The following is a 72089-nucleotide window of genomic DNA, read 5'->3' as shown; positions in this document are numbered from 1 at the left end:
CACGAAGAGCGTAAATTTTATTTTAAAAAACATTTAGTGGTGCGCACTATAATTTTGTCACATATAACTTTCACTATAAAAATTATAATTTCTTGGACAAAATTTTTTAATTTAAAAATCATAATTATTTATTTATTTATTTATTATGTACATGTTATTTGGGAGTGTACATTGTAACATTTTTAAATTTATTTTTTATAGAGTTTAGAACAAATGAAATGGGAAAAAAAAAATTTTAAAAATAAAAAAAAAAATTCCGAGTTGAGCTAATGAGACCAGTTGATGATGAGGTTAGTCCAAGTAATTTTCTATGAAGGAGGTCAAACACGTCTCAAGCACTCGTGACCAAAACAAATAGAGAAATTCTAATTCCACACGCCCTCATCTCTATATACACACTTAATGAAAGAAAATTTTAATGGCCATTTTACCATGAAGTAAAATGACCATAATGGACATTAATACACACTACAAATTAGTTTAACTTTTCTATGGTGATGTGTTTAGGCCATTAGCGGCAGGTATCTTCTTGATTGCTATTATAGCATTTCTGGTTCAAACCTGGCTGTGCGTTTTAAATCCGGATTTCATTGTCTTTTATAGTTATTCATGTCTTGTTTCCCTTATACCTCTTTGAGTTTGGCAATTTGGTTGTGTTGGTTGCGTTTGGAACAAGTTGGTAGCTTGTTTTTCAAACTTTTGTTGCCCAGATTTTTTGTTCCTTCGCTCGAACGGTCTTTGTGAACTTCCAGTACTTTTGCAAGTCAGCAAAACTACTGGGAGTTTGTACTCTTTGCCCGAGCGAAGCTTCTTATGCTCGAGCGATGACCTCTATTTACAAAACTACTAAGAGTGTGTATCCTGCGCTCAAGCGAAGCTTCTTGTACTCGAGCGAAACAACTCATTGTGTCTGGTTGCTAGAGTGACAACTCTTGCGCTCGAGTGAACTGTGCATATATCAGTTCGTAAACAGGTCATTTTAAATCACTTTTTCATCTCTCTCTCTCTCTCTAAAACATTTCAAAACCCTAATATCTCTCACTTTTTTTCTAAAACTCATCTTCAACCCTCAAATACACCATCATCCATTGATCTCTACACATCTCTTTGTTAAAAAGGTAGAGCTCACCTAGAGCTTTATTTTGATCCGAACAAAGTTGGATTTCCGTATGGTTGAAGTCTCCTCACTATTTTTCTCATCTTCTAGCTCGAGGTAGGGATTCTTCACACTCTTTTATGATTTTTAACTTAGTTATTTGCCTTTATAAAATAATCTCATGATTTTGGAGGATTTTGGACAAACCTAGCGTTTTGATTGAAAAATCAAATGTGGGGTTTTTAAATGGATGTATTGAAAATGGTTGTAGGGGTAGAAATAAGGTTGAGTTGTGATAAAATTATTGATTTAGATACTCGGAATATGTTTTGGAAGAAAATGGGTTTTTTCCCCTAATTGTCTCAAATGTTTATTTTGTATAAATAAATAAAATTGGCGTTAGAAATGTGAAATTGGATTGGTGTCGATGAGGATGATATAGTTAGATATGTATTATCACTCACCCCTTGAGATTTGGAAAGCCTACCTTTATGGAATATAAATTATCTGTTTACAAATATTTGTTTTGTGTTATTGATGGATGATAACTATGATTGTTGTAGAAATTGCATGTGAATTAGGAGAATTGAAACTATTTTTTCATTCATTTGCATTGAGCATTGTTTCACACTTATACATTGAAAATGTTTATCGTTTTGAGAAAAATGGTGAATCTGAGAAATATGAATTGTAATGTTAAACTAAGTTGGCCTGAGTGTCCAGGGTGAAAGTCCCGAAAGCTGCACGTGTACATGGGTCCCGATCTCGCGGATGAAATTTTTGTGAAATGGCAATAGTTGTGCTTTTATAGCCTATATTTACATGGGTTCCGGTTTACTATTTCCTCCGAATGAAATTTTCAGGAAATGTTGTATTGTTTTGAAATTCTCAGAGTGTAATTCACTGACCTATTTTCTATTGCAAAGGAAAGGATTTATGAACAATGATATTAATGTGGCATGTCATGGTTTTGGAAAGAGACATAAAACGTTTTGGTACAAGCACTTCATATGTATTCACCTTATAGTTTTGTGAAGATTCATATATTGTGTTGGATTATTTCTACTGGGCTTTGGCTCACCCTATGTGGGAAAAAAATTTCAGGTGCTAATGATATGCATCCACCAATGCAGTAGCTTGGGAGGATTGGAGCAAGAGCTTTTTAGTTGTATTCATTTTTGTTTAGCCAAGGGCTTTAAATGTATTGGACCTAAAGTCCACTTTTGTTGTAACCAAGAATTATCTTGGAAAGTTGTAAGTTTGTAGGGCATTTTTTACCTGTCTAACTTTCATTTTTTTTTGGGTTCGTAACATATGCTATAGATTTAGGGCCAAACATTATGAATGTATACCGTATATGTTTCTTTTTGAAAATTCAATGAGATTTAATGGAAGATAATTACTTTATTGTTGTTGTCGTTTATAGATATTGTGGATTGATTATTGTAATTATTTCAGGACGTTACAACTTGGTATCAGAGCATACCGGGTTTGAATACTTTCGGTACGTGGGAAGTGGTTATTACCACAATGGATTTGTCTCACTTGATAGAGATATTTATATGCGTAGTATGCTTATATGATAACATGTTTATGTGGTTATATGGGTATGGGATTTAGTTCCTAAGATATTGATTGGTTCTAAGACTTTTTAGAAGTCTTATTAGAAGAGCACTTGATCATTGCTATTTCTAATTGAAACTTTGGCAATGCCGCGGGACGATCTTTATCTAGAAAGGAAATTCGTAAGTGTGTATGTGACTATATGCTTATGTAGAGTGAATTACTGTTGTCCATCTCATTAGGACGCGCATGAGTTAGCTTCGGCATATTTGTAAATGTGCTAATCTCTTTTGTTACCTTCATTAGGATGTTAGGACGTGGATGTGGTGGTGGTAGGTGTGGTAGACCTAGAAGGCATGATGTGCCTTTACCAGATGAGATTCCGGCGCAAGATGGTATTGATCAGGCCAATATGGCCGAAGCAATTGGTCAGCAGGCCATAGGCACTTTGGCCCATGAAATGGCTGGAGCTTTGCTGGAATCTATGGACATTCTCAGAGTTGACAATCAAGTCCAGGCCTAAGTAGCTGAGGCAAGGCCGTCTTTCTTAAAGAGGGAGTTCTTTTAGTCTAATCCAGACGAGTTTTTGGGTGATCCGAATGAGCCATTGAAGGCGAATGAGTAGCTGGAACAAATGGTGAGGACATTTGAGATGCTTGGCATCGAAGACGATGGGCTAGGAGTGACCTTGGCATCCTTTCAGCTGAAGGGGGATGGGGTTCAATGGTGGAAGTATGCGCCGGGGCAAATAGGGGTAACTTAGGAGGCCTTTGTCAACGCCTTCCAAGATAAGTTCCTTCTTTCCATTGCCAGAGAGAAGTTGAGAGACTGGTTTTTGAAGCTCAAGCAGCTTACCTTGCTAGTAGCCGAGTTTAAGACAACTTTCACAAGCCTCTCTAGATTTGCACCAGAACTCGAGGCGACAGAGGAATGTCGTTGTATCGAGTTCGAGAAGAGGTTGAGGACCGAAATCCTTTTCAAGGTGTCAAGGTCGATGATTAGGGACTACGGACGCCTTGTGGAGGTGGCGACTCATCTTGAGATCGTAGTTCAGGCAGAGAAGGAGCAGATGAGGGGCTCCAGAAGAAATCGGGAGGTTCAGGAGGAGAGTCGGGACAGTAAGAGGCAAAAGGGTTCCACCCCACAATAGTCCCAAGTAGCACAGTCTAGGTCCACCTTCCCTGTGCTAAGTTTGGGTTCAGGGAGAGGTAATCCAGGAGGCTTCTCTTGTTACAAATGTGGCTAGCTGGGTCACAAGTCTCCAGCTTGCCTGTAGAGAGGAGGAGAGCAGTAGCCTGCACCGTTTGCGACTCGTTTTTACAGCCAGAGTTAGGGGAGAGGTCAGCCACCCATTTGTTATCAATATGGGCAGTCAGGGCATATGAAGAGGTTTTGTCCTCAGTTAGGTAGCACACCTAGTGCGTCTGGTTCGAGGCAGACACAGGGCCATCAGCCTACACAATTAGCGCAAGCCTCAAGGGCCAATTAGAGAGCCTCTTTGGCTCAGTCAGTGCATCAGACTTATGATCCGAGGGGTGAGCAGGCGGAGTAAAGACCTATAGGGCGTGTGTATGCTGTTACCACGTCAGACCTAATGCCAGTGCCTTCGGTTGTGAGAGGTACTTTCTTGTAATGCAATTCTATATGTTAATTGATACAGGTGCATCCCATTCATTCATCTCGTCTGCATTTGCATCAGAATTGGGGTTACTCCACTCAGTGGAGAGTCACCTATTAGCGGTGAGATTGTCTTGGAACAGGGGGTGTCAGGGTTGTGATATAGAGGTTGCCAGACGCCGACTTCCTTTTGCATTTTTATTGCTTGACATGTCGAGTTTTGATGCCATATTGGAATGGTCTGGTTGTCATTGTATCCAGCTGTCATGGATTGTTACTGTCAGAGAGTTATTGTATGTACCTTGTGCGGTGATTATTTTTATTTTATAGGGGATAGAGTCGATAGATCTTTATTACCAGCGTATGATCCGCAAGGGCTGAGTAAGCTTAGTTGACTTCTTGCAAACTTCTTGGGTAGTGACTGTGACGAAGTCCGAGTTGATTTACCAAGGGTAGTTTGTGAATACTCGGACATCTTTCCTAAGGATCTCACTAGTTTACCACCTCACCGTGAGATTGAGTTCTCTATTGATTTAGTGCCTGGCACGACACCAATCTCTATGGCACCATATAGATTTGCACCGGCTGAATTGAATGAGTTGAAGATTCAACTCTAAGAATTACTAGATAAGGGTTTTATTCGCCCTAGTACTTTGCCTTAGGGAGAACTGACTTTCATTGCTAAGAAGAAGGATGGTGCCTTGCGGCTTTGTATTGATTACCGGAAGTTGAACTAGGTAACTGTTAAGAACAAGTACCCAATGCCTCGCATAGATGATTTGTTTGACCAATTGAAGGGATCTTGTTGTTTTTCTAAGATAGACTTGAGATCGAGTTATCACCAGTTGAGGGTAAGGGAGGAAGATATCCAGAAGACGACATTTTGTATGCGGTATGGCCATTATGAGTTCCTAGTGATACCTTGTGGGTTGACCAATCCACCAGCCGTGTTTACGGATCTAATGAATTGAATATTCTGTGAGTTTTTAAATCGCTTCATAGTCGTCATCGTAAACGACATTCTGATTTGCACACCCTCCAAGAAGGAACACGAGGAGCACCTACGGGCTATGCTTGAGTTTCTTAGAGTCCACAAACTATATGCTAAGTTCGAAAAGTGTGAGTTCTGGTTGAGAGAAGTAAAGTTCTTATGCCATGTGGTATTCACGCGAGGCGGGAGGGAAGGAGGGGTGACTGTAGATTCAACTAAGATAGAAGCAGTACAAGATTGGGAGCAACCTAAGAATACTTTTGAGATTCGTAATTTCTTGGGATTGGCTGAGTATTACCGTCGGTTTATGAAAGATTTCTCTAGATTATCCTCGCCGTTGACTAGACTGATGAGGAAGGGAATCAAATTTCTGTGGAATGAGACTTGTGAGAAGTCATTTCAAGAACTTAAGGTTAGGCTTACCACTGCTCCAGTGTTAATTATTTTGAAGAGGGATTTGGGCTATTCGGTGTATTGTGATGCTTCCCGGGAAGGTTTGGGTTGTGTTTTGATGCAAGAGGAACATGTAGTAGCCTATGGCTCACGTTAGTTGAAAACACATAAGAGGAACTATCCTACCCACGACTTAGAATTAGTAGTTGTGATCTTAGCCCTGAAGATTTGGAGGCATTACCTTTAAGGTGAGAAGTTTGAGTTGTTTTCTGATCACAAGAGTCTGAAGTACTTGTTTTCATAGAAAGATCTAAATTTGAGGCAGAGGAAGTGGATAGAGTTTATGGAAGACTATGACTTTCAGTTGCACTATTATTCGGGAAAGGCTAATGTAGTGGCCGATACCTTGAGTAGGAAATCTATATGCAGTGTAGCTTGTATTGCCATTCAAGAATGGGAGATGTTGGGTGCTATTAGTGAGTTTGACTTGCATCTTGGCGAGTACGTTGAGTTTGCAGCTTTGTTTTCGACAACCTACACTTGTGAACTGAGTTATAGAAGCACATATGAGTGACCTTGAGGTAGAAACCCTCCGGGAGAAGATCTCTAGTGAAAAAGTGGAGAATGGCCTGAATGTGTATTATGACTCGAGTGATAGATACCTCGGAGTCTTGCCAAGAGGAAGTACTCCGAAAGTTTTACCATTCATGCCTTGTGGTGCACCCGAGAGGCACAAAGATGTATCACGACTTTAGTCGCCAGTTTTGGTGGAAATGGATGAAGAAGGATGTAGTCGTATTTGTGTCGAGGTGTCTTACTTGTCAGCAAGTGAAGGCCGAGCATCAGAGGCCTGGGGGTTTGTTGTAACTCTTGCTTATAACCGAGTGGAAGTGGGAGCATGTCACGATAGATTTTGTTGTGGGTATTTTGAGGACTCAACGAGGTAATGACGCCATATAGGTGGTAGTTGATCGATTAACCAAGTTAGCGTACTTTGTACCTATGTACATGAATGACTAGGTAGATTTTTCGGCTGACCTTTACATTAGGGACATTGTTAGACTCCATGGGGTACCTGTGACCATTGTTTTGGATAGAGATCCGTGTTTTACGGCTCAGTTGTGGCAGAGCCTACAGAATGTCTTAGGCACTAGGTTGACTTTTAGCACCACCTATCATCCTCAGACTGGCGGGCAGTCTAAGCGTACTATTCAGATCATTGAGGATATGCTTCGAGTGTGTGTTTTTAATTTTAAGGGGTCATGGGAGAGACAGTTGCCCTTAGTGGACTTTGCCTATAATAACAGCTTCCAGTCGAGTATTGGTATGGTACCGTTTAAGGCCTTGTATGGCCGATCCTGTGGGTCTCCTGTGTGTTGGGCCGAGGTGGGTGACGCATATCTTTTGGGTCTAGAGTTTGTCTAAGATACGACAGAGAAAGTTACACTTATTCGTAAGAGGTTGGTTACTGCTCAGAGTCGTCAGAAGAGCTATGCCGACGACAGGAGGAAACTGTTGCCCTTTGAGGTGAGAGATCACGTCTTTTTGAAGATATCACCTAGACCGGTTTGATGAGATTTGGTAAGAGTGGGAAGCTGTCTCCTATGTTTATTGGACCTTTTGAGATCCTAGAACAGATTGGGGAGGTAGCTTATCATTTGGCCTTACCACGACAGCTTTTCGGGGTTCATGATGTGTTCCATATTTGTATGCTTTGGAAGTATGAGCTGGATCTTTCACACGTGTTGGATTGGAGTGAGTTAGAAGTTGACGAGGATGCCTCGTATGAGGAGAGACCGGTTAGAGTTTTAGATACTCGAGACCAAGTCTTGTGAGGCAAGACGATTCTTTTAGTAAAAGTGTTGTGGCGACACCATGGGGTTGAGGAGGCCATTTGGGAGCATGAGGTGAAAGTCCGTGAGAAATATCCGGACTTGTTTATTGATGTTTGAACATGTATTGAAAACTTTGTTATATTAATGTAATAATAAACATTGTATATGTTTTGGAAATATGAACTGTGTATTTAGTGTTGAAATTCATTTATTATGTTGATGGGAGAAGATAACCGGTGGATGGGTCTTGGTGTTGGCTATAATTTACTATCATTGTTTCAATTGGTTTAAACCTTGGTTTTATTGTTTGGCTTAAATTTCAGGGACAAAATTCCTTAAGGATGGGAGGTTATAGCGTTTTTGGTTTAGACCTGACTCCTTGTATGTTTTAAATCCGGGTTTCGTTGCCTTTTATAGTTGTTCATGTCTTGTTTCTCCTTATACCTCTTTGAGTTTGGCTATTTGGTTGTATTGGTTGTGTTTGGAACAGGTTGGTAGCTTATTTTTCAAACTGTTGTTGTCCAAAGCGAAGTTTCTTGAGCTCAAGTAGAACAACTTATTGTGTCTGGTCGCTCGAGCGAACTGTGCATATATCAGTTCGTAAAGAGACCATTTTACAACACTTTTTTCATCTCTTTCTCCTTCTAAAACATTTCAAAACTCTAATATCCCTCTCTCTCTAAAACTCATCTTCAACCCTTGAATACACCATCATCCATTGATCTCTACGCCCTAGTCCCTTTGTTAAAAAGGAAGAGCTCACCTAGAGCTTCGTTTTGATCTGAAAGAAGTTGGATTTTGGCGTGGTTGGAGTCTCCGCACTCTTTTTCTTGTCTTCTAGCTCAAGGTATGGATTCTCTATACTCTTTTTTGATTTTTAACTTAGCTATTTGTCTTTATAAAACAATCTCATAATTTTGGAGGATTTTGGACAAACCTAGGATTTTTGTTTAAAAATCAAATGAGGAGTTTTTAAATAGATGTATTGAAAAAGGTTGTGGGAGTGAAAATAAGGTTGAGTCGTTATAAAATTTTTGATTTAGATAGTCGGAATATGTTTTGGAAGAAAATGGAGTTTTTTCCCAAATTGTCTCAAATGTTTATTTTATATAAATAAATGGAATTGGTGTTAGAAATGTGAAATTGGATTGGTATCGATGAGGATGGTAGAGTTGGATATGTATTTTTACTCGCCTCTTGAGATTTGGAAAGCTTACCTTTATGGAATATAAATTTTCTGTTTATAAATATTTGTTTTGGGCTATCAGTAGATGATAACTATGATTGTTGCAGAAATTGCATTTGATTTAGGAGAATTAAAACTATTTTCTCATTCATTTGCATTGAGCATTGTTTCACACTTATACTTTGAAAATATTTATCATTTTGAGAAAAATGGTGAATCTGGGAAACAAGAATTGTAATATTGAACTAAGTTAGCCTGAGTGTCCAGGGTGAAAGTTCCGAAAACTACACGAAAACTGCGCGTATACATGGGTGCTGATCTCGCGGATGAAATTTCCGTGAAATGACAATAGTAGTGCTTTTATAGCCTACGTTTACATGGGTCTCGGTTTACTGTTTCCTCTGGACGAAATTTCCAGGGAAGGTTGTATTGTTTTGAAATTCCCAAAGTATGATTCATTGCCCTATTTTCTATTGCAAAGGAAAGGATTTATGAACTTTGATATTAATGTGGCATGGCATGGTTTTGGAAAGAGACATAAAATATTTTTGCACGAGCATTGCATATATATTCATCTTATAGCTTTGTTAAGATTCATATATTGTGTTAGATTATTTCTACTGGGCTTTAACTCACCCTATGTAGGACAAACATTTCAGGTGCTGATGATATGTCTCCGCCAAGGTAGTAGGTTGGGAGGAATTTGGAGCAAGAGCTCTTTTTGTTGTATTAATTTTTTATAGCCATGGGCTTTAATGTATTGGAACTAAAGTCTACTTTTGTTGTAATCAAGAATTATCTTGGAAAGTTGTAAACTTATAGGGCATTTCTTAGTTGTTTAGCTTCCATTCTTTTTCATTTGTTTGTAACATATGCTATAGATTCAGGGCCAGATATTATGAATGTATACTGTATATGTTTCTTTTCGTAAATTCAATGAGATTTAATGGAAGATAATTATTTTATTGTTGTTGTTGTTTATAGATATTGTAAATGGATTATTATAATTGTTTCGGAGCGTTACAGCTACATGCTATTATGGGTTAGGAATGGCATTCCTGGTTGTTGCTGCCCTTTCATTCTCTTGTTTTTTGGGGATCACTGCCCTGTTCTTGAGGTAACTTGCATGATTACACTACTAAAAAAGAGGGTTTTTGAGTTGACAGTGTGCCGTCGCAACTCGAGGGACGAAAATGGTGGCGTCACAAAAGGTTTTTGAGTTGGCAAGTTGCTGATACAAAAAGTTTCAATTTTTTAAGATGGTGTGTTGCCGACGCAAAAAGTGGTTAAATGTTTTAAAAAATTTAACCCTTGATTTCCTCATTGACACTCCCAAGATTGGAACCTACTTCATCTGGGTAACTTAAATCCAATGTACCACACTTAGCCTACTGCTCCACAATACCTCCTTTTGATTTTAAATGAGATATATATTATTTATAGTATACACACTCAATATTAATATAAAAGTATATGTATAAACAAATATATTTATTAAATATAATCAAGTAAATTGAGTATAAAAATATTTTTGTTGCCACAACATCAATTGTCGACACAAAAAGGTCTAATTTTTTGCGTTGGCACGTATTTGTCGACGCAAAAGTCAACTGACTCAAGTAATGCTATAAAATATTAATTTTTTGTGTTGGCCAACGGTGTCGATGCTAAAGTTTGGTATTTGCGTCGGTAACTCCGTGTCATCGAAAAAAGACTAGCTTTTGCGATGACAAAATTTGCTAACTCAAAAAAAGGGACTCAAAAGGCCCTTTAATTAATAGTGCTAGTTTTGTAGTGGAATCACTGTTATGCATTAAGTGGTCATTGATTCGATTAAGCAAAATTTTTTAGAGGTTGCAATTTGCAACATTAACCATTACTTTATTCCTACTTGTGTTTGTGGGTGTGCCTTCAATTGCAGCCAAAAGACTCAAAACAGTGGGTTTCATTTAGGTTTTCAATGATACACGGTCTTGGTGCAAATTATGGAACTTCATATTTACTTGAATACAATGTGCTCTGAGTCTTTTTAACATGCATCTCAGAACTTTTTAATAATCTGGATTTTAAGTGGTTTTATTAGTTGTATGGTTATATCTTATTATTTTTCAATTGGACGTATAGTTGGCATGAGATTTTAATACTATTTCCTTGTTTCTTTCTGAATTTTGCTTCCTGTAATATGAAACATAATGACCACTATAGAATATATAATTTCTAGAAGGATAAAATGAACTGTTTTTGAAAATTATAGTTCAACTTTCCAATGGAGTTGCTAGAAGATGGGTCTTCACTGTGGGTGGGTGTGGGTGTGGGTGTGGGTGTGGGTGTGTTTCAAGGTGGATAGAAATCCTATTTAGGTGGTGTGTGTACAATATTTGAGTTAGAAATATAATTCGAATATGTAATCTATGGAATAAGAATAATAAAATATTTGAGTTAGAAATATACTTCGAATATGTAATCTATGGAATAAGAATAATAATATATAACGAAATTCATAAGTATGTGAACTAAGATATGATGTGCACAAAGATAAAATAGGATGTGGAAATAGAATATGCAACTATATATAAGTAGTGTCTTCGAGCACACATGCACACACACAAAATGTATATACATATATGTATATATATATATATATATATCACTATAAGAAATTAAGATTTTAGAAAGAAAAATTTAGGGATAAAATTACTTTTTAGAGACAATATTTTTGTCACCAACTGATATTATTTTATTTTTAACAACAAAATTGGACATTTAGGTAGCGTTTGGCAACGTTTATGTTTTTTGTTTATGTTTACAAAAAATTTATAAACTGGTTTTTGTTTATTTTTAGAAAAACATAAATTACAAACGCGTTTGGTTTGAACAAAATGTTTAAAAGTTTTTAAAAACATAAACTAAAAAATATGTTTGTTTAGGCCCAAAATATTTATGTTTATTTTTATTATTTATGACAATAGGATCACACACATTATAATTGAAAAAAATTAATTAAAAAAATAATTGAAAAAAATTTAATTGGGAAAAAAATTAATTAAAAAATAATTGAAAAAAAATTTAATTGGGAAAAAAAATTAATTGAAAAAAGATTAATTGAAAAAAAATTAATTGAAAAAATAATTAATTGAAAAAAAAATAATTGAAAAAATAATTATTTGAAAAAAAAATTAATTAAAAAATTATTTGAAAAAACAATTAATTGAAAAAAAAAATTGAAAACTGAAAACGTAAACTCATTTTTTGAGTTTACGTTTTTTCCTCAAATTTATAAACTGAGATAACCATTTATAAACCAAAAAAAATTATCAAATAAGTTTTTATGACATTTTTTAAATTTTTTGTAAATATAAATTGAAAACTGAAAACGGAATGGTTACCAAACAGACCCTTAGTCATGAATTATTAACCTTTTGGGACCAAAAATTTTGTCTCAAAAATAAAATATTTTTTGGACCAAGTTATTTTGTACCTAAAAGTGCATTTATTAGCTAAATTTTCAAAATTTTATCCTAAAAGTCTCTTGTTTGACTTCTCGGGATGATCTTTTAGTAACTTTCCTATCAACAACTGAAATTAGTCCATAAATATTTTTTGTGACAAAATTATACTTTTAAAGACAAAAAGAATTTAGTTTCTGAAACTCTTATCACTACTAAAATTTCAGTTTTTTGCGACGATAAAATGCCATTGCTAATACTCTTAATGTCGTCGCAAAAAACTTTTTGCGATGGCAAATGACTTTTTGCGACGGCAAGAGGGGGGTCGCAACTGGGGGCGTTGCAAAAGAGTTTTTGTGACGGCATATTTTGCGACGGCACTTTACAGTCGCTAATAACGTTTGAAATTTCTTGCCTTTTTGCGATGGCACTATTTTACCGTCGCTAAAAATGTTATTTGAGACGGCAAAAAATGCCGTCGCTAATAGTCTTTTTTTTTTTTGCAACGGCAAGAACACTATTTTTGCGACGGTGTGGTGCCGCCACAAAAAAGTATTAAAAATATGAAAATTTCTATTTTTGCGACAGTGTACTGCCGTCGCAAAAAATATTAAAAAAATAATACAATTTCTATTTAAATAATAAAATTTCTATTTTTTGCGACAGTTTAATACCGTCGCAAAAAGTAAAACCTGTAACAAAATCAATAAAAATATTAAAATTTTCTATTTTTTGCGACGGTGTAGTGCCGTCGCAAAAAAGAAAAAAACATCATGCGATAAAATTATTAAAAATATTAAAATTCCTCCATAATAATTTCATAATAATATAAAAATTCCTGTATAAAAATAAAAATTTCTCCATAATAAAATATTCTTCCATTCATAATTACACATTAACAAAATCATCACACTACATAATGTTCCATAATACATATATAATGTTTAAATACATGATTTTGTTCATAATTCAAAATAACATAAACCAAAATTAAATGTTTTTCTCATCATTCTTCGTAGATAACAAAAACAAAAGTTAGCCACATTTTCTATAGGCATGCATTCCACAAGAAGCACTCTCTTACATGGAAAATATCTAAAAAATAAAAATAAAAATAATTAATGACAATATAATTATGTATTAATATTTGACTGGAATTATTGTGTAAAAAATTTATGACACTTGCTACACTACCAAACAGATACAGGCATTAAAAAAAAATTCAAGATCATAATAAACAAAATAAAATTTTCAATCAATAGACATTTACAAGACAAAAAGTAACAAAAAAAAAGGTAGATGGTAGATACAACTTACAAGCATATATTTCAACAAAAAAACAAAAAAGAAAAAAGGGTAAAAAAATCAGGCTAACATATTTCAATCAATTCCTTTGGTTCACAAACATTAACTTCAAGTTTCCTTTCCTTGGCAAAGCTGATATGTTCATTCGATTTGGTGGAATCATATCACCAACAACACATTCAACTAATACTTGCATTTTCCAGACTTTGGGTGCATCATTGACAACCAGATATTATCTCAACAAGTTTTGCATTTTCACATGGCATTGTTTTGTTTAAACTATACAGTCAACTCTAGTGAATCTAAGGCTGTTCCTATAAATGAATATTAACATAACCCATTTTGGATTTTTTTCTACAAAAGCAGGGATGAAGAAAAGGAAAAAGAGAAAACATTTCATTATACAGTTGCAATGCAAAAAGAGAAAAGGTTTATTTTCCCAACTTGAAAATCAATGTGTGATGCTATTATCAAACAAAGAAAACATGAAATCAAAATCACAAGCTAATTAACCGAGGAAATTCAAAACAAAGGCCTAATTTTTTTTAAGAACATCGAAGCAAACATTTTAATTTTTTTTTTTGAAAAAAAAAACTAAAATCAAGCTTCATTGAATAGATCCTCTCTAAAACATGAAATCAATCAACCAAAATATTATCTAGAGCATACTGTAATAAGGTCAAACAGATAAATCAAAGGAAGAAACTATCGGGCGCTGCTGAATTTAGACAATGAGGCTTGAGGAAGAGGAGGTCGACGTTGCTGCTGCTCTGATGCTGCTCCTCCTCCGATGACGACGCTGCTGCGACGCTGCAACTCCGTCGCTTGCCGTCGATCGAGAGAGAGAGAGAGAGGGGGGGTTTAAGAAGAGATTAGGGATTTTTGGGTTTGAGATTGGGCATTTTTTGTTTTGGGTGGAGGGGAAGGGAGCGGGAATGGAAAAAAAAAAAAAAAAAGGGAATGGAGCGAGAATGGAAAAAAAAAGGGGCGGGAATAAAAAATAAGAAAATATATATATATTTTTTTGAGTCACAAATGAAATTTAAATAAAAAAATAATGTCGTTTAATTCTTTTTTTTTTTTTGTGACGGGGGTTGCCGTCGTCAAAATTTTTTTTTTTTTGTTAAAATATATATATTTTTGTAGTTAATGAATTTTTTTAAAAAAATTTCTTTTCTTTTTTTAGTTTCTAAGATTGAAAATTTATTTGTTTCATTTTTATTTTAATGAAAAAAAATATTATTATTTTTTATTTGGTAGAAGTAAGGGTAATATTTTAATGAAAAATATTTTCCACTAAAATAAAAGTTAATTTTCTGTAGTCAATGAAAAATACTTTTCTGCGGCCTATTTTTTTTGGTAACTAAAAATCATGAACTAATTTTTTGTGGTAGAGGAAATGGAGCGACAGTAGTGGTGAAGGTGGTGGATAAGAGATGATGGTGGTGGTGATGGTGATGACGAAAGAGATTAGTGGTGAAGTTGTGGTAGTGGTAGTGTAAATGGAGTGGCAGGGGTGAAGGAGAGGTAATGGTAGTAGTAGTGGCAGTAGTGGTAGTGGTGGTAGTGGAGTGGTGACGATGGTAGTAGTAATGGTAGTCGTAGAGGTAAAGTGGTGACAGTGGAAGTAGTAGTGGTGGTGGAATGGCGTTTACAGTAGTAGTGAAGGTGGTAGAGGAGATTAGTACATTTTCTTGTAGTGGATCGATAAATCGAGAAGGAGCTCAGTAAATAGAGAAGACGGGAGTGAGCTACGCAAACATAATGGGAGAGAGAGAGAGAGAGAGAAAGAGAAAGAGAAAGAGATAGAGAATGAGAGATAGAAAAGAGACATAGAGAGAAGAAAGATAGACGAGAGAGATAGAGAGAAGAGAGATGAGCGAGAGAGATATAAAGAGAAGAGAGATGAACGAGAGAGACAGAGAGAAAGAAAGAGAGAAGAGAGATGAGCGAGAGAGATAGAGAAAGATGAGAGAAGAGAGAGATAGAGAGAAGAGAGATGAGCGAGAGAGATAAAGAGAAGAGAGATGAGCGAAAAAGATAGAGAGAGAAAAGAAATGAGAAAAGAGACGAGAGAAGAGATAGATGAGTGAGAGACATACAGAGAGAGAAACAGATAGACAGACAGACAGAGAGAGAAGAGTGATGAGTGAGAGAGAGAAAAAGAAGAGAGAAATGAAGATGAAAAAATGGATGAAAAGATATAGACAAAGAGAGAGAGAGAGAGAGAGAGAGAGAGAGAGAGAGAGAGCGAAAAGAGATAATGAGAGAGAGACAGAGAGAGATGAGCGAGAGAGCGAGAAAGATAAAGAGAAAAGAGAGAGAAGAGATAGAGAGAGAAGCGAGCTGAGAGAGATAAAGAGAAGAAAGATGGACGAGACAGACAGACAGACAGACAGAGAAGAGTGATGAGTGAGAGAGAGAAAGAGAAGAGAGACAGAGACAGAGAGGGAAAGAAAGAGACAGACAGACAAAGAAGACTGATGAGTGAGAGAGAGAGAGAGAGGGATAAGAGAGACAGAGACACATAGAGAAAGAGACAGACAAACAGACAGAGAAGAGTTATGAGTGAGAGAGAGAAAGAGAAGAGAGACAGAGAGATAGAAAGATGAAAAAATGGGTGAAAAGAGAAATGTTCAAAAGAGTAAGACGACGTCGTTTTTATTTTTTTTTTGTAACAGAAAAATACCGTTGCATTTATTTAAACCATTTTATGACTATATATATATGAAGCCGTCTCAAAGCCACAATATATTATATATATATATATATATTTTTTTTTTTGCAACGGTACGTATTACAATTGTAAAAAACTTTTTCCTTTTTTTTTTTTTTTTGCCACTGCAGTTGGTATTGTCGCAAATACTCTATTTTTTGTGACGGCAAGTTGTGCCGTCTCAAAAAGTCACATTTTTTGAGATGGAAAGTTGTGCCGTCTCCAAAAGTCACATTTTTTGCGACGGCAAGTTGTGCAGTCTCAAAAAGTCACATTTTTTGGCGACGGCAAGTTGTGCCGTCTCAAAAGGTCACATTTTTTGAGATGGCAAGTTGTGCTGTCTCAAAAAGTCATATTTTTTGAGACGACAAGTTGTGCCGTCGCAAAACGTCATTTTTTGCGATGGCAAATGTGCCGTCGCAAAAAGTTCCGTCTCATAAGCCGACTTTTCTTGTAGTGTATATGTTACAGTGTATTAAGACCACAAGCTATTTTTATTAATTTCAATTTTTTTTCTTTTTTTTTTTTTTTTTTTTGCATTTTCAAAATACTTTATAAACATTTTCAAATATAAAACGATATGCTCCAACTGTACACTTGCTAAATTTTGCTATAGAAGTAACATAACAATTAGCTTTGGTAAGGATGGGGAGACTAATTCTAAATACATTTGGAGAGATTAGGAGACTAACCAAATTAATTTCACTGAGAACGGGAATATTGTTAGATTGTACATTAGATGAAATGGCTACGCAAAATGAAAATCCTTTTTATTTATCTTTATTCAGCAAAAAAACTAATTAGTATTAGAGTGTCTCTATAGCTTAATAGTGTTTGGAACAAGTGAAGTGAAATATAAAAAATAAAAAAATCAAGTTGAGGCTTATGATATTGAGCATGAATTTTCTAAAGTGATCCTAAACTGATGTAATGTATGATTGAGATTGAACGTATCACTCCAAAATCACTTTAAAAATTTACTTCAGAAAAAAAAATATAAAAAATTTTAAAAATTTTATCAAAAATTTTACCAAATGTTTCACATAAATATGAAACACATATATGTAAGTCTTATGTAAGTCTCACACTCATGTGTGAAATATTTAGTAAAAATTTTAGCAAAAACTTTTACGCTCTCTAACATTATTCCAAAAAAAAAATCATGCTCCATGGGATTGAGTTGGTGAGGTTAGACCGAGTAAGGATTAAAACATAATTTTGTGTATACAAGTTCAAACACGTGTCACAACACTCTTGAGCAAACAAATATTAGGTTCATAAAGGGCTTGTTCAAACGATCTAATCTTTCATATAACATGATCAAATGTTGGACTTTCGCTAATATTGGCCTTCTTTAGATCTTTTCAATTTCTTTTCGGCGTATAATTCAAAAAAATAAAAAATATATATTATTTAAAGGGAATCCAATGGGAAGATTTACATGATGTGTTGCTTTCTTTCTTGAGATACAAGTTTCCAATGAAGATGGGTTGACAAAGTAGTAATTTTGAATTTGAACTAGCCTTCGCCTTTGTCAGCGGCTTGGACGTGGTAAATATTTGAGTAAAGAACCCTTCAAAAGTACATGAATAACGATTCGTAAATAAATAATGTTAAGGCAAATTGCACTGACACTCCCTGGAGTTTATGTTTATTACAGTTCTTTCTTATTTTTTAGAAATTACATCTCCCCCTGAGGTTTAAAGTTTCATTACAGATTTTCCCCCTCAGCAATTTAATTTTTCTAAATACCAATTTTGCCCTCATTGGGTAAATTACATTAACACCCCTCACATTTTAGAAATTACAATCCCCTCCCTAAGGTTTAAAGTAGCATTACCAATTGTCCTCTCGGTTAGTATTAGTTGGAAAAAAAATTAATTGAAAAATTTTTTTGTTAGCAAAATTTTTAAATTTTTGTTTAAAAACCAACGTAAACTCATTTTTTGAATTTACTTTTTTTTTCTTCAAATTTACAAACTAAGACAACCATTTATGAACTAAAAAAAATTATCAAACAAGTTTTTATGACAGTTTTTAAAATTTTTGTAAATATAAATTGAAAATTGAAAACGAAATGGTTACCAAACAGGTCTCAGATGGTAAAAATATCGTAAAATTAACAAATAATTAAATAAGTTACCAATGTAAGAAATGACTTATCAAAGGATTCTTAAGCTATGTATGGTTTGATTTTTAGATTTTTTTAAAAAAATTAAAAATTAATTTGGTTAAGAAATAAAAAATAAAAAATAATTATCATTTAAGGGTAAAAAATAATTATCATTTTAACTTTTAGGCAGATTATATACATACGGATGGCTGTTTCAATTTAATTTATAAAAAATTATTTTAACCACTCGAAAGATAAAAATTATATAAAAATAATAATTATGTTTTAATGTTTTATTTCTTAACCAAATTAATTTTTAATTTTTTTAAAAAAAATTTCTAAAAATCAAATCATACATAGCCTAAGAATCTTTTGATAAGTCATTTTTTACGTTGGTAACTTATTTAATTGTTTGTTAATTTTACGATATTTTTACCATCAGAAACCTATTTGATAACCATTTCGTTTTCAGTTTTCAATTTATATTTACAAAAATTTAAAAAACTGCTATAAAAACTTATTTGATAATTTTTTTTGGTTTATAAAAAGTTGTCTCAGTTTGTAAATTTGAGGAAAAAACGTAAATTCAAAAAATGAGCTTACGTTGGTTTTTAAATAGAAATTTAAATATTTTACTAACAAAATTTTTTTTCAATTAATTTTTTTTTCAAATAATTTTTTTTCCAATAATTTTTTTTTCCAACTAATACTAACCGATGGGGCAATTGGTAATGCTACTTTAAACCTTAGGGAGGGGATTGTAATTTCTAAAATGTGAGGGGTGTCAATGTAATTTACCTAGTGAGGGCAAAATTGGTATTTAAAAAAATTAAATTGCTGAGAGGGGAAATTTGTAATGAAACTTTAAACCTTAGGGGGATGTAATTTCTAAAAGATGAGGAGGGAACTGTAATAAATATAAACCTCATGGGGTGTCAGTGTAATTTACCCATAATGTTATATCTAATGATTATAATTAAAAATATTAGATATAATAAAAAAACGTCATTTTTTGATAAATCATCTTTCTAATTATTTTATTCCATTTAACCCATATGCTTTTTGAGTATTCCATTCGGTCCTATTTAATGTAATATGACCAAATCATATTTTTTTTTTTATGAAAAAAATCCCTCCCTCATTCTAAAGAGAAAATCTTTCCCTTACTCCATAAATCTCTTCTTTATTCTAAGGAGAAAATCTCTTCCGCATTCCATGGAAAAAATATCAAATTATGAACTTTGAACCTTTTTATAATTTGAAAATTTTAAAAATAACGAAACAAAAAATTTGAATAAAAATCAAAATATAATGTGAATGTTCATAGTAAACAATAAATATACAACTAACTTTTGAAAAAACAAAACACATACTAAATTAAATTGTGAATGTTCACAATAAAAAACAAACTTACAATGAACCTTCGAAAAACTAAAATTCATGCTAAAATACAATCTGAATGTTCACAATTTATAATTAACATACAATTAGCCTTAAAAAAAAAACTCATACCAATGTAAACATTTACACTACAACGTGAAAATATAAAACAAAATTAAAAAAAAGGTGAAAATTGACTATTTCAATTGTTCAATGGTAACCAAAATACGATGTAAATGTTAACAATTTACAATTAACATACAACTAACTTGGAAAAACTAAATTCATACCAATGTGAACATTTACACTGCAACATGAAACAAAATTGAAAGAAAAAAAAGAAAAGAAAAGACTATTTCAATTGTTTAATGATAACAAAAAATGATTATTCAAACAACAAATATAATAACAAATAACCAATGATATGTGAACATGTACATCCTGCAAAATATATAATTATGTCCATATTTATATTCCAACACTTATTTATTAGATTTTTAAACAATGTGAAATGTGAACATTAACACTTATTGACAAAAAAATAAAAATAATTAGCAATAGAATTAGAAAATCAAAAAAAACTCAATCACTCTAAAAATAATATATATATCACCCACATCATCATCTTTATCATTATCACCATCATTAGCAATCTATGCAATTTTACCATTCCACCAATTCAAGTCAAACCAAACCCAACTTTGAAGAATATGTTTGTAACAAAATTAACTAGACATAAACAAAGCTTTTTTTTGATCAGCAAAAATAACTTTATTGATGAAAAAAGAAATTACAACAAAAAAAAAGAAAAAATGATGAGTGCAAAAAGCATCATAGCTAACCAAATCAATCCCAACTAGGTTGGCACCGATAAGATCGCTAAATCATATGCTAGCACACCATCAGAAGTTGGTGAGAGACCAACCACAAACACCCAACAAAACAAACCCAGATATAGCAAACCAGAACTAAAACAACCCAACCCAACCAACCTACCAAACATAAGGAAATATCAGCAGCCAAATTGAAGACTTTACCCCCACAGAGAAAACAACAACCAGTAGCATTGTTCACCCTCAAGCCAAACTGAGATGAAATAGTCATCATAGAAATTTAGCAACATTGATCACCCACAAACCCAAGCATCAATCCCTACCACAAAGCAAATATCCTGATCTCCTAATCAACTCCCAAGTCAGTATACATTCAATAGCACAGATATCATCAATCGGAGAGAAGTTACTGCCCTCACAGTTTAGCTACAAACTATAAACTTCACCCAAGAACCAACATAGATCAACACACCAGACCAAGACCACCCATAGGCCAGGGAAATCATGTACAACCCAAGTAAGATATTCACAACCTTGAATTAACATAGCCTAACAAGTTAAGACTAACATCTAATCTGCTGAATATTATTAACAATTTCATGCACAGAGTATAAACACCCTGAAAATTGAGCTTTTACCCAAACAGCAATTCTGAACTTAATCAAGTCACATACTTCCTCCAGGTGCACTTGCTTACCATTGAACACCACCTCGTTCCTAAGTTTCCATAATGACCACATAACAGCCAATGGAATAGTCCGCCAAATCGAATTTGCGAGCTTACCCCACTTGAAGCCACCCCACCACCCAAGAAGATCCTCCACATTCCGAGGCATAGCCCAATGCAACCCCCACCAATCCATCACACAAGACCATACTCTCCAAGTAAAAGGGCACCATAACAATAAATGAGACACTACCTCATCCTCTAATTGACAAAATTGACACAATACAGAAGCACCAGGTCCCAGCACCCCTATTCTTCGCAGAAAATAAGAAGTCTTAAGCCGCCCCTTCCATGCCAACCAACCTAAAAACTGAACCTTTGGAGGAGATAAATTATTCCAGATTATCTTAGTGACTGGACAGGATTCTAAGGTCTCCAACATAGAATACAGGGAGGAAACACTAAATTGACCAGATGAACTTGCCTCCCACTGTAACCTATCAACCCTTTCCGACAGACTATACCCAACTGTATTAAAAAAATCACCCAACCTAATTAACTCATCAGATTCCCAGCCTAGCAATGCTCTTCTAAACCTGAATGACCTATCAATCTGGGCAGACCACCTTTCCGCCACCACTTTAAGAGTAATGTCCTTTTCTAACGATAAACTAAACAACCTTGGAAAAGCAGACTTAACAGACAGATTGCCCGCCCACGTATCAGTCCAAAAATGAATTCTGTCCCCATTCCCCACAATCAACTTAGAGTTATTAAAAAAAATATTAAAAAGTTGAGAATTTGAATGGCTAACCTTGAGAATAGCACCCCACATTTTTGAACAGATCCCAAAATCAACTGAAAAAGGGTACCACCTGCCACCAATTGGAGGATACCTACTACAAATTACTTTTTTCCACAACGAGTTATCCTCAACACCAAACCGCCACCACCATTTAGCCAACAGACAATCATTCACCTCTTGAATTCTTCTAATACCTAAACCCCCACTAGCTTTGCTCTTTGTTGCTTCAGTCCAGCTAACTAGATGAACCTTCTTTTTCAAATCGGATCCCCCCCAAAGAAAGTTTGCTCGAATTTTATCAAAAGCCTTAGCCACCGAAGAGGGCAACTTAAAAAGAGATAAATAATACGTAGGCAGATTGGATAAAACAGACTTAATAAGCATTAGCCTACCACCAAATGATAAGAGCTTCCTCTTCCAAGATGCAAGTCTAGCTTTACATTTATCAAGGATCGGCTGCCACGTCTTCTTCAGCCTAGGATTAGCCCCCAATGGTAACCCAAGATACATTAATGGTAACTTCTGATATTTGCAATGTAATCTAGATGCAAACTCCTCTAACTTTGATTCCTGCACACCAATTCCGCATATAGAACTTTCATGAAAATTGATTTTCAAATCAGATACTAATTGGAAGCACCTGAGAATCCTTTTAACTACTATTAACACCTCCATATTAGCTTCACAAAAAATAACTGTATCATCAGTGAACTGAAGATGTGATACCGTAATATCATGACCCACCGAAACTCCTGAAATTAGACCCAAAGATCTGGCCCTAAGAATCAGCATATTAAACCCTTCTGCCACTAAGTTAAATAGAAAAGGAGACAAAGGATCACCTTGACGAAGGCCTTTACCAGGTTTAAATTCAGCTGTAGGGGATCCATTCACCAGAACTGAGCATCTGGATGATTCAAGACACTCCTTAATCCAACCTCTCCACCTATCTCCAAAACCAAACTGCTTCATCATAGATAGTAAACAACCCCAACTCACCGAATCATACGCCTTATGGAAGTCAAGCTTGAGAATCACACCCTTCTTTTTATTAACCTTCCACCAATCAACAATCTCATTGGCTATTAAGACCCCATCTAATATATTTCTTCCACCCAAAAAAGCTGATTGAACCTCACCAATAACCTTTGGCACCACCTTTTTCAATCTATTAGCCAACACTTTCGCTAGAATCTTATAAATGGAACCAATAAGACTTATGGGCCTATAATCAGTTATGCTAATAGGACAATCAACTTTCGGTATAAGAGTAATAAAAGAATTATTCACTCCAGAGGCTAACTTCCCATAATCATGAAACTCCTTAAAAAAATGCATAACCTCCCCTTTGAACACCTTCCAACACTTTTGAAAACATGCCAAGTTAAAGCCATCAGGCCCTGGTGTTTTATTCCCATCACAACTCTGAATAGCAGCCCAAACTTCCTCTTCCGAGAAAACAGCTTCTAAACCATCCACTAGATGACCCTGGCCAACAGATCTAAAGTGCCCTCTCAATTGTGGTCTGCCTCTCCATCCTTCAGAGAACACTTGATTGAAATACCTGAACACCTCTGCTCTCACCATCGATGGTTCCTCAAGTAACACACCATCAACTAACAATGAGTTCATAAAATTCCTACACTGCCTACTTGAAGCTATGGTATGAAAATACCTTGTATTTTTGTCCCCTTTCATAGCCCAATCCAACCTGGATTTTTGAAGCCATATCCATTCTTCCTTTTTGGACAAAGACCATACTAGCCTCCTAACCTCTCTTTTACAAGCTATTTCATTAACCCCCAAATCTCTAGATTCAGCCACCAAATCCCACTCATGCAACTCCTCCTGAGCCTTTTTTAAAGAGTAAGACACATTCCCAAACACCTCTGTGTTCCACTTCTTCAAATCCAATTTCAGATTTCTAAGCTTCATAACAATCACAAAGCCTGCCCACCCCGAAAAAACCGATTCCTCCCATGACTTCTTAATAATGGAAGAAAAACCTGGATGTAAAATCCAGGCATTAATAAATCTGAACGGCTTTGGCCCCCAATCCCTCCCATCCTCCAATAAAAGTAAAGGACAATGATCAGAAACACCCCTTGGTAAACCCCACAACTTCAACTTGAATTTTACCAACCATTCAGATGACAATAGAACTCGATCAATACGACTCCACCTGCCCCCATCCCCTGAATTACTCCATGTGAATTGTCTACCGAACATTGGCAGATCCAACAATTCCAACCCTTCAATAAAATTATTAAATTCTATCATGCCTCTACCCCTTCTTGTACAGCCTTTTCTTTCCCCTACAGACCTAATCTCATTAAAGTCCCCTCCCAAACACCATGGTGTAGGAAAACCTGACTTTAAATTGCTAATAACATTCCACAACTGACCCCTCCTTGAGACATCATTCGGTGCATAGACATTAATAAATACACATTCAAAGTCTGGTAGGATAGTACCTGATAACAAAATGAAGCACCTAGAACTGCAACACTCTGATAATACAAAAACGAAGCTCTCCAAACACACAATATTCCACTAGCCAAACGAACTGCATCCACACTCATAAAATCAAAATCATCATCAGGCCAAATCGAACGAACTTCTTCTCTTGACAACCTATCTTTCTTGACTTCTTGAAAAAACACCAAATCAACTCTTCTCTCCTTGAGCAACCCCCTAATTTTCCTTCTTTTCCCTGGTTTCCCAAAACCCCTAATATTCCAGGTCATTAGCTTCATCAGAAAAACATAGAGAAACACCTAACCACCTGATGGCGTTATTCAATGATGAATAACACGATCCAGCTGCGCTACCCTCCTCACATCCTCTTCTTTCAACTCCACAATTCTTTGAATTGCTTCTTGTTCCTTACCACCGAAATCAATCCCTGAATCTTTTCCCAACTGTAAAGTCGCCTTTGCCTCTTCTAAAACCAGGTTTCCTCTCCGATTAGGCTGACCACCAGAACTTGATTTAGACAAAACAGCCGCTGCCACTCGGAAAACAGGTCCCTTTTGCCACATTGAAGCCGAGCTACCAGCTCTAACAATTCCCTTCCCTCCCTTCTGAACTAAACTCCCCCCCTTTGATCCCTTAGCTTGACCCAGAGATTTCTTTCTCCCTAGATCTTTACAATTTTGCTTATGAGGCCCTTCCGATCCTTCAGCTAACCTGCCCAATAGAGACTTGGGCTGAGAAGACCTCGTAACAAAATTCCCATCAACCTGGGCCTGGACCACTTCCTTTCCTTTAAAACAATGGTCCACTTCCAAAGCTATTTCATTGGGCCTAACCACCCATTTTGCTTCAACAACCTCATCCAACACTAATTGAATATTAATACCGGGCCTATCAAACCCACTACTAAGCTCTTCATAAACCCAGCTGAGACCAATCCAACATCCTCCCCACTTCTTTCAACAATGCTCCTGTTAGGGACAGATGGGCTATCATTGATTATATGACCATCTCGAGCTACTGAAACCTTTGAATTCCCAATCCAACACTAATTGAATTCCCCAGACATAAACAAAGCTTTAACTTACAACAAGGGAGAAAGATAGAGTTTTGAACACAAAATAACAATGAACGGATACAGAGTAACAATGAATGAACACAGAACTTCGAACACAACACGAAGTTTCACTACAAGAATGGAGGAACATAATTTATTTCTCCATCATGTGTAAACTAGCATTTCTAAATCTTACCAAATAGAGAGTTTCAAAATCCTAACACAATGAAACAATATTACAAATGTGAATGAAACTGATCAAAAAGAAAAAATGTGAATAATGGTAACTATCAAAATAGAGGTAGAAATAAAAAGGAAATGTGTATATTCTTTTTCTATATAATATATATCAACAATAGACATAAGGGTATAATAGTCCAACAAACAATATAAATTAGGAAAAAATGACCTCATGGAATAAAAGTATAAATACATCAGATTAATTAGGTTATAATTTTCCTTGGTGGACTTGTTGGGTTAGAACACCTACAAATACAAATGAGATTTATCAATAAAAAACCCGTAAAAATATCATCTCATGGTATTATTTATTAATACATAGAATATTCATTGAATCTCATTTGTAATTTTTTAGTTAGTGATATCACGTAAATTGATGTTATTGTTTTTTATTTTTATTTATTTTTTATTTTTTGATGGAATATAGCCAATATACTTTATGTTTACTTCACATTTTGATAATATTGAGTATATTGTTTTACATGATGCTAATCACGGGATCTAACGGCGCAACTATCCTGAACTTGTTCTTAGACTTTAAACATAGTTGTTGTGTTATTTTATTTATTCATTTATTTTAGAATACTTTATTATTATTAATTTTTTTTTTTAAAAATGCTTAAAACATAGTTGCAAAACAACAACGTTGTATGCAGTGGTGGTGTTATAATTTTTTGTTAGGAAAAAATGGTTTCATGGTGATCTTAACGTGAAATTAAAGTAGGTCACGATTATTGGTTGAGGTGGGATTAAATGGGTTTAAATTTTTTATAACAAGATTTTTACACCACAAAAAGAATGACAAAAAATCATTAAGAATTGAATGAGAAATTGTAACGCTCCGAAATATCCCAACACCGATTAGGTACATTTGCCAACATTCATTAAGGAATAAAGATAGATTTCCAACTCTTTTCATCATTAACCAATAAAGTGTATACAAAAGTTCTACATGCGAATTATACATTTAACGGTATAAAAACACATGAATCTATAAAGCATGTAGAGTATCAAATTCTAAAATAAATAAAATACCCTTAAGGGTTTACATCTTTCAAAGCTTGAGCCCGATTATACAAAAATTGTTTCACGAACCCATACATTTAAAGCCCTTGGTTAGAAAATTAATTCACAACAAAATAGAGTACTCTTCACAAAAATATGTCCATGCCCTCAATTCGGCAGGATCACCACATTTTTTCCTGCATCAAAATCCCATAGGGGTGAGCATAAAGTCCAGTGGAGAATTCTTACAAAGTATACATAGTTATGCAAATTTCTAATGTGAAATACAAATGTCATGCAATGCCAATTTAAAGAGAATTTCATTTACATGCTCCTTTTGAAAAATCACCATGTTCAACAACAACTTGAAATCTCAACAATTTCGAAACTTCCAATTTTATTCAATAGGGGCGGTAAATACGGCTTAGGTAATCTCTAAGTTGGTGTCCGCAAGTAGGCTTAACTAGCACTACCAAAACCCTACTTTACCGGTTGCTAACCGGAAGGGAAGTTGTACCTCCTCCTCGCATGTTTTCAGTCTTTCACCCCGGACACTCATGCCAACTTATCAATTTCATCTACACCTCCTATCTGGACTTACCAACGTATTTATCCCATAAACATTTCCATGATTTTGTTTCACAATACTTCATTTTTAATGAAAGCTACAAGTCCCAATCCAATATTCATGATGTGCAAGGTTTTGGAGAAGTCAATGCAACAATTGTTTATACTATGTCATATTTGTCCACTTCCAACGTAATTTCAACAAATATTCTATGATGATCAAATTTCCTTTTTCTCCTAGCAATGCCATTCTACAAATAGCCAAAATTTGCTTCCATTTATCAATAAATACAACAACATGCTCACAATTCATGCATTTCCATCATTTCAATCTATAGCAAAATTTGGACAACAATCTCCAATCTTAATAATTTTCATGTGTAGAGAAACCCATCATCAATATATATGCATTTGTAATAAATCAAGAAAAGCTCTCCACTTTCTTTACTGATCATGGAACACCACTATGAATATATGCATATATATATATATATATATATATAAAATATTACCATAAAACCCTCATCTTCTTTTATTCAAGGAAACCCCCAATTTTCAAGGCTTTATTCTTTCCAAACAACACACACACAGACACACACACACACACACATTTTAAACACTTGAAAGGGACCCTCAAGAACACACCATTTTCTTACCCAAGCTAATTTCAACCCTCAAGATGCTATCTTAGAAGGATTTGAGATTTTTGAAATGCACTTTTGAAAAATCTCTACATTTTGAGCCACAAATTCAAAACCAACATTATAGTTTCAAGAAAACCTTTGAATCAACATCAATGATGCAAAACATGTATATATGACTCAAGGAAGTCCCTACCTTAAGTTTTAGAGAAGATTTGATGAAACCCTAGGATCCAAGGTTGAAGAAGTTTGATCCCTACCGTACAAAGTGGAGTTCTTGTTTTGCTCTCCAAGATTTGTAAAGGATGATGGATCAAAACTCAACAGGTTGCTAGAAATCAAAGGTTCTAAGAGATTTGGTGTAGGAGATGTAGAGAGAAGAGAGAGAAAATGATTTTTAGAGAGAGAGAGATGAGCCAAAAGTGGTACATACACAGCCCTAAAGAGAAAAAAATAGAGATTCGGGTTGTCCAGCGTCCTGCACGTATGACACATGCCCCCGCACGTGCGGAGCCTACCTTTCGCACGTGTGGCCTTCAACCCCGCACGTGTGGCCTTCCCATGCTACACCTCCTTCAGCACCTGCATATTAGGCAGTGTGCAACCCTCCCAAGTTCATCATTCCCGCACGTGCGGCCTCATCCCCCTCACGTGCAGCCCCCATCCCGCACGTGCGGCCCTGGCTCTCTAGACCAAAATTTCCCTAGTTCGCTCCTGGACACTCTGGACTTGGCCGTGCACCCTTCGAAACAATTGACACTCAACCCGGAGTTAGACAAGAACCAGAATTTGAAAGAAAGCTCTCTAACACCCCAACTAAAAGAGGACAAAAGAAAACAACGGGCAATGAAACCAGTCATCACTGAAATTGTCTCATAAAGTTGACCTCATGAATGAAGTATTGGAAATTATGTATAACTACCAATCTCATATTGATTGTAAAGGGAAGCTTTGATGGGTATTTAAATCTCAAGATTTTGATAAGGGCACGAGCCCTTTGGGGTATCTAAATTTTTCGAAAGAAGGCAATTATGAATACTTCAAGGATAGGCTTGGGCCAAAACTATGGTCCAAGTTGGTTTTACAAAAATTGACATGCGCGAGCATCACCCGCCCGGACCGGACCGGGTTCGTGGATCTTGGAGCTTGGGCACATGTGTATATTGTGTGTAACTTGCATATTGAATCCCCATCAGTTTTCTGCATTACTCCAACAAAATTGCAGGAGTAATGGGCTGCATTGGTTGCTCGCCTTCATGGCTGGAGGCTCCTTCTCTCTTCCCCATGGTGTATAAACAGAGACCAACTTCTTCGGTTGTCAACACAGAATTTTTTGGCTTCCATTATTGTAGACGTCCCCCGAACGCCCCGGGAGGGTTAGGTCCCGTTCTGTTCATTTGGGGTCACTACAGCTCGGACTCTAAAATTTGTCACGGTTCTCAATCTGAACCAAAGAGTCCAAATCCGGCAATTTGTTTTGAGAAACTGATTTTTGAAAAAGTGCCAAACATGGACTGCTTTGCCAGATACAGAGTCGCCACCTAAATATTTTATTTTGGGAAATTTAGGAAACCCTGACTCGGTGCCAAAAGGCCACGTGTCCGTCATCACCAAAGTTGCCTCGGCTCGGGAACTTGGGTACGATTGGGGAAGGTCACCTCGTGAGCACCCCCGCTCGCCCGATCAAAGATCGGCCTCTACTAACCATGATATCTATTTTTGAAAATTTTGTGTGTTCTTATTCCGGTTTATTAGCCTAGGTTACTATGTGATGCGCACAGCATACAAGTATAGACTGGGTCGCTTGGATTGGAACAAAACACTTCTTGTTTGTTTTTGAAAATGGTTTGCTACCCGCAGGTAGGTTCGAAACATTTGATGATTTATTCCAATTCAGATAACCCAACCTTCACCCACAGGCATTCAGGCAGTTATATCAGATAAGCACATAGCCTCATGGTAAGCATGTTATTTATGGCATTCACTCACACGCATGCAAGGATGCTAAAGCATAAAAACTCACCGAGTACTCCAAGCCAAAATAGACACTTATTAGAAATCATGCATGAATCCTAAGTATACAGAAATGCCTAATGCAACACATGCAAAATGCAATTATAGTAGGCTCGGCTATTCTAAGATGGCATATGAAGTGTTACAACTATCATGTATTCAATTTGGAATTGAAAGTACAATGCAGTTAGTATGATGCGCCGAGCCCGGTGCATGCAAAACAGATGAATGATGCAAACATGCTGTCATACTGTATGCTAATTTAAACATGCCCTAATCTAACCATCAAAAGCGGATAAATAAAAGGGAAGAAAGACGTGGGATTGGAAAACATACATCACACTCACCCACACTTATTACAGTTGTGGCCCTCGTGCAGAGGGTCCAAATAAATATACAGTCCAAATATTACAGTCCCAAATATTACAGTCCGAAATATTACAAAATCCTAATTAATTAATGAATTAACTAAGAAAGCAAGTAAAACTGGCGTGCAAGCCAGGGACTGTCTTGCTTCTGATGGATGATGCATGTCCGGATTGTCTTGCGCGGAAATCCACCGGAATGCCCCAATTAGCCTCTGTTTACACCTGTTCTTGAAATGCGTGCCAAGCCCTGAAAAATTGCTGATTCTTTGTTTTGCTGCAACAGAGAGCAGGAAAGGGGCATAGCAATGTATTTGCACATATATATGCATGTCTCGATCCTCATGCCACCAATCACGCATACCGAGGCATGATGGCCGAGGAGTCGAAATGCACAACTCAATATAGGATGAATGCACATGAAACTACAGCTAAAATCTAACTCCATCATGGATAATCCGGAGTATCGGTAACTGGGGAATTGAGACACATTCCGTCACTCGGAGTACGAAATGTACCTCGTTTCCCGTGCCTGGGATAACTCCTATTCCGGACACGATGCAATATGCATGATATGCATGAAATGCAACTAAGATACAATCCTAACATACACAATGCTATGGAATGACATGCCTCGAAATGCGTGCACACGGGCACGCGAACCGAGAAAATGACGGAATGCTGAAAATGAAGTGCCTCAAAATGCGTGCACACGGGCACGCACACCGAGGTGATGATATGTGTCTCGAAATACGTGCACGCGGGCACGCAAACCGAGGCGATGATACGTATCTCGAAATGCGTGCACACGGGCACGCAAACCGAGGCGATGATGGAATGTGATGAAATGATACGGAAACATGATATGGACTTATACCAACATGAGTGAGCCTCAGCCACACTCACATATGATGCCGGCGGATAAAAAATGAGGTGCCTCGAAATGCGTGCACACGGGCACGCAAACCGAGGCGATGGCAAATGCAATGCAAATGACATGAAAATGTGATATGGGCTTATACCAACATGAGTGAGCCTCAGCCACACTCACATAGGATGCCGTCGGATAAAAAAGAAGTGCCTCGAAATGCGTGCACACAGGCACGCAAACCGAGGCGGTGACAAAATGCGATGAAATGACATGGAAATGACAAATGGGCTTATACCAACATGAGTGAGCCTCAGCCACACTCACATAGGATGCCGGCGGATAAAAAAGAAGTGCCTCGAAATGCGTGCACGCGGGCACGCAAACCGAGGCGGTGACAAAATATGATGAAATGACATGGAAATGACAAATGGGCTTATACCAACATGAGTGAGCCTCAGCCACACTCACATAGGATGCCGGCGGATAAAAAAGAAGTGCCTCAAAATGCGTACACACGAGCACGCAAACCGAGGCGGTGACAAAATATGATGAAATGACATGGAAATGACAAATGGGCTTATACCAACATGAGTGAGCCTCAGCCACACTCACATAGGATGCCGGCGGATAAAAAAGAAGTGCCTCGAAATGCGTGCACACGGGCACGCAAACCGAGGCGGTGACAAAATATGATGAAACATGGCAAAAATGATATGCAAGCATGCTAATGGAATTTCAGCGTTAAAATATGGGGGAAAACAGTCCCGAAATGAAGCGAAATGACATGCAATGCAAGGAAATGTCCCGAAATGTGAATTTAGGCACCCGAAATGGCCTATAGCTATGCTAAACATGCACAATATGGACATGCAATGCAAAGACAGAAGCTATACAGTCCCAAAAGATGCACTTTCACAGTTATAAACAAGGCCAAACAGCAAGCATAGATATGGCAAAAATAGCATGCAAGAATAGGGGCCAAGATAGGGGTAATGAAGCAAGTGATATAAACAAAACCCAAATTGAAAAATTTCCTTCTACAACACTGAAGAGGGACCAAAAATATGAATATTTACAGTATATGGCAGCCTCAAAATCAGTATGCAAACAGGCTAAAAATGTGATGCAAAATGAGGCTAAAAAATGGCTATAACATGAAGTATGCAAAGTAATCACCAAACAGCCAAAGAACCTTGATAAAACATGTAGAATGGACCAAAATAAACACTTTTTCAGAACTGTAAAATGGCCAAAAACAAAAGCATGGTAGGCTAACTAAACATGCAAGAATGGGGAATAAAAGAGAGATAAAACATGAAGTGACCTATGGAGGCCCCAAACCATGAAAGGACCTAAATGAAACATGAAGTATGGACCAAAATAAGGACTTTTTCAGAACTGTAAAATGGCCAAAAACAAAAGCATGGTAGGTTAACTAAACATGCAAGAATGGGGAATAAAAGAGAGATAAAACATGAAGTGACCTATGGAGGCCCCAAACCATGAAAGGACCTAAATGAAACATGAAGTATAGACCAAAATAAGGACTTTTTCAGTTCGGACCAAGGTCCAAAAACAGAAGCAAAGGGGGCTTCCAATTCATGCAAAAATGGGGCCAAATAAGGGATATAACTACAAGTGACACATGGAGACACCAAACAATGTTGAGCCCTTCTCCAATGTTGAAGAGGGGCTCAAAATAGGCCTAATATCAGTTTACAACATACTCGAAAACAAATTGCTCATGGGCCAAAAATAGCATGCAAAATTGTTACATACAAGAGGATCAATGAAGCAAGTGTGTCATGGAGGGCTCAAACAGGGTTAAGCCCTTAATGAAAAGTGAAGTTGAGCTCAAAAGAGGCCCCTTTTCAGTTAGGGCCGGAGCTTGAAACAAAAAGCAAGTGGGGCTAAGAAATAGATCAAGAAAAAGGGTCAAAAGGGTAAAAGTGTTACTTACCCTTGAAGACTCAAACTTTTGTTGCTTCTTGGATGAATTTGCAGCTTCTTTGGCCCTTTAGAAACCTTCCTTGTTGCTGGAAGTGAGGTGGTGGTGGTAGAGCTTGGTGGTGTAGAAGGAATGAAGGTTAGGGACTTAGGGTTTTTCAAAGAATTGAGAAGGAAGGAGATGGAGTTGAGTATGGAGACTTGAAGAACAGTTTTTCTAACCCTTGTAAGTGAAGCCACCAGCTGGTTATAAGGGTTCAAAAGGGGGTGTAAAGGTGGGGGAAAAGGAGAGCAAAATTCCCCCACAAAATATCCCCCAGATAAATATCTTGTCTGGGGGATATTGCCCCACAGCTGTAAAGTGCACAGTGCAAGGAACACGGCCGGCCTATCACTTTTGTTGTAGGTGGCCGGCCGGCCACACCCCCTAGCCGGCCGGCTAGGGGTCAAAAGGTTCAATGAGATTTTCTGGCCGGCCAGCAACTGGGGAGGTACTCCTATGTGTGTACAACACAACCATGTGGTTAAAATTCCAAGAAAGTGAGTCCAAGGGGTTCAACATTGGCTCGGAAAGAGGGGTTCAAAAGGGTTAATTTGAATTACTGGCCGGCCATGAACTTTTAAGGTCCTCTCATGTGTGTACATCACAGATATGTGGTTCAAAGTTCAAGAATGTGGGCCTAAGGGGTTCAACATTAGCCCGGAAGAAAGGGGTCAAAAGGGTCAGGTAACCTTAATGGCCGGCCACCAACTTTTAGGGGCCTCCCATGTGTGTAGATCACAGATATGTGGTTCAAAGTTGGCAACACTAACCCTAGGGTGTTCAACATTAGCCCGAAAGTTGGAAAAACGGGCGCCGGAAGGCTCCGGAGGAGAGATAACTGGTTGCTGCAACAATTGCTGGCCTCCTACCCTTCAGTGACCTCTCCAGTGATAAAACAGAGGTACCTGCCAAAAATGAACGAAAACCATTGCAAAACGAATGCTCGGGGACCAAAACACGCAGTTCGGGGTCCCGAAAATGGGCTGTTAAGCACCGAAAGTGGCATTCGGCCACGAAGTGGGTTTCTCGGACCCCAGTGTCCCTCAAAAGGGAGAAAATAGGAAGTATGCCAAAAACCGGAGCAAACGGAGATGGTTAAGCGGTCCCGAACCGAGGCACACGGCCTGACGGCTCCGAAAACCGGGAACCAGACTCCGAAATGGGTAAAATGGCCTACGGCCACCAAATGTAGCCTACGGACATTGAGAGATGGTCTACGGGACCTCTCCCTTCCCTCAGGAAAAGAAACAAAGAAAACTGAGTCTGGTTCGCAAACCGAGGCAAGGTACGAAAGAGGATTCGGAAGTCCGGAGGCAGGGCTCACGGCCGCAACTCTGAAACTTCTGAACAAGCACATTATGCAACATCACCAAGCGCTCAATCGGTGACGTCTGAGTCTTAAGGTCGGTCAAAAATGGGGTGTCTACAGTTGCCCCTCTTTGACAGAACTCGGAAGTCACAAGTGACGGGAGTGAATGTCAAAGCCCAGAGACGACCCATTTTTGACAAGGCCGAAGACTTAGACAAACATACAGGATAAACAGAGATGTGCCCGCAGGCATGCCCGCAGGCAGGGGGCAAAATGCAAATGAAAATGCAAGAAGATTTTGAAGATTGGACTTATACGCTACGCGAAGCCGGTTTTGAAAGTTGGACTTATACGCTACGCGAAGCCGGTTATCATTCATGATCATGCGAATGCAGCAAGCTGTAATGAAGCAAGTATTCGCAAATAGATGCAACAGTTTTAAGCGAAAATGCAAAGCAACAACTACATTTCATGCAGTCAAGAATGCGGAGGATTATTCAATCCCCGCCACGTCTCACACGGAGAAGATACGATACCTGCGCGATTCGTCTGGTCGCACCAGCCTCAATTGAACCGTACATACAATATCGTGCCTGCAAAAGAGAGAAATGCAACAAGTACAATATGCTACCAACATATATCCAATGTGATTCTGGAAGTTCGACACATGCAGTGCCGGTGAGTGAATGCATCGCAATGCAAGAGTGGAACATGCGTGACAACGCATGCTCAAACATGGAGGTATGCCAATATCAAGAAATGTACATGACAAGGCAAGTATGCTCATGAGAATGCAAAATAATGTGCATGATAGTACCAAAACGAGCATTAATCAGAGTGTTCATTTGTCATGAAACAACGAGTACGGAAATGCGTGTTTCGGCGAAGGTAACTCGATCACGGCCTCCGATCCGCTTCCCTGAAAGGTTGTAACTCATTCAAAAAGGATACACTTTGATTTTGATGAGTGATGATGAGACATATGTCAGAACTTGAAGCCGAAGTCCCGACGGAGCAATTTCGCGGCCGGAAGTGTACTTTTCTTGAACTTTTTCAGGTCCCGGGAACTCCGATCTTCCTCAAAATTTGCAGAGAGCTAGGTGAGCATGTGGGGAACATGGCCGGCCATTTATCTTCCCAAGGGGAGGTGGCCAACCGGTTTCTGTTAAAGCTAATGGCTGGCCGGCCATTTCTACAAAAAGCAGATAGCTGGCCGGCTAGATAAAGGGGCCGGCCGGCCATGTGCTTTATCCGGGGGTATTTTGGTCTTTTTCCCTCCTTTTTGCATGCTTCTTCAACCAAGGCTTGAGGCCTATAAAAGGCAGCCGAGACCTCCCCTTTTTCTTGCCTTCTACAACACTTTTCTCTCCAGATCTGAGTTTCACGCGCATTTTCCAATGCCCCGTGCAAATTGTTTTCGCAAAAACACTCAGTTTTAAGCACTTTGAAGCGATTAAATTCCGGCTTCGGAGCTTCTTTTTGCATTTTCACCACTTGAGGTAAGTTTGTCTCAATATTTGGAATATTTTCTCGGGAGTTGACTTTTGTTGACTTTTTCCAATTTTGGCCCATTTTGCTCATTTTTGCTCCCTTTTACAGATTCTTCTGAAAATGGCGGGCAATTCTCCCCACGGCGGAGGTTTTCCAGGTGCCGGCGATGATTTCGATCCCATGACTCTACCTCCGAGGACCCGACCTTTTATTCCCGGGAGGTACCGTCCGCCAGCACACGTTCTTCCGCGCGCTGTCTTCCGTCACTTCACCAGCTTTGATGAGCGAGCACCCGGGGATCTGCTTCTCAGAGAGCCGGAGCAGCATCTCTCTCATGAGGCCCGAGAGGTATTTACTTCATTCTCTGTATTTTTCCTACATTCCGCACCTTTGCCATGCTTGAACACGCAGTTTAGCTTATGACATAGTACTTTGCTTGCATCCTAAACATGTAGTTTCAACACTCGAATTTCTGAACACTCGGCTCATTTAATTAATTACGAACACACAGCCCACATTAGAACACACGGCTCAAACACTGATTTGTCGAACACACAGCCCGAATTCGAAAGTGAACACACAGCCCACACTTTAAATTTTCTGAACACGCAGCCCAGATTAGATAGTGAACACGCAGCCCACACTAGTTGGAATTTGAACACGCAGCCCAAACTTTAAATTTTCCGAACACGCAGCCCAGATAGATAGTGAACACGCAGCCCACACTGATAGGAAGTTGAACACGCAGCCCAAACTTCAAATTTTCTGAACACGCAGCCCAGGTAGATAGTGAACACGCAGCCCACAATTTAACTGAAAGTTGAACACGCAACCCAAACTTCAAATTTTCTGAACACGCAGCCCAAGTAGATAGCGAACACGCAGCCCACAATTTAACTGAAAGTTGAACACGCAGCCCAAACTTCAAATTTTCTGAACACGCAGCCCAGGTAGATAGTGAACACGCAGCTCACAATTTAACTGAAAGTTGAACGCGCAGCCCAAATTTCAAATTTTCTGAACACGCAGCCCAGATAGATAGTGAACACGCAGCCCACAATTTAACTGAAAGTTGAACACGCAGCCCAAATTTCAAATTTTCTGAACACGCAGCCCAGATAGATAGTGAACACGCAGCCCACAATTTAACTGAAAGTCGAACACGCAGCCCAAATTTCAAATTTTCTGAACACGCAGCCCAGGTAGATAGTGAACACGCAGCCCACAATTTAACTGAAAGTTGAACACGCAGCCCAAATTTCAAATTTTCTGAACACGCAGCCCAGGTAGATAGTGAACACGCAGCCCACAATTTAACTGAAAGTTGAACACGCAGCCCAAATTTCAAATTTTCTGAACACGCAGCCCAGATAGATAGTGAACACGCAGCCCACAGTTTAACTGAAAGTTGAACACGCAGCCCAAATTTCAAATTTTCTGAACACGCAGCCCAGATAGATACAACATATAGCTTATTTCACTTCATCGGCACACAGCCCATTTCATCTCATTGGCACACAGCCCATTTCATTTCATTATTGACACATGTATTCATTCTGAATGCAGGCTGGTTCCTGCAGTGTGCGGGGGTATGGTTCGACCATGGCGCGGGATTGGTATGCTAAGCTCCCGGAGGGCGTCCGGGCTTTGGTGGATTTGGCAGGATTCGGGCCCTTCTGAGTCGGGTTGTCACGTTGTCCTGCCAGGAGGACATTGATGGCAGCCTTGGTAGAGAGATGGTGGGACACCACCAATTCCTTTCATTTCTCTGCTACCGGGGACATGACTATGACCCCTTTCGACTTTGCTGTATTGACCGGCCTTGATGTCGGAGGTTGGGCCATCCCCTACGATGAGGATATGGGTGAGTGGGAGGCCGCTTGGATGTATCTATTGGGGGCTCGCCCACCCGTTGACAGGGTCTCTGGGAGACACTTGGTTCTCTTCCCATTTCCTGCAGGCAGAGATGGTGCCTGAGAGTCCCGAGGAGACGGAGCAGTATGCCCGTGGTTTCCTGATGTTCCTCTTCGGGACTACCCTGTTCGCCGACAGAGGGAACACAGTTGGGCTATACCTGCTGAGCGCTTTGGTTGACCTATCACAGGTCCATCGATATGATTGGGGTGGCACTGGCCTGGCTACCCTTTACTTTTATATGAGCGCGACCTCCCGCGGGCGGGGCAATTTACTTGGCAGCTACTGGAGAGCCTGGGAGGTACTTTTCTGCCCCCTTGATTTACATTTCTGCTCTTCATTACTTGTACATTGCACACACACAGCGCACTTTCACAGTCTGTATTTAGCTCTCAGCATTTCGTACTTACATTCTGCATTGCTTTTCTCAGCTATGGGTCTATGTATACTTCCCATCATTAGCCCCAGAGCTGGAGGTGGTAGGGATTCCCGTGACCCCATATTCATTGATATTCGAGGGCCCGCACCGGCCGAGACCTCGAGAGACCCTCCTTCGCCTGCGACAGTACTTCGACACGGTGCGACATTCAGAGGTACTTCAGAACTTTCAGTTCTTTTCATTTTCGACTTTGATTTGCTCTGTATATTCTCGATTTCTGATTGGTTTATGCATTTATCATCCGCAGATCATATGGCAGCCCTGGGTATCCCTGGGTGATGGTCTCCGACTTCAGTACACCGGAGCGTCGGACATCTCCCAGTACAGGGTCCTGCTTGAAGGTCCGGTTGGCAGGGCATGGTTCCTGGGGGAACGCTTTCTGCGCCAGGTATGGGGGTATCCTTCTCAGGATATTCCCGCAGTAACCCCAGCTAGTATGCGGACCGCTGACAGGCTCTCTCACTCGGAGATAGTCGGCGCCATGCTGGGCAGTGATGCTTTATTATATGTTGAGGAGGGGGACTACGCCACTTACCGTCACATATATTTGATGCCTCCATTGACGGGAGCTCATATCCCGATGATGAGGCCTGCCGGTATGTCATCCTCGGGCCAGGCTCGGGCTCGGGCTGCAGACGCCCCTTCTTCTAGCAAGGCTGGTACATCTAGGGGTGGGAGTAGACCGGTTCCTCCGACTCCGTCGATTCATCCTCATCCCGGATGGCCAGATATGCCGACTGAGTTGATGGCGTGGTAGTATGGGGCTATCTCTCCGACTCCGATCCCGCTAGAGCCTCCGATGCCCAGTGATCGATATGCCATTGATCCGGACTCACCGCCGGTATGCTCCACTTTTTATTCATCATTCAGATGTTTAGACACTCATTTGTTCACTGATGATTATGAGCTCATTTTTGCAGCCATCGCGAGGGTACATGGAGGAGGTGGTTGGACTGGTGGCCACACTCGAGGGCATGGTCCTGCGTAGGGAGGCACAGTTGTCTGTCGCGGGCATTCAGGTACCCTTCAGTTTTCTGGCATTTATCATACTTCTGATGACATGCTGATTTCTACTGCATCGATAGACTACTTGTGTAGAGCACATCTGACACACACCCCACTTGTACACTGTATTTACATGCACCCACTTCATGTAGCCTTTGCTTGTATCTGCATCTGATGTATATATTTGGACTGATGTATTTGAATTGAACTCTTTGTTTTCAGATGCCTTCATGGTCCGGTCAGCCACAGACCAGGCCACCTGGGCCTCCTTGGGGAGCTGGGCCATCTGGGCCTTTTCAGGGGGCGGGGTCATCTTGGCCTTCCCGAGGAGCCGGGCCATCTAGGCCTTTTCGAGGAGCTCGAGGAGGGCCTGTCCGCAGACGCAGGGCTCACGTTGTGGAGGTGGAGCCTGATGAGGAGGAGGAGGATGCTGAGGAGGAGGAGGAGGCTACCGATCGTCAGTCAGAGACATCTGCTGAGGAGGGGGGCCCCGGTTTTGGCTCGGGGAACAGAGGCGAGGCTGAGGGGGATCTTGGGGATGACAGCTTCGACTCAGATGATGATGATGGTGCGAAGATTGTCCCGCAGAAGAGGATGAGGAGTGCTTCTCGTTCCCGTTCCCGAGGACTTTGATGCTGTTATTTCCTGCTTTATTTTTCTTTTTGCTAGTAGTTTGTAGCACTTTGCACATTGTTAGGCAGTTTTATTTTTTGTAAAACTTGTACCTTTGTTTGTTGTAAAGCATGATGAAATGAAATAGCTTTTGAAAAGGTGTTTGCATTTTAAACTTTTAGCATCGTATCGCATCAATTTATTTCGCACAAGAATGAAATTGAATGGGAATGTGCATTGTGTAATCACCAAGTCAGGTAGTGAACCGACGCAACAAACTAAGCAACTCAACTTACTAAGATATAACAGAACCTTTAGCAAGTTTACAACTCGATAAGCAAAATGCAACAACGCAAATAAACAAGACTTTAAAAAAAAGATTGCTTGAACAGAGCGCAATGACTCAAAAACACGAAACACGTCCGCTCGACAAACAACTCGATAAGCAAAACAACAACTCGATAAACAAAACTCGGCAACAACAGAGTGTACTTCTGACGATCTGGGCGCCGGAACGCATCCGAAACGGAGGGAGATGAAGGTCTTTGACTCTCCCGTTGCATGGAAATGCTTGGAACTTTCCCTCGGAGAGTAAAACAGGGCCAAGGAGATACACTGCAGCATTGCCAGCCATCCCTGGGAGCCGGCCGGCCATTTTTTTGTGGAGAGAGACAGCTGGCCGGCCATTTCTGAAAAAGTAAATGGCTGGCCAGCCAGAAAAGGTGGCCGGCCGGCCATTCAGTCCTGCAGCCACCAGATTTTTGACACGTGTCCCCGTGAATAGTGTTTTTCCTTCTATAAAAGCCTCAACTTCGGGAACATTCATTTCATCTTAGTTTTAGACAAAGATGGAGGCGTTTCTCGCAGAAAATGTCACATCTTGGATTTCTTCTCTAGATGGCTCGGAAAAGCTGAATTTCCGGGGTTTCGGCTTGAATGCACTATTCACGCTGAGTCGTACTCCGCTACATCTTCCTTTTCTCCATGCCGCGGCAAGGTTCTGGAATCCAGTGACGCATGTTTTTAGCTTTGGCGGCCAAGAGATGTGTCCCACTTTCGAAGATTTTCAGGTTTTGATGGAGTCTGAGTGCTCTGAAGTGATCTTGCCTCAGCTCCGTTTTGGTCACGCTCAGGCTTTAGGGCGGATGTGTGGGCTCACGGCGCATGACGCTCGATCTCTGATTTGCAGTGGGGAACTGGACATCCTCGGCTTGATCCACCGTTTTTCCGACGCTGGTGACCACAGCAACCATTATTGGCAGGGTTTCCGGCAACACGCCCTCTGCTTATGTTTGTTGTCTCACTTTCTGCTTTCCTCGGGCTTCGGCGGGGCTAGCATTCGCCTGATTGAAGTCGCCCAAGGTTTGAGAGAAGGAAAGAGTTGTATTGTCATGACCTTGGCCGAGACATTGATGGGTTTAGATTCTGTTTATCGCCAGGAGGCGACTAAGTTTGCTGGGAGTCCACTGTTGCTACAGGTAATGTTTCCCACCCGACCTTACATATATATTTGCTCACATCACTCGACCCTCAGGCTCGTTTTTCCTCACAAAACCCTTGTCTTACTTTTCTCTCATCGTACATCTCTCTGCTCTTTATTCTCTCATTTTCCATCCCTCCCCTAGGTATGGTTAATGGACAAGTTGCAGGTCGTGGACTCTTGCCCAGCTTATTCAGCGCGAGGCTACTTCTTTCGGCAGCGCCTAGTCAATGCTCTTGACGAAAGGTGGTGGTTCGATTGGATGTGCAATTTGTCCGCAGACGACATTGCTTGGCGTTGTCCTTGGCTCAACCTCCCGGCAATGAGCTATAGTATGTCTCGGCTGATTGGGATCCAATTGGTTGGTCTAACCCACTGCGTATTCTATTTTCCGTTCCGGTTCCTGCGTCAGTTTGGCCATGATCAGATCTGCCCGCCGGAGGGGATTGAGTACCCAGCCGCTTTCCCGATCCGGGGGGCACAGCTTGCCCGATATGCCACAGCATGGAGGACTAGAGAGCTCCTGGCCCCTACTTCTACTTTCAGTTGCACTTTGTCCGATGAGTGCTTGGATTGGCTCAATGAGGAGGCACAGGTTGGGCCTAGCTTGGCATCAGATGCTTCGTCCAGCTCTGGGAGGGGACGTAGAGATACTTGATTCAACTATGCCCCAAATTTATTGCTTATTTAGCATTTTCAAGTTTTCTTTATGAATGTACTAAAAAAAGCAACCTCGATTGTAATGCAATGAGCAGGAGAACTCTATTTTGAAATCAATGAAATTGAAAGTTGTGGTACTGAAAATTTTCCGCTTTTGGTCCAAAAACGGTCTAAGTCGTAAAAAGATTGATTTGAACAAAGTCAACTTTTATTAAAACTTTTCAAAACTATTTTCGATGTGGATCAGAATTGGACACGCCGAAAATCTGTCACTGAGATGCACAACCCCAGATCCCTGCAACTGGAAAGTTGCCCCTAGTCTGAAGAACAATGCGGCACTGCAAAGCAACGGAAAGTTGCCCCTTGTTTGAGTAACTTTGCACCGTCGCGGCAACGGAAAGTTGCCCCTAGTTTGAACAGCACTGTACCGGAGATCACGATAAATGCTGATGGATAAAGATGACTGAGATGATCAAGTTGGACAAAGTTGATCGGGGAAAATTTTATGGCTGAACTTCAAGGCGAAGTTGCCTACGTATCCCAAAGATGGGAATCAAGCCTTACGTAGTTCAGGCTCGGGTTCACTCGAGTATTTTCACTCTCCTTTTGCGCTCTAACTTTTGCCAAGGCCACCCTTTGCGGGTTTTCAACCTTGCGAGCTCAGTTTTTATATTTTCTAATTTTTTTGTGCTCTGACTTTTGCCTAGGTCGCTCTTTCGGGTTTTCGGCCTAGCGAGCCTCTCAAGGATAGTATTTCTTCAACTTGTCCATATTGATCGGTTGTGAGAACTCCAAGCCATCTAGATCCATCAGAACCACAGCCCCACCTGACCAGATAGCTTTGATGATGTAAGGACCAGTCCAATTGGGTTTGAACTTGCCCCTTGGGTCGTGGATGGGAGCTCGGTTGTCTTTGAGCACCAAATCTCCTTCTTTCAGATTCCTGGACTTAACCTTCTTGTTGAAAGCCCGAGCGATTCTGCGTTGATAGCCTTGAATGTGGTACAGTGCTTTCAGTCTTCTTTCATCAAAGAGCATGAGTTCTTCGAATCTGCTTTGCTGCCAATCTGCTTCGGCTATCTGGCATTCAGCCAATACTCGTAACGACGGAACCTCAATCTCAATGGGTAGAACAGCCTCCATTCCATAGACCAATGAATATGGAGTTGCTCCAGTAGAAGATCTGATTGAAGTCCTGTAGCCCCACAGAGCAAATGGCAGCTTGTCTGGCCAATCCCGATAGGTTCCCACCATCTTCTGCAGTATATGCTTGATATTCTTGTTGGCGGCCTCAACTGCTCCGTTGGTTTGCGGCCGGTATGTAGATGACTTACGAAAAGCCACATTGTATTGCTCCAACAAGTCTATCACTTCTTTCTTGAAGTGGGAACCATTATCTGAAATTATCTCATTTGGCACCCCGTAGCGACAAATGATGTTGTTTCTGATGAACTTTGCGACGTGCGACGCCTTCAACACCGCGTATGATTGGGCCTCGACCCACTTTGTGAAATAATCTATCGCTACTAGGATAAACTCATGCCCGTTTGACCCCTTCAGGGTAACAGCTCCGATCACATCAATTCCCCAGACTGAAAAAGGCCATGGGGAAGTCATGTTGTACAGTTTTGACGGCGGGATGTTCATGCGATTTGCATGGATTTGACACTTGTGACATCGCCGAACAAAGCTAATACAATCCTCCTCCATGGTTGACCAGTAGTAGCCCTGTCTGAGGATCTTTCTGGCCAGCATTACTCCATTCATGTGTGCACCGCACTCCCCCCCATGGATGGCTTCCATCAGGCGTCTTGACTCTTCAGCTTCTACACAGAGCTTATGCATTCCCAGATGCCCCCTTTTGTATAGCTTTCCCCCGCAGATAACGAACTGAGCAGCCATTCTTCTGACAGCCCTCTTATCCTTGGCATTTGCCCCTAGTGGATATGTCTCCTTTTCCAAGAAGTTCCAGATGTCGTAATACCAGGGGTTGCCGTCTTGAGCCTCATCTATGGCGGAAATCGACTCGTACGCTGGCGTGAACTTTTGATCAATAATGACTGGACTCATCTGGACTCCGGACGGGATGTCTATCATAGAAGATAGAGTTGCTAATGAATCTGCAAACCTGTTGTTCTCTCTTACGAGGTGGGTGAAATTTAGCTTCTCAAACCGAGGAATTAACAAATCCAAGGTTTGGTGGTAGATTATCATCCTTTCCTCCTTGACTTTCCAATCTCCTTTTGCTTGAGACACAACAAGGTTTGAGTCCCCAATGACGTCCAACCGTCTTGCCCCTAGTTCCAGGGCTGCTTCCAGGCCAGCAATACATGCCTCATACTCTGCTTCATTGTTGGAAACTTTGAACCGAAGCTTGAATGCTAAAGGGATACGGGAATCATCAGGCGCTATCAGCAACACTCCTATCCCATACCCATACTGGTTTGACGCTCCGTCAAAATACATCGTCCAAGTTTCATCTTCGACATGCAGAATGGCTTCATCTGGGAATAGATACTCAACCGCTTCATCCCCCTCAACCGGGTGGTCGGCAAGGAACTCCGCTACCGCTCTGCCTTTTACTGACTTGCGCGTTACATACTTCAAATCAAATTCGGAGAGCAACAGCAGCCAGCGAGCCAGCCTACCCGTAAGTGCTGGTTTCTCAAAAAGATATTTGATGGGATCCAAACGCGAAACCAACATTACAGAGTGGGCTAACAGGTAGTGCCGCAGCTTCCTGGTTGCCCATACCAAGGCCAAACAAGCCTTCTCCAGCGGTGTATAGCGGGTCTCGTAATCCAGCATCTTTTTGCTCAGATAGTAAATGGCTCTTTCCACTTTGTCTTCTGACTCTTGCGCGAGCATACAGCCCATGGTAGTCTCAGTTACCGAGAGGTACAGTATCAACGGTCTCCCCGGCTCTGGCGGTGACAACACGGGCGGGTTTTGTAGATACTCTTTGATCTGCTCAAAAGCTGCTTGACATCGGCCGTCCCACTGGAATTTCTTTCCTTTCTTCAGGAGACCAAAAAGTGGTTCACAAGTCAAGGTTAATTTAGAGATAAACCGTCTTATGAATTGCACTTTACCTAGAAAGCCTCTCACCTCCTTTTCAGTCCTTGGTGGTGGCATTTCTAAGATGGCCTTGATTTTGGAAGGGTCGACCTCGATGCCCCTTTGTGTGATCAGAAACCCTAGCATCTTCCCTGCTGTAACACCAAACGTGCATTTCTGGGGATTCAGTCGCAGCCGAAACTCTTTGATCCTTTGAAAGAATTTTTGTAAGGCGGTGTAGTGGCCCTCTCTATCTTTGGACTTGACAATCATGTCGTCCACATACACCTCAACCTCCTTATGGATCATATCATGCAATATTGTAATTGCCGCCCGTTGATACGTAGCTCCAGCATTTTTCAACCCGAATGGCATCACTCTATAACAATATGTCCCCCACGGGGTAGTGAACGCAGTCTTCTCTCGATCTTCGGGTGCCATCACTATCTGATTATAGCCTGAGAAACCATCCATAAACGAAAGCAAGGCGTGTCCCGCCGTGAAATCCACCAATTCATCGATGTGTGGCAAAGGAAAATCGTCCTTCGGACTGGCCTTGTTCAAATCTCTGAAGTCTACACAGACCCGAATTCTGCCGTCTTTCTTTGGCACCGGAACAATGTTGGCCAACCAAGTTGGGTATTCAGATACCAGCAGGAACCCTGCGTCAATTTGCTTGGTGACCTCTTCCTTAATTTTGAGGGCCCAGTCCGGGCGAATCCTTCTGAGTTTCTGTTTGACAGGGCGGGCCTCGGGATCAAGAGGGATCCGGTGCTGTACAATCTCAGGATCGATTCCAGGCATGTCTTCGTAGGACCACGCGAAAACTTCTTTGAAATCTTTTAATAAAGCGACTAAGCGCTCGCGCTCCTCTGAAGACAACGTGGACCCGATCTGGACCAGCCGCGGGTCCTTCTCAGTACCAACATTCACAGTAGTGATTTCATCCATTAAAGGTTTAACAAATCTTTCCTGCTCTTGATCAATTAATCATTGCAAAACTGGGGGAATTTCTCCCTCGCTGTTTTCATCAAAATTTTGAAAATCCTGATTTAAGCAATAAATCAAAGGCACAGAAAAATACTCAGAAACCACATCCGTATCATTCTCATTAAATATTTCCAAGCCGTCAGATTCCTCTGTTACAACAGACTCAAAAGAAAATGAAAAAGACGACCTAGACAGGACTGTGGCATCCGGGTTATCACCCCCAGGAATACCGGACTCAGACTCAGTCGAGCTGGAATCTGATTCCGACGCAGAAGATTCAGTGGAATCAGATTCCGGCTCACTACCTGAGCCGGAACTGCTAGATAAAAAGCCTTCTTCATATTGCCAGATGAGAGAAGGTGCGATAGATGCATCCAAGATCGGCGCTGGAAAGCCCGCAGCTATTTCATCTCCAATCATAGAAACCAAAGAGTTATCCCCCAAGCACTCTTGGCCGATCGGAGGATCTGATAGTAGACTCGCCAGTGCTACCCCCATTTCAAGCTCTGTGCTCTCAGGATCCACTGTTTCACATTGCTCAACCTCAGTTGGTGGGTCTGTCTGCGCTTTGGCAACGTCATCCCCAGATAATTGTATGTCGAAGAAGATTTCAAAACCAGGCACGCGCTTCCTCTCCGCGTTTAGCCATGGCTCCGGGAAGCCACAGAATGGAAAATCTTCCCCCTCCCGGACGAAGCGTCCGTTTAGGGTACCCCAGATGGGCCTGTGCATTAACTCAAATGGCTTCCCAGCCCTCTTTGCCTTGGCTCTTCCGGCCATTTCTTTTCCTTTCCTCAACCAGTCCTCTTTGGTGGGCAGATAACCCAGTCCAAAGGTGTGAGGGTTGTGTGGCACTTCGGCCAACACTGAGACGCCCTTCCGGCCGCTTCTCCCTAATCCCATCCCGGGGGTATGTTTTAGCTTGTTCATGAGGTAGATAGATTGTGCACTAACGTACATACCCTCATTCACAGCCATGACATTCTGCACCACTTGAGCCTCGGCTAAAGTGAACCCCGACAAAAACACATCCTCCGTGCCGTGCTCGATCTCCAAGACAGGTGTGGACACTTCCGGCGGCGGATGGATTGATGAATTCCCAAAAACGATCGCTACCCCTTTCCCGTGAGGGCACTTTAGCATCTGATGTAGAGTGGAAGAGACTGCTTTGACCTGGTGCAACCACGGTCGCCCCAAAAGTAGGTTAAAGGTTGCGGGAACGTCCAAGATATGAAATTCGACATTGTGTTGTCCTGGACCAACCTTGGTTTGAATTTTAACAGTCCCCATCACTTCTCTGCTGGTATTGTCATATGCTCTGATCACTTGGGTGGTTGGGATGAAGTCCACGGGTTTTAACCCGATTGCATATGCCGTTCTGGTTGGGCATACATTAATCGCAGACCCGGTATCGACAAGTACCACCGGTATCCACTTATCTCTACATTCCACAGAGATATGGAGAGGTTTGTTATGACTTGTGCCCTCAGGCGGTAGCTCCTTGTCCGAAAAGGTTAATGCCGGGGAACCTCCTCCCGGAAAAACCAGCCCAACCAGCTGTTCAGGCGTGGTGTCTATGGAGAGTTTGGACTTGTCCATGGCAGATAGGACAGCTTCTCTGTGTACTCGTGATGCCATTAGCAGTCCCCAGATGGAGATGTCTGCTTGTATTTTCTTTAACTGTTTCAACACAGCTTCATCCTCAATCTGCTTCTCCTTCTGTCTCTCTGCTTCTCTGTCTTTCCCGGATGCTTCTGGTTGGTCTAGGTGTGGGGGCTTGAAGTACCGCCCACTTCTTGTCATGTGATCTACTTCATCAAGATACCAAGTATCATCCGGCTGGCCGCTTCCCCAGTCTTCATCGGTGTGGGCAAGACACAAGTTGTCATCTTCCCACCACATTCCGCTGGCAGCCAACAGGCACCTGTCTGGCTCCAGTCTACTCGCACTTTCAGTGCTCTCTATCCATATGCTCGCAGCATTGTCTGTCTTTGTGCACACAGCACTTTCAGTCCCCTCTGGGCCTTTTGCCTTTCTGGCTCTCTCAGCAGCCTCAAACGTTTCTTGTTCCAACTGCATCAGTACAGCTAGTTGTTCAATAATTTCCGTATCTGTAATGCCCATGTCTTGAGCGGAATTCTTAACACCGGCGCTCTCCGGCGATACAATTTGACTTTCGGCCATTCCGGCCACAACTGATACTTCTGCCCCTGCCGGGCTCTGTTCTGGTTGGGCTTCCCCCACTGCATCTGGTTGATCCTCAAGCCATCCAGTGGCCTCCGCTGATTCCTCATAATCATACCAGTTGATTGACGTATCCCCCAGTTCTTGATCATCGAAACATTGTAAATTGGCGAAGTCCTCCTCTACGGCCGTCAGATCCTCTGCCCATAGCCCAGATCCATCCTCTCGGATCATGCACAGTTCTCCTGTCTCGGGAAATTCTACACTTAGCCCAATTCGGCTCGTTGATAGGATGTACTTGCTTGGATCATAGGCTCCCTCAGCAAAATTCTGTCCAGTCCCAGATTCAGCAATCTCATTCTCCTCCAAAATCTGCCCTGCCCTGTCTCCGACGGTCACCACCATCGGTTCTGGTTGGGTTTTGGAGATGTCCACCATGCACAAGAAGTCAGTGCAATCGGGGAGGAGCACCTCCGGCTCGGGTAGGTGGGTGGGCGTAATATAGATGCTAGGATCGTAGGATGCGACCCCAGTCTGGATAAAATTAATTCTGTTGGGAGGGGGAGGTTGGTTATGTGGTGGGAGAGGGTTGGTTGTGACATTGGGTTTATCAGGGGGCGCGATCACCTGTTTGTCAATAAGATCTTGGATCTCATGACGCAATCTGTAACAACGGTCGGTGTCGTGACCGTGTTGTTGGTGATAAGCGCAGTACTTTGACGGGTCATAAGAGGGAGGGAGTGGATTCGGTAATGGCTTTGGCTCCAGGGGTTTTAAATGATTTTTTCTGATCAATATTCCCAGAACCTTGGTCAGGGGCATGTATAGTGGGGTAAAGGTTCTTTGGCCCCGAGGTTGGAATCGGTTGTTTTGTGAGTTGCTTCCGGACGCGCCGGAGAATGGTGTGGCAGTCATGGGCCTTGGAGGGGGAGGGGGAGTGGTGGTGACCATACTAACTTCCGAGGCTCTTGTATTTGCAGCGCCACTCGGGCCCGCATTGTTGTTGCGGTTGAAGGTCCTCCTCGGTTGTTCTCTGTCCTGGTCAAACAGCCCTTGTTTCATCGCGTCTTCGATTTGCACCCCCATATCATGTAAATCTGCGAAAGTAGGGAAGGGGACTACGATCATCCTCTGCATTAACTTGGGGTGGAGATTGCGCACAATCATCCGGATCTGATCTTTGTCAGTGGGCCTTAGAGTCATCGTTGACGCCTTTGCCCTCCATCGGATCACAAAGTTCGAGAAAGATTCCTTGGGCTCTTGTCTTGTCGTTTCAAGATCACGGGTTGTGATCTCGATCTGAGTGTTGTATGAATATTGCGTGACAAAGGCCTCAGCCATCTCATCCCAATTCTTCTTCACTTCATCTTGTAATCTTGCGTACCAATGGGAGGCCACACCCGACAGGGTTCGGCCGAATAGTGAGAGCTTCTGTGGTCGTGTTAGGCCCATTGGGCGCAAGACATCTGCAAACAGTCGGATATGGACCATGGGGTCGCCGGTCCCGTCAAAACGGTCGATTTGTGGCATTTTGAACCTATCGGGGAGTGTTACAGCCTCCTCGGTATATCCATCTTCGATATCCGGCATAGCCTTGACCCCTTGGGATTTCTTGAAAAGTTTCTCCAGTTTGCTCAATTTCAGAGCTGTATGATCAACCTCGACCTCGGATGGAGAGTCCGGGTGATTGGATGTATGGACCTTGGACAGTTGTGGTGGAAGCGGGGGCGGAGCTGGCCCCGTTGGAAGATTTGTGTCCTCCTGCGGGTTCTGGATAGTTGGTACAGTATTCTGGGTGTTCGGAGGAACGTCCTGAATAGCAGGAGCCTTCTCAGGTAATGGGGCTCCTGCCGGAGGAGGGATTTGGTGTGAAGCAGATGCAGCATTTTGCTGTTGTAGTCGGGTAATCAGCTCAGCCTGCTGGGTCATAATCTCAGATTGTTGCTTGGCGAGCTCATCCCGGCGAACGGCATCCTGTTGCATAGCCCGCATGGTTTCCTGCATTTGGCGCATCATTTCCTCAACTCCTGTCGGCGCCGTCATACTGTTTCGATTTGTCTGAACTACTGGTAGATCTGTCTTAATGGGGATCTCAATCCAACTATCCACTGATGGGGGATACCACTGTTCTGGTGCTCTCTGTTCAGATGCACTGCGCTTTCTCTGCTTCCTTCTTGTAACAGGGGGTAAAGAATGGAACACTGGCTGTCCGTCGATTAGATCCTCAGATCGATGGAGTCGACGACCTCGTGTCCAAGGTGCTTGGGGAATGCCTGCTGGGTTGGAAGCAATCATGCTAAAACTGACCTAGCAAAAGATAAATAAAGCGAAAAGGAAATAAATAAACAGATAAACGGGCAGCATAACAGCTTAAAATAAAATGCATGACACACAGTCGGGCATAATCAACACGCAGTCAATAAGCTGAATACATACTGTCCTCAAACACTGATTATTATCCCTGTATCACTGTCCCCTAAAACAGAATCTGATATCCGCAGATAACCAATTCTCAAATACTGGCTGATGCCCGCAGGCCTGATACCGTCAATACTGAACTGATGCCCGCAGGCTTGATGCTGTCAATACTGAACTGATGCCGCAGGCCTGATACTCAAACTCATATACTTATCTGATGCCCGCAGGCCTGATGCCCAAACTCATATACTGATACATGCATTCCTGTAGAGACGCACTCTAAAGCACATAACAGATAAGTGAGAGCCAAAACACCCCTATGTTGGGGTAGGGTTTCCCTGTCCTATTTTGTCAGGAGCTAGGGTTTCACTATGCACACAGCGGTTTCAAACAAACTATAAACGGGTAAGCAACCTGTCCTAATTTGGAATGGTCACTATGGATCCGAATATGCACTAGGTCGAATGGTCAAAGAGGGTGCCCCGGTAAAACCGGGGTTTGTGTTCCCATACTGGCAGAGCCCACAACCGGTCAGCCTTATGGTCATGCCTTGACAAGACAAGCCTCCGGCAAACCGTTCAGGAATAGCAGATGGCAAACACGGTGTCCTAGGCGCACCAATGCAAATGCAATGCAAAGAAACACACAGGTGTAGTCAAAAACAGATATCATGAGTTCGAGTCAAGTTCTCTAAATCCCCAGCAGAGTCGCCAGAAACTGTAGACGTCCCCCGAACGCCCCGGGAGGGTTAGGTCCCGTTCTGTTCATTTGGGGTCACTACAGCTCGGACTCTAAAATTTGTCACGGTTCTCAATCTGAACCAAAGAGTCCAAATCCGGCAATTTGTTTTGAGAAACTGATTTTTGAAAAAGTGCCAAACATGGACTGCTTTGCCAGATACAGAGTCGCCACCTAAATATTTTATTTTGGGAAATTTAGGAAACCCTGACTCGGTGCCAAAAGGCCACGTGTCCGTCATCACCAAAGTTGCCTCGGCTCGGGAACTTGGGTACGATTGGGGAAGGTCACTTCGTGAGCACCCCCGCTCGCCCGATCAAAGATCGACCTCTACTAACCATGATATCTATTTTTGAAAATTTTGTGTGTTCTTATTCCGGTTTATTAGCCTAGGTTACTATGTGATGCGCACAGCATACAAGTATAGACTGGGTCGCCTGGATTCGAACAAAACACTTCTTGTTTGTTTTTGAAAATGGTTTGCTACCCGCAGGTAGGTTCGAAACATTTGATGATTTATTCCAATTCAGATAACCCAACCTTCACCCACAGGCATTCAGGCAGTTATATCAGATAAGCACATAGCCTCATGGTAAGCATGTTATTTATGGCATTCACTCACACGCATGCAAGGATGCTAAAGCATAAAAACTCACCGAGTACTCCAAGCCAAAATAGACGCTTATTAGAAATCATGCATGAATCCTAAGTATACAGAAATGCCTAATGCAACACATGCAAAATGCAATTATAGTAGGCTCGGCTATTCTAAGATGGCATATGAAGTGTTACAACTATCATGTATTCAATTTGGAATTGAAAGTACAATGCAGTTAGTATGATGCGCCGAGCCCGGTGCATGCAAAACAGATGAATGATGCAACCATGCTGTCATACTGTATGCTAATTTAAACATGCCCTAATCTAACCATCAAAAGCGGATAAATAAAAGGGAAGAAAGACGTGGGATTGGAAAACATACATCACACTCACCCACACTTATTACAGTTGTGGCCCTCGCGCAGAGGGTCCAAATAAATATACAGTCCAAATATTACAGTCCCAAATATTACAGTCCGAAATATTACAAAATCCTAATTAATTAATGAATTAACTAAGAAAGCAAGTAAAACTGGCGTGCAAGCCAGGGGCTGTCTTGCTTCTGATGGATGATGCATGTCCGGATTGTCTTGCGCGGAAATCCACCGGAATGCCCCAATTAGCCTCTGTTTACACCTGTTCTTGAAATGCGTGCCAAGCCCTGAAAAATTACTGATTCTTCGTTTTGCTGCAACAGAGAGCAGGAAAAGGGCATAGCAATGTATTTGCACATATATATGCATGTCTCGATCCTCGTGCCACCAATCACGCATACCGAGGCATGATGGCCGAGGAGTCGAAATGCACAACTCAATATAGGATGAATGCACATGAAACTACAGCTAAAATCTAACTCCATCATGGATAATCCGGAGTATCGGTAACTGGGGAATTGAGACACATTCCGTCACTCGGAGTACGAAACGTACCTCGTTTCCCGTGCCCGGGATAACTCCTATTCCGGACACGATGCAATATGCATGATATGCATGAAATGCAACTAAGATACAATCCTAACATACACAATGCTATGGAATGACATGCCTCGAAATGCGTGCACACGGGCACGCGAACCGAGAAAATGACGGAATGCTGAAAATGAGGTGCCTCGAAATGCGTGCACACGGGCACACACACCGAGGCGATGATATGTGTCTCGAAATACGTGCACGCGGGCACGCAAACCGAGGCGATGATACGTATCTCGAAATGCGTGCACACGGGCACGCAAACCGAGGCGATGATGGAATGTGATGAAATGATATGGAAACATGATATGGACTTATACCAACATGAGTGAGCCTCAGCCACACTCACATATGATGCCGGCGGATAAAAAATGAGGTGCCTCGAAATGCGTGCACACGGGCACGCAAACCGAGGCGATGGCAAATGCAATGCAAATGACATGGAAATGTGATATGGGCTTATACCAACATGAGTGAGCCTCAGCCACACTCACATAGGATGCCGTCGGATAAAAAAGAAGTGCCTCGAAATGCGTGCACACGGGCACGCAAATCGAGGCGGTGGCAAAATGCGATGAAATGACATGGAAATGACAAATGGGCTTATACCAACATGAGTGAGCCTCAGCCACACTCACATAGGATGCCGGCGGATAAAAAAGAAGTGCCTCGAAATGCGTGCACACGGGCACGCAAACCGAGGCGGTGACAAAATATGATGAAATGACATGGAAATGACAAATGGGCTTATACCAACATGAGTGAGCCTCAGCCACACTCACATAGGATGCCGGCGGATAAAAAAGAAGTGCCTCGAAATGCGTGCACACGGGCACGCAAACCGAGGCGGTGACAAAATATGATGAAATGACATGGAAATGACAAATGGGCTTATACCAACATGAGTGAGCCTCAGCCACACTCACATAGGATGCCGGCGGATAAAAAAGAAGTGTCTCGAAATGCGTGCACACGGGCACGCAAACCGAGGCGGTGACAAAATATGATGAAACATGGCAAAAATGATATGCAAGCATGCTAATGGAATTTCAGCGTTAAAATATGGGGGAAAACAGTCCCGAAATGAAGCGAAATGACATGCAATGCAAGGAAATGTCCCGAAATGTGAATTTAGGCACCCGAAATGGCCTATAGCTATGCTAAACATGCACAATATGGACATGCAATGCAAAGACAGAAGCTAGACAGTCCCAAAATATGCACTTTCACAGTTATAAACAAGGCCAAACAGCAAGCATAGATATGGCAAAAATAGCATGCAAGAATAGGGGCCAAGATAGGGGTAATGAAGCAAGTGATATAAACAAAACCCAAATTGAAAAATTTCCTTCTACAACACTGAAGAGGGACCAAAAATATGAATATTTACAGTATATGGTAGCCTCAAAATCAGTATGCAAACAGGCTAAAAATGTGATGCAAACTGAGGCTCAAAAATGGCTATAACATGAAGTATGCAAAGTAATCACCAAACAGCCAAAGAACCTTGATAAAACATGTAGAATGGACCAAAATAAACACTTTTTCAGAACTGTAAAATGGCCAAAAACAAAAGCATGGTAGGCTAACTAAACATGCAAGAATGGGGAATAAAAGAGAGATAAAACATGAAGTGACCTATGGAGGCCCCAAACCATGAAAGGACCTAAATGAAACATGAAGTATGGACCCAAATAAGGACTTTTTCAGAACTGTAAAATGGCCAAAAACAAAAGCATGGTAGGCTAACTAAACATGCAAGAATGGGGAATAAAAGAGAGATAAAACATGAAGTGACCTATGGAGGCCCCAAACCATGAAAGGACCTAAATGAAACATGAAGTATGGACCAAAATAAGGACTTTTTCAGTTCGGACCAAGGTCCAAAAACAGAAGCAAAGGGGGCTTCCAATTCATGCAAAAATGGGGCCAAATAAGGGATATAACTACAAGTGACACATGGAGACACCAAACAATGTTGAGCCCTTCTCCAATGTTGAAGAGGGGCTCAAAATAGGCCTAATATCAGTTTACAACATACTCGAAAACAAATTGCTCATGGGCCAAAAATAGCATGCAAAATTGTTACATACAAGAGGATCAATGAAGCAAGTGTGTCATGGAGGGCTCAAACAGGGTTAAGCCCTTAATGAAAAGTGAAGTTGAGCTCAAAAGAGGCCCCTTTTCAGTTAGGGCCGGAGCTTGAAACAAAAAGCAAGTGGGGCTAAGAAATAGATCAAGAAAAAGGGTCAAAAGGGTAAAAGTGTTACTTACCCTTGAAGACTCAAACTTTTGTTGCTTCTTGGATGAATTTGCAGCTTCTTTGGCCCTTTAGAAACCTTCCTTGTTGCTGGAAGTGAGGTGGTGGTGGTAGAGCTTGGTGGTGTAGAAGGAATGAAGGTTAGGGACTTAGGGTTTTTCAAAGAATTGAGAAGGAAGGAGATGGAGTTGAGTATGGAGACTTGAAGAACAATTTTTCTAACCCTTGTAAGTGAAGCCACCAGCTGGTTATAAGGGTTCAAAAGGGGGTGTAAAGGTGGGGCAAAAGGAGAGCAAAATTCCCCCACAAAATATCCCTCGGATAAATATCTTGTCTGGGGGATATTGCCCCACAGCTGTAAAGTGCACAGTGCAAGGAACACGGCCGGCCTATCACTTTTGTTGTAGGTGGCCGGCCGGCCACACCCCCTAGCCGGCCGGCTAGGGGTCAAAAGGTTCAATGAGATTTTCTGGCCGGCCAGCAACTGGGGAGGTACTCCTATGTGTGTACAACACAACCATGTGGTTAAAATTCCAAGAAAGTGAGTCCAAGGGGTTCAACATTGGCTCGGAAAGAGGGGTTCAAAAGGGTCAATTTGAATTACTGGCCGGCCATGAACTTTTAGGGTCCTCTCATGTGTGTACATCACAGATATGTGGTTCAAAGTTCAAGAATGTGGGCCCAAGGGGTTCAACATTAGCCCGGAAGAAAGGGGTCAAAAGGGTCAGGTAACCTTAATGGCCGGCCACCAACTTTTAGGGGCCTCCCATGTGTGTAGATCACAGATATGTGGTTCAAAGTTGGCAACACTAACCCTAGGGTGTTCAACATTAGCCCGGAAGTTGGAAAAACGGGCGCCGGGAGGCTCCGGAGGAGAGATAACTGGTTGCTGCAACAATTGCTGGCCTCCTACCCTTCAGTGACCTCTCCAGTGATAAAACAGAGGTACCTGCCAAAAATGAACGAAAACCGTTGTAAAACGAATGCTCGGGGACCAAAACACGCAGTTCGGGGTCCCGAAAATGGGCTGTTAAGCACCGAAAGTGGCATTCGGCCACGAAGTGGGTTTCTCGGACCCCAGTGTCCCTCAAAAGGGAGAAAATAGGAAGTATGCCAAAAACCGGAGCAAACGGAGATGGTTAAGCGGTCCCGAACCGAGGCACACGGCCTGACGGCTCCGAAAACCGGGAACTGGACTCCGAAATGGGTAAAATGGCCTACGGCCACCAAATGTAGCCTACGGACATTGAGAGATGGTCTATGGGACCTCTCCCTTCCCTCAGGAAAAGAAACAAAGAAAACCGAGTCTGGTTCGCAAACCGAGGCAAGGTACGAAAGAGGGTTCGGAAGTCCAGAGGCAGGGTTCACGGCCGCAACTCTGAAACTTCTGAACAAGCACATTATGCAACATCACCAAGTGCTCAATCGGTGACGTCTGAGTCTTAAGGTCGGTCAAAAATAGGGTGTCTACAGTTGCCCCTCTTTGACAGAACTCGGAAGTCACAAGTGACGGGAGTGAATGTCAAAGCCCAGAGACGACCCATTTTTGACAAGGCCGAAGACTTAGACAAACATACAGGATAAACAGAGATGTGCCCGCAGGCATGCCCGCAGGCAGGGGGCAAAATGCAAATGAAAATGCAAGAAGATTTTGAAGATTGGACTTATACGCTACGCGAAGCCAGTTTTGAAAGTTGGACTTATACGCTACGCGAAGCCGGTTATCATTCATGATCATGCGAATGCAGCAAGCTGTAATGAAGCAAGTATTCGCAAATAGATGCAACAGTTTTAAGCGAAAATGCAAAGCAACAACTACATTTCATGCAGTCAAGAATGCGGAGGATTATTCAATCCCCGCCACGTCTCACACGGAGAAGATACGATACCTGCGCGATTCGTCTGGTCGCACCAGCCTCAATTGAACCGTACATACAATATCGTGCCTGCAAAAGAGAGAAATGCAACAAGTACAATATGCTACCAACATATATCCAATGTGATTCTGGAAGTTCGACACATGCAGTGCCGGTGAGTGAATGCATCGCAATGCAAGAGTGGAACATGCGTGACAACGCATGCTCAAACATGGAGGTATGCCAATATCAAGAAATATACATGACAAGGCAAGTATGCTCATGAGAATGCAAAATAATGTGCATGATAGTACCAAAACGAGCATTAATCAGAGTGTTCATTTGTCATGAAACAACGAGTACGGAAATGCGTGTTTCGGCGAAGGTAACTCGATCACGGCCTCCGATCCGCTTCCCTGAAAGGTTGTAACTCATTCAAAAAGGATACACTTTGATTTTGATGAGTGATGATGAGACATATGTCAGAACTTGAAGCCGAAGTCCCTACGGAGCAATTTCGCGACCGGAAGTGTACTTTTCTTGAACTTTTTCAGGTCCCGGGAACTCCGATCTTCCTCAAAATTTGCAGAGAGCTAGGTGAGCATGTGGGGAACATGGCCGGCCATTTATCTTCCCAAGGGGAGGTGGCCAACCGGTTTCTGTTAAAGCTAATGGCTGGCCGGCCATTTCTACAAAAAGCAGATAGCTGGCCGGCTAGATAAAGGGGCCGGCCGGCCATGTGCTTTATCCGGGGGTATTTTGGTCTTTTTCCCTCCTTTTTGCATGCTTCTTCAACCAAGGCTTGAGGCCTATAAAAGGCAGCCGAGACCTCCCCTTTTTCTTGCCTTCTACAACACTTTTCTCTCCAGATCTGAGTTTCACGCGCATTTTCCAACGCCCCGTGCAAATTGTTTTCGCAAAAACACTCAGTTTTAAGCACTTTGAAGCGATTAAATTCCGGCTTCGGAGCTTCTTTTTGCATTTTCACCACTTGAGGTAAGTTTGTCTCAATATTTGGAATATTTTCTCGGGAGTTGACTTTTGTTGACTTTTTCCAATTTTGGCCCATTTTGCTCATTTTTGCTCCCTTTTACAGATTCTTCTGAAAATGGCGGGCAATTCTCCCCACGGCGGAGGTTTTCCAGGTGCCAGCGATGATTTCGATCCCATGACTCTACCTCCAAGGACCCGACCTTTTATTCCCGGGAGGTACCGTCCGCCAGCACACGTTCTTCCGCGCGCTGTCTTCCGTCACTTCACCAGCTTTGATGAGCGAGCACCCGGGGATCTGCTTCTCAGAGAGCCGGAGCAGCATCTCTCTCACGAGGCCCGAGAGGTATTTACTTCATTCTCTGTATTTTTCCTACATTCCGCACCTTTGCCATGCCGTCACGAAATGTTTTTTATTGCGATGGGATACCTGTCGTTACTAAAAGATTATTTGAGATGGCAAAAAAACCGTCGCCAAAAGTCTTTTATTGTGACGAAATACGTGTTGTTGCCAATTTCTTTTGTGACGGCATTGCCTATGTTGCAAAAAAAAAAAAAAAACATTTTGGTTCTAATGTTTTTTGAAACGGTGTGGTGTCGTCGCAAAAAAGAAAAAAAAAAAAAACTGCAATAAAATTATTAAAAATATGAAAATTACCCGTATTAAATGAAAAATAAATGAAAAAGAAACCAATAATTGCATAATAATATAAAAATTCAAATATAAAAATAACAATTTATCCATAATAAAAATATTCTTGCATTTAAACTACACATCAGCAAAATTAGCCCACTACATAATGTTGCATAATACATATATAATGTTTAAATACATAATGTTGTTCACAATTCAAAATAACATAAATAAAAAACGAAAGTTTTCCTCATGATTCTTCTGTGGAAAACAAAAACAAAAGTTAGTCGCATTTTTCACAGGCATGCATTCCACAAGAAGCAAACTCCTACTCGGGAAATATCTAAAAACAAAAAATAAAAATAATTAATGACAATATAATTATGTACAAAAAAACATAAAAATTTAACTACTACATAATTACAGAGATAATTAAGTAAATAATTTTGGCTAGACTGAAATCCGGCTCTAACTCCGAAACCGAGAACCCAATTCGAGTCCCGTCTTCTTCGAGAGGTCTCTCGTGCTTAGGCGGTCATGTGTGCCAAGTTTCGTGCTAATCTGACACAGTTTGGTGATTTTGGGGCGTCAACACCTCAAATTCAAGTTTCTTATGGAACTAGTTTGCCTAGACCGAAATCCGACTCTAACTCCCAAACTGGGAACCTGATTCGAGTCCCATCTTCTCCCACAAGTCTCTCGTGCTTAGGCGGTCGTGTGTGCCAAGTTTCGTGCCAATCTGACACCGTTTGGTGATTTTGGGGCATCAACACCTCAAATTCAAGTTTCTTAAAGAACTAGTTTGCTTAGACCGAAATCCGGCTCTAACTCCCGAACTGGGAACCCGATTTGAGTCCCGTCTTCTCCCACAAGTCTCTCATTCCTAGATGGTCGTGTGTGCGAAGTTTCGTGCTAATCTGACGCCATTTGGTGATTTTGGAGCGTCAACATCTTGAATTCAAGTTTCTTAAGGAACTAGTTTGCCTAGAGTGAAATCCAGTTCTAACTCCCAAACCGGGAACCCGATTCGATACTCGTCTTCTCCCACAAGTCTCTCGTGCCAAGGCGGTCATATGTGCCAAGTTTCATGCTAATCCGATGCCGTTTGGTGATTTTGGGGCATCAACACCTCAAATTTAAGTTTCTTAAGGAACTAGTTTGCCTAGACTGAAATGCGGCTCTAACTCCCAAACCAGGAACACGATTCGAGTCTCGTCATCTCCCACAAGTCTCTCGTGTCTAGGCAGTCATATGTGACAAGTTTCATGCTAATCCGATGCCGTTTGGTGATTTTGGGGCGTCAACACCTCGAATTCAAGTTTCTTAAGAAACTAGTTTGCCTAGAGTGAAATCCGACTCTAACTCCCAAACTGGGAACCCGATTAAAGTCCCGTCTTCTCCCACAAGTCTTACGTGCCTAGGCGGTTGTATGTTCCAATTTTTATGCTAATTCAATGCCATTTGGTGATTTTGGGGCATTGACACCTCGAATTCAAGTTTCTTAAGGAACTAGTTTGCCTAAACTGAAATCCTGCTCTAACTCCCAAACCGGGAACCCGATTTGAGTCCCGTCTTCTCCCATAAGTCTATCGTGCCTAGGCGGTCGTGTGTGCCAAGTTTCGTGCTAATCCGACGCCGTTTAGTGATTTTGGGGCGTCAACTCCTCGAATTCAAGTTTCTTAAAGAACTAGTTTGTCTAAAGTGAAATCCTCTCTAAGTCCCAAACTGGGAACCCGATTCGAGTCCTGTCTTCTTCCACAAGTTTTCTCGTGCTTAGGTGGTCATGTGTGTCAAGTTTCGTGCTACTCCGACGCCGTTTGGTGATTTTGGGACGTCAACACCTCGAATTCAAGTTTCTTAAGAAACTAATTTGTCTAGACCGAAATCCGGCTCTAACTCTCAAATTGGGAACCTGATTCGAGTCTTGTCTTCTCCCACAAGTCTCTTGTGCCTAGGTGGTCGTGTGCGCCAAGTTTCGTGCTAATCCAATGCCGTTTGGTGAGTTTGGGGTGTCAACACCTTGAATTCAAGTTTTTAAGGAACTATTTTGCCTAGACTAAAATTCGGCTCTAACTCCATAACTGGGAACCTGATTCGAGTCTCGTTTTCTCCCACAAGTCTCTCGTGCCTAAGCGGTCATGTGTGCCAAGTTTCGTGCTAATCCGACGCTGTTTGGTGATTTTGGGGCGTCAACACCTCGAATTCAAGTTTCTTAAAGAACTAGTTTGCTTAGACCAAAATGCGGCTCTAACTCCCAAATTGGAAACCTGATTTGAGCTCTGTCTTCTTTCACAAGTCTCTCGTGCGTAGGTGGTCATGTGTGCCTTGTTTTATGCTAATCCGACGTCGTGTGGTGATTTTGGTGTATCAATACCTCGAATTTAAGTTTCTTAAGGAACTAGTTTGCCTAGACCGAAATCTGGCTCTAACTCCCAAACCGGGAATCTGATTCGAGTCCCGTCTTCTCCCAAAAGTCTCTCGTACCTAGGCGGTTGTGTGTGCCAAGTTTCATTCCAATCCGATGTCGTTTGGTGATTTTGGGGTGTCAACACCGCGAATTCAAGTTTCTTAAGGAACTAGTTTGCCTAGACTGAAATCCAGCTCTAACTCCAAACCGGAAACCCAATTTGAGTCCGGTCTTCTCCCACAAGTCTGCCATGCCTACGCGGTCGTGTGTGCCATGTTTCGTGCTAATCCGACGTCGTTTGGTATTTTGGGGGCGTTAACACCTCGAATTCAAGTTTCTTAAGGAACTAGTTTGTCTAGAGTGAAATCCGGCTCTAACTCCCAAACTGGGAACCCAATTCGAGTCCCATCTTCTTCCACAAGTCTCTCGTGCCTAGGCGGTCATGTGTGCCAAGTTTAGTGCTAATCTGACGCCGTTTGGTGATTTTGGAGGCGTCAACACCTTGAATTCAAGTTTCTTAAGTAACTAGTTTTCCTAGATTGAAATCCGGCTTTGGCTCCCAAACTGAGAACCCGATTCGAGTCCCATCTTCTCCCACAAGTCTTCGTGCCAAAGCGGTCATGCATGCCAAGTTTCATGCTAATCTGATTTCGTTTGGTGATTTTGGGTATGAACACCTCGAATTCTAAGTTTCTTAAGGAACTAGTTTACCTAGACCATTCACCCAAAACAAAAGTTTACCTAGACCGAAATCTAAATGCAGCTTCTTCACAAATTTAAGAACCAAATAGAACCTAAAGAGCCCAACTTGAATACACACCTATGGAAAAGTTTATTATTTGAGAAATGAATCCAAAAAAGAATAAGCTACCTCATACTATTCACCCATAGTACATCGCTTCTTCAAAAAATTTTGAAATATCTATATATATGGATAAAGTAATTTATAATTAGTAAGAGAAAATCTGACTTGGTTCCACCTAGTTTGCTCATAGTGCAAAGAACAATCACTTACATGACAAGGAGCCATTTCATTTCTTCGGTTAAGTTTAAGTTTATAACAAAGACCACTATGTACTTTTTGCATCTTCTATAAGGGTGTTTGGAATGTTCTATTATTAGGATATGAAGCTTAAATGCAAGCCATCTCCTTTCTAAATTACAACTCAAAAACAAGAAATCATAGGGGCAATGAATGTTCCCATTTTTTTATTTTTTTATTTTTTTTGATTAGCAAAGAAAAATTTCATTTAACAGCATGAAATTAAAGGTACAGGTAGATGACATGCATCGAGAGAAATTCAGAAAGTATAAAAATATCCCTACTACTGCTACTTGCAATCATACAACCAATAGGCCTCTCGTTTTTTTTTTTTTTTTTTTTTTTTTTTTTTTTTTTTTAATATATATAAAAGTTAAGAAGGACTTAACTAAAAATAAAATACAAGACACCCCACAAAATCAACCCACCAAATCTCGATTTTTCCAACACCCAAGCAGCCCATACCACCCAAACTAAAATCTATTCAATCAACCCACAACGCCTAGTCTGCTGCCCACGCCTTCCCTAAGCTTCTACAATACACCAACCACTCCACACCTACGCCTAGTCTGCTGCCCACGCCTCCCCTTAGCTTCTGCAATACACCAACCACACCAGAGTTGCTGCCCACACCAACCACTCCACACCTATGCTACTAATCCGGCCGAGAAGACTCCACAGCCAACACCGGAAAGCTCCCCTGCTGAAGAAGACTCCACAGCCAACACCGGAAAACTCCCCTGCTACAACTCCCCTGCTGAAGACACCCACTGCAGCTCCAATTCCCCTACATTTCCACCCACTGCAGATCAACACGCCTATGCTGCTGCCCACTCCACACCTCTGCCGAACACACCCACTGCAGCTCCAGCTCCTCTGCATTTCCACCCACTGCAGTTCATCACCCACTGCCACCGCTGACTCACCCCTATATTATCTCCCAACAGTTCTTCTAACTCATTGCCACTGCTATATTACTCACATATCATCACCCAAAATTATTATCCACTGCAGCTCTTCTTCACCCCTCAAACTCTCACTCAGAGAGGAGTGCATGAATGAAAACCAGACGGATCTGGAACGCCTACGACACCCATGTTTCTGCCCGAACAAAGCATCGATACTTCTCCACCAAATCTGAACCAGTGTTCATCCCTCAAGCTCCTACTCACAGAAGAGCGCTCGAATGAAGATCCTGGACGTTCCCTGATAAAGCAGCTAAACCGGGCCCCGAATCACCAAAAAAGAAACTTCTACCGCAGTAACGCAAACACACCTAGGAGGGGAAAATGGGGGAATCAAGTTTATTGAAGGAAATAACTAACAAGCAAACACCGGAAAGAGCTAGGCCAGCTGACCACCGTAGCCAAAGGCGGTGGCCGGCCGGCCCCAAAAGTGGCCTGGGGCGGAGGCTTTTAGAGAGAGAGAGAGAGAGAGAGTTTTAGAGACCAGCTGAAAAAAAAAGGCATGTATGCTTTACTTTAGTTATATTTTCAAATATGAAAATTGTTTATGTGGAAGAGATGACAATATGTCACAAAGCTGAAAAGCAAAATCAAACCTTATGAGAATTAAAAACAAGAGGAGGAACAGTGAAGGGAATCCGCTAGGTCCTTGTTTAGTTTCACTCAAGCCTTTGTTTAGTTTCAGCCTTGTTTTATACTTTATATAGGTAGCTTGCTGCTAGTATAATACTATATATATTTTCTTGTGCTTTACAAGTCGATAATACAAATAGAATTTGAGTGACACAGCCTGCAAGATTCTAGATAAGGGCTACAACTTTAACTATTACCTTTGTATAACCTACAACACAAATAATTGTTTGACAAAACACACAGACACCAAGGAAAGGATACACTCATGCCACCAATTCCAACTTCCTAAATCATTTTGTGTGGGTTCCAAGCACAAACTTTATGACAAACAATGCCATAAAGAAAACATCTCTTCAGTAACTACTTTTACATTCTCAACATCTGATTTGACTGATGAAACAAATATCCCATAATCAGTTTAACAATTCTGGACGTTTTCCATGCAATGTTAGCAGATCAATCAATGGCCTAGATGTCTTACAATCCCAATCCTGAGAACATGATTAAACATGACACAAATGAAATCTTGGAATAGGCTAACAATAACTAGTGGCTTGATGACATTAAAATTAAGAGCACACAAAACAACGAGTTCTTGAGGAAAACATCTTAGTGTTAATCACTAAAACATATTTCTACCTTGCCCTCTGCAATAACTCCCAATGCAATGGTCCTGTCGCCATGTTAAATGCACCAGGATAGCAGATCAAATGAGCACCTGATGCCCACAAGTGGTATTGAAAATGTTCAGCAGGTCCTTAAAAGCATGACAATCAACATATATAGTGTAATACAAGTTCAACAACTAAGTCAAAGAAAAGGGTCCACTAACCTATTGAATTGCCTAAGGTGGAATCACAAAAGGATGGTAACAATTAATGATATATTATGATTCAAAAATAAATAAATTTTTCCTAGTCAATGGCATCATGGCAAAACTGTTACAAATAAATTTTAAAACAATTAGTTTTGCAATGTCAAAGAGTTGAATAATAACCACTCACAACAGAATTGAGAATAGTATAACCCAATCAATTAGACAATCAATGGCTTCATATCTATATTAGAGCTTTAGGGCTAAGGTGAATGGGGATAAGCATTTCTGCATTTGGATCAATGAATATTTGGTTCTTTAGGTTCTATTTGGTTCTTAATTATGTAGTTCTGTTAGTTTATTGAGCTAATGAAGAACAAAACAACTTACTCTTTGTTTCTTCCAAATCCCACAACTTTATAACACCAGCAAAACCTCTAACAAGCATCAAAACCTCTGTCGAATCAAATGTTACAGATTCTACTGGATTTGCATGACCACATAGACTTTGCACAAGAAAGACAACCTTATGCCATCATATAAAGTGACCACAGCTACATAAACTGTGATACCAAATCATAGTATATTTTGAATACCAATAATTGCACACACAATTAATGATGCAATGCAAGAGTCTTTAAAGCCAAATATTCATAAATTCAACAATAAATAAAATGGGTAAGTGAAATTGTATGAACAAGAGATAACTCCTATGCTTCGTTAAGCCAACAATGTTGGAACATCTCAATTGTATCTCACTAATTCCTCGTATATAACTAAATATCTCAAAATTTTCACAAAACTCCAAAACTACTTGTGCAATTTCCGAATTACACCAAGAAATATAGCGGATGACAACAAGAAAACCTAATTGCTGTCGTTTTCTTGACATAATTGGAAACTAATCACAAGATTTTCTCTAATCACAAATTATTTCAATGCAAATTTTCCAAATATATCAATGAACTTACAACACAATGCAAATCAAGCACACCTCTAACAAGCTATAAAATCCAAACTAATCAATACTATATCATAAATCCAAAGCCAAATTCCAAGTTCAAACCAATAATGAAGTTGCCTTGCCAATCGACCAAAGATTCACTTTTAATCATCCCCACCAGTATCGAAAAGACGATACGTCTTCTTCCCAATAGTAAGGCAATTCACACTACCCGAATGAGCCATAAACTCCTCTATTTTCAATTCAGTCAATATAACAAATGCATCCAATACAAATACAAATACAAAAAAAAAAAAAAAAAAAAAAACCAACAAGTTCAAAACTCTAACATTTCTTTAATTACCAAGAAAATGCAAGAATAAGAAAATAAAAATTAAACCCTTGAACCTCAAATTTTCCTTCTTTACACTTACACCCAATGACCCAACAATGTGAATCCCACAACTTAACTCAGCTGAACTGAGCTGAGCTAAATTTGATTAAAATTGAACCTATTAAATTTTTTTTTTGTTTTTCTTTACTTTCTCAGCAACCAAACAGAGGAGAAACATACATTTTCCAAGATGGCTAAATGAAAGTAGTTCAGATCATGTGAAAGTAACAAAAAATCCTAGAATTAAATCAAAAACTCGAATTAGAGAGAGCTCAATGTGAGCTAAAAATTTAAGAGGACGCTTCGCCATTTGAGAGATCTCTGGTTCCGAATCTGGGATCAGAGAACTGAAACGATGTATGTGTGTATAGATTGTAATGTATAGGATGTGAAATCCATCAAATGAATAAAGATGATTCGAAGATTCTAGTGAGAGAGGAGAGAAAGTTGAGACTTTTTTTTTTATGCTTTTTAGGTGAGATGCGTCGGAGCTCTTTGGGACCGGCTTCTCTTTGATTCTTCGTCATACTGGAGTGGTGCTGTAAGTTTACTTTTGATCTCGTTGATTTGATGCTTGCCATTGTCTGCCGCTGCTCACAGTCGAGAGAATGAGAGAGAGTCGTAAAAAGAGATAGGAATTTTTGAGAATGGGGATTTTTGGTGAAGGAGGGAAAAACGAGCGCGAAAGGGGAAAAAAGAAAGAAAGAAAGCTGAGCGTTGATTTTGGAATTTTTTTTTGCGACGTCAAGTTTTACCGTCGCAAATGAAAATTTAAATAATAAAAGTTTCACTAAATTCTTTATTTGTTTCTATTTTTTGTTTGCGACAGCACCTATTACCGTCGCAAAAAACTCTCTTATTTGCGACTGTGGTTCATGCCGTTGCAAAAAATAACTTTATTTTGTGACAGCAGGGGTTGCCGTTGCAAAAAACTCACATTATTTGCGACGGTAGTTGTTGCCGTTGCCAAAACTTGCTTTTTTTGTGACAGGAAATGGTGCCGTTGCTTAAACTCGATTTTTTTGCGACAGTAAGTAGTGCTGTCGCAAAAACTCACTTTTTGCAACGGTAAGTGGTGTCGTCGCAAATGCTTCCGTGTTATATGCTCCATTTTCTTGTAGTGAATATTGCACATGAGATGTTCTTACTTATTAATTTTTTATGCTATTGCTTTTGTTGTTTGAATAGACTACCTATAGCATATAGAAGGCTACTGTTATTCATAAAGGAAAAAAAAAATAGTCTATTAAAAAAAAAAAAAAACTGTTTCATTATATGAACTTGAAACAACTTCAATTTGATTTAGTAGTATATTTGTTCCTCATAAAATATAGCAATGCCTGTTCAAATCAAGTTGAAACTATTTTATGGATTGGAATCGTCCACTGATTTTTACAATGCATGATTGTAGATTAATATATACAATGTTATGTTCTAATTTATTAGTTTAATTAGAATACTTTTATTTCTAGAACTCTAGTACAATTTGCATACTTATTTGTTTTAAGTATAATTTTATTTTATGAGCATGATTAATAATTTTCTAGCATGCTTTGCATGTCTTTTTATTTTATAATAATATAATTTGCATGCTCATGAGTGTTTAAATTTTTTAGTTAATATTGACATGCTAATTATTTCCTAGTTTCTAGTATAATCAACATGTTCAATATTTTTTACATTCTAGTTTACTTCACATGTTTATTAGATCCTACATTTGTAGGATAATTTGCATGTCCTAAATTTTCTAGATTTTAATTTATGTTTCTAGAATTATTTGCATGATCTTATTTCTAAAATAATTTATATGTTAATTGCTAGAAACATTCACATGTTTATTACATGGTTATTGTTTTGTTAAAATTTCATATAACTCTTGCCTATTAAATTTATAATTCAAGTGTTCGGAGTTATAAAGTTTTTGTAACTTGTCTATATTTATTTACATTTTTATTGTGTAAATTAAATTTTAAATTAATTTTGGACTTTTAAGTTTTATGTGTGTAACTTGTATAGCATTTTAATTTTTACTTAATTTTGCTATTACAGTTTTTCCAATTCTTTGTTTTGTATTTTGTTGTGTTTTTGTGCTAACCTTTTTTTATAGGAATACATGTACTAAAGGGAAAAATAGAAATCCAAAATAAAAGTTGGGTTTGTAATAATAATAATAATAATAATAATAATAATAATAATAAAAAATTGGACTACTAACTTGCTGTTGAACAGAAATACCTAAGCATGGAAATGAATTTTTGGACTAAATGGAATCCTCAGTTGGATTGGCTTGCTTGTCTTATATTTGAAGCAATTTTTTGCTTGAGTTTTAGTTTGGTTCATTTGCCAATTTGTAGAAGTAAGTTTTATTTGCTTATAATTATTGTATTAATTTTTTACATTGTTTGTAATTTGGTTAGCAATTTTTAAATTGCATGTAAGTTTGGAACTTTGTTTTAACATAATTCATCCCCTGGAAAACTTAATTCTTTAAATTGTTTCCCATAGACTAGGAGTCAACATGCTCTTCAAAGTTTTGTTTAAGGTTAAATGGGATTTAAGTGGGACCAGTATGACCCCTCTAGTCTTCCTGGAAATATTCCTAACCATGTTCGATTTTAGGTAAAGTGATGAGACTAATTTAGAATTAAATTTCCGACTTCGAGATTTTCTAGTGTTAAGTTTAATTTCTAGAAACACAGAATAGTGAAATTGTATTGTATTTTTCAGAAATGGCAACTGTCACTGTTGCTGCTGCATAATGTTGGTGGGGATCTGAACCCTGGGGCAATTGGCTAGCCAACCCTTGTTGCTGTGACCTTTGTGGTCAACCTGGTTGATGTGACCTCTATGGTCAACCTTATTGCTGCTTTTGCTGTTCCGAGAGGTCTACTCAAGTATCATGAATCCCCAGAGAAGTTCACAAGAGTGAATTTCAAAAGATGGCAGCAGAAGATGCTTTTATACCTGACTACTTTTAGCCTTGCGAGGTTTTTGAGTGAGGATCCACCAGCCGTAGAGGAGAATGAGCAAGATAAGCAGAAGTTCATGGCTCTAGATGCTTGGAAGCAGTCAGACTTCCTTTCTTGGAACTACATTTTGAATGGCTTGGCAGGTTCACTTTTCAATGTGTTTTATGCCAAGAAGTTGACAAAGAAGTAGTGAGATTCTTTGGACAAGAAGTACAAGACCGAGCATGCTGGGGCAAAGAAATTTGTCGTTGGCCAGTTTTTGGACTTCAAAATGGTGGACTAAAAATCATCATTACTCAAGTCTAAGAGTTCCAAGTAATTTTGCACAAGATTCGTGTAGAGAGAATGTTCCTGAGTGCATCATTCCAGGCAATTGGGCTACTTGAGAAGCTGTCTAACGGCTGGAAAGACTTCAAGAACTAATTGAAGCACAAGCGAAAGGAGATGACAGTGGAAGAGCTTGTTGTCAGGTTTCGTATTGAGGAAGACAACAAGAAGAAAGATGAGAGAACCTCCATTGTGAAAGAAAACGTGGTTGAGTATGACCAGTCTTTCGGGGGTGAAGAAAAAGCCATCGACAGGCAAAAGCTCAAAGCTGGGGCTAGAGGTGGAGTCTGCAAAAGGCCGATCTACAAACTGCAAGAACCTACTTTTAGGTTCAATGAAAAGTGCTTCAACTATGGAAGTGATGGGCATCGGGCGGTTGACTACCGTAAGAAGAAGAAACCCCTATAAGAAATACCCTCCATAGAACAAAAGTCGTGCCTAAATGGTTGTAATGGAGGATTTGTCACAAGATGTGGGCGACATTCATTTGTCAACTGTTGTCTTAGAGATGAACATGATGGGGTCCAACCCAAAGGATTGGTGGGTGGACACTGGCCCACTCGCCACATATGTGCTGAGAAAAAGATGTTCACAACTTTTGAACCAGTTTCAAATGGTGAGAAGTTGTTCATGGGGAATTCTGCGACCTCAACTGTTGAGGGTAAAGGTAGGGTGGTCCTGAAGATGACTTCAGGAAAAGAGCTAACTCTGAACGATGTCCTATATGTGCCGGACATTCGTAACAACTTTGCCTTGGGGTCGCTCTTAAGTAAGCATGGCTTTCGCATGGTGTTTGAGTCTGAAAAGGTTGTATTCACCAAGAACGGGGTCTATGTGGGGGAAGGGGTATATGTCGGACGGTATGTTTAAGCTCAATGTAATGACTATTATCCCTAAGACTAATGAGAAAGCTTCTTCTGCGTATATGCTTGAGTCCCCTCAATTATGGCATAGTAGACTTGGTTATGTAAATTTTGACTCTTTACGGAAATTAACCAAGTTAGATCACATACCATCTTTCAAGATTAATCCAAATAATAAGTGTAAAACTTACGTAGAAGCAAAATAGACAAGGACTTCTTTTCATTCAGTTGAAAGAAGTGCCGAGCCTTTGGATTTAGTGCATAGTGATGTGTGTGACTTGAAAATTGTATAATCACGTGGTGGCAACAAGTACTTCATCACTTTTGTTAATGATTGCACTAAATGCTGTTATGTGTATTTGCTTAAAAGCAAAGATGAGGCGATTGATAAATTTATTATTTTCAAGAATGAAGTTGAGAATCAACTAAGCTGAAAGATTAAACCTTTAAGAAGTGATTGTGGTGGGGAGTATGAATCCCCATTTATTGAGATTTGTGCTCAATTTGGGATTATTCACCAAACCACAACGCCTTACTCCCCTCAGTCAAATGGTGTTGATGCAATGTTAGTAAGTTTTGGGTTGCCACAAAACTTGTGGGGGGAAGCAATTCTCTTCGCAAATTACTTTTTAAATAGAATACCTCAGAAGAAAGTAGACAAGACTCCATATAAATTATGGAAAGACTGCAACGTAGACACCCTATTTTGACCAGCCCTAAGACTTGGGCGCTTTCTTTTCATTACCCTATGATGACAAAACAAGAAGGTGTTTCTCACAGAATCCTCGATAAGAAAACTTAGAATTTGAACCCTATTTCCAACCCTAAACAGCCATAAATTACCTTTCCAAGGGCATATTCTGACCTCACGGTTGCGTCCAGAATGGTTCGTTTAGCTAGGATCAACCTTCGCTACACTTCCAAGGGCCTCACTGAAAAATTGTCTCGAAATTTGGGTCACAGCATAATTATTTGAAATTTCTAGGCCAAATTGTAAATTCAGGGAATATTCTGTTATGTGATGGAATATTCTGTTAAGTCAGGGAATATTCCGTCCATATGCAAAATATTCCGTCAATGCAAACTGGGACACTGATGTGGCGGTCTTCCTGACGTGGCATGACTGGATTGGTCCTTGCTGATGACGCGGTGCTGACTTGTCTTTATCCAAAAAAATGAATTTAAGGAATGCATGGAAAGGGGTTTGAACCCCCAACCTCAATGCCCAACACCTTAACCACTCTGCCAAAGTTTTGCCTTGTGTTATATTTCCCCTCAAATGATATTTAACCATTTCAAACCAGCAGGCAAAGAAGGTTTATTTTTGCATTTTTTTTTGTTTGTGTGTGGGACACTCCTCTACCCCATTAGCCAACTCATATATCAGCAAATACATACCTAATCATCCCTCATTGTCAAAAAGAGGTTTTGTTTGCATCTATAAAGGAGTATCCCATGCAACCACTTTGAAAATTTTCCCTCCTATCACATTCTTGTCTACCACTTTGTTTCCCACCTTCTTTTTGACCTTCATTCTCCCTCATTGCCTATATAGAATGATCATATTGTAAGAGAGAGGGAGGACTACGAAATTGAAGAGAAAAGAGTGAGAAAAGAGTGAAAAAATAGAGAAAAATTGAGTTTTTGAGTAAAAAAACATTCATATTTTCCATATACACCCCATACTTTCCATACAAACTGAAATTCCATCTTTCTTACACCCAAAAACTCCTCCAAAAATTCTGAAATAACTAAATTTTAGTAGTGATTGAGAAAAGGGAAGAATGAGTGTTGTTGAAAATAAGAAAAAAATAAGAGAGTTAGCCGCTTTTCCACCATACATACCCAGAGTTCCATTCTAGTTTCAAATTGAGGATTGAGAACACACTTCCTAAACTTGAGGGTAATCAAGAGGAAGTTTGAAAATCAAGAAGTTCAATCTTTCTTTGGAAGGTGA

The 72089-nt window shown here is 40.5% G+C and overlaps 1 protein-coding gene across 1 annotated transcript; it reads left to right on the top strand.

The window, feature by feature from the left end:
* Nucleotides 1–39060: 39060 nt before the first annotated feature.
* LOC145820497 (uncharacterized) lies at nucleotides 39061–68732 on the top strand. Its single transcript, XM_082916362.1, has 4 exons — nucleotides 39061–39164; nucleotides 39244–39342; nucleotides 39551–39896; nucleotides 68701–68732. Exons 1-4 carry the CDS (start codon nucleotides 39123–39125, stop codon nucleotides 68730–68732), a joined length of 519 nt encoding a protein of 172 aa, XP_082772488.1. The 5' UTR covers nucleotides 39061–39122.
* The last annotated feature ends 3357 nt before the right edge of the window (nucleotides 68733–72089 follow it).

Source organism: Camellia sinensis, chromosome 1, assembly GCF_055761805.1.
Source record: "Camellia sinensis isolate YWXY chromosome 1, ASM5576180v1, whole genome shotgun sequence".
NCBI lineage: Eukaryota > Viridiplantae > Streptophyta > Magnoliopsida > Ericales > Theaceae > Camellia > Camellia sinensis.
Note: the sequence above shows the minus strand (reverse complement) of the source record. Positions and strands in the feature narration are given on the sequence as shown.

Coding starts and splice junctions, on each gene's coding strand:
- LOC145820497 (XM_082916362.1), top strand. CDS start 39,123: ATGCCCAGTGATCGATATGCCATTGATCCGGACTCACCGCCG. Junction 39,165..39,243: donor TTGATCCGGACTCACCGCCG/GTATGCTCCACT, acceptor TCATTTTTGCAG/CCATCGCGAGGGTACATGGA. Junction 39,343..39,550: donor TGTCTGTCGCGGGCATTCAG/GTACCCTTCAGT, acceptor CTTTGTTTTCAG/ATGCCTTCATGGTCCGGTCA.